At 34.9% G+C, this 72,089-nt stretch overlaps 1 protein-coding gene across 1 annotated transcript; it reads left to right on the forward strand.

The window, feature by feature from the left end:
• Positions 1-20,848: 20,848 nt before the first annotated feature.
• Positions 20,849-41,717, forward strand: LOC308262265 (solute carrier family 22 member 22-like; the record flags this gene model as incomplete). The annotated part of the gene is made up of 7 exons (XM_080694724.1): positions 20,849-21,250; positions 29,285-29,388; positions 31,798-31,905; positions 32,126-32,230; positions 33,126-33,249; positions 36,340-36,554; positions 41,510-41,717. The coding sequence occupies 7 exons, from the start codon at positions 20,849-20,851 to the stop codon at positions 41,715-41,717; spliced, it is 1,266 nt and encodes a 421-aa protein (XP_080550850.1).
• Positions 41,718-72,089: the final 30,372 nt, after the last annotated feature.

Below are 72,089 nucleotides of genomic sequence, written 5' to 3' on the forward strand. Positions count from 1 at the left end.
AAAGAAACTATCAAGAACCTCAACCAAGAGCCAACAGAATTGGGGAGGAGCTTTGCAACTACTCCTCTGATAGAGGACTAATATATAGAATATACAGAGAACTCAAACTGCACTGAGAAAACAAATAACCCAATCAAAAAATGGGCAAAAGAACTACATAGACACATCATGAAAGAGGAAATTCAAATGGCCTATAAGTGCATGAAAAAGTGCTCAACATCATTAGGAATCAGAGAGATGCAAATCAAAACTACTCTGAGATTTCCCCTAACTCCAACTAGAATGGCAATCATTCAAATTTGGAAAACAGTATAAAGGATCCTCAGAAGAATGGGAATGAACTTACTATTTGATCTAGCAATACCAATTCTGGGTTTCTACCCAAATAAATGAAACCTAACTAACAAACTAATGCATACATATCTATGTTCATAACTATACAATTCACTATTGCCAAAATGGAAACAGCAAAGATGTCCATCAACAGATGAATGGGTTACAAAACTATGGGGTATGTCCATAATAAAATTTTACTCAGCCATGAAGAACACAATTATGCTATTTACAGAGAAATGGATGGAACTGGCGGACATTATGCTAAGTGAAGTTAGTCAGTTACAAAAAATAAGAAATCAGATGTTCTACCTAATATGCAGAAATTAGGAAGAAAATAGGTCATAGGAGGAATGCTAGAGGAAGAAGGAGATATTTATAGATAAGCAGATAAGGTGATCTAACTGAGGGGATGGGCAGGGGGGAGAAGGGAAATTCTCTAATGCACATGATGTACTTTAACAAATATATCATTGTCAACCACTAAGCCAAACATGAGAAGGAGGGAGGAAGAGCAAATTGGAAATTGGGTAAGGGATTATTGAGTGATGCATGCATGTATGTCTCCACCATTTTGTACCCCATTAAGATGTATGATTACAATGCACCAATAAGAAAATAAAACATGCAGTCCTGAAGAGACAAAGTGTATTCGTTTTCATCATCACAATAATGCTGTGTAACAAACCACATCCAAATTTCATGACTTAAAACATTGATAATTTATTATTATTTGTCTCTTGGTGGCTTGTATGTGATGGACACAATTCTCTGTCACATGCTGAACTCCTTTAGAAAACCAGCTTAGGTATATTTTCATGGAAGTGTCATGGTCCATGTAAAGATGTAAGAAAGTAGGAATATGAACATGTTTTTAAAATCTATTCTGTTTATTTTTTCATTGCCCAAAGTAAGTTCTATATCTAAGATTGAAGTCATCAAAGGAGGGGAATATGAAGTAAAAAATAAATATCATGAATATGGGGAGGACATTAATTTGGGCTACTAATACAATCAACTAACTCTAAAGAACTCAGAGTCTTTTATATAATGCATACAACATGCTTTCTAGATTTTCTTTCTATCTTGATTATGCAAACAGAATATACCATGTTGATAAAAAGGTCATTATAAAAATATAGGCATATTATTGCAGATATTTCAATACATTTTAGAAAACCACATTTGAATATATGATAATCATTCTATCCATTTAGTACACATTTAATGATAATAAATATAATTTGATGAAGATAATCTACTTGACATTCTCACCAAGAATATCCATGCAATATCCAGTTGTTACTTAGAGCAGAATTTAGATGAACTAAAGAAAAACATTATAGTAATAGTATCTTCATGGCTGCATTTTTCTCTTATTTTAGTTTAGAAAGCTTAAAAAGTTGTTGAACATTCAGTGACCTCACATCAAATTGTCAAATTATAATATCACATCAAATTGTGGTTATATTGTAACCAAATTAAAGTTATAAGTATTATAGTCATTAATGCTGACTTTAGTATTTGACCTGATAATATGGGACATTTATGATATGAATAATGTTCTAGTATTACCTAATGATGACTATACAGCCTATCCTAGTCAAAAGACAACCTGGAAGAAATCATTATTCCAGATGTGGCTTTTTGAAGTTGTGAAAAATTGATATATACAGTAATTTCACTGCATACTTTAATGACACACTGTATTTGTTTCCCATGGCTGCTTTCACAGTACCACAAACCGAGGGGCCTTAACAACAGAAATTTATTTTTCTGTAGTTCTGGAGAGTAAAATATGAGATCAAGGTATTAGTAAGATTTGTTCCTTCTGAGAACTGAGAGCAATAATCTGCTACTTGCTGCTTACCTAGGTTCTTGTGACTTGCTGTAAATTTTTGGTCCTTGACTTTTAGAAGCCTCACTTCTATATGACATTCTCTATTTTTCTATTCATATGACATTCTCTATTTTTATGGACCCAAACTTCTTTTGTATAAGGATACCAATTATATTGGGATATGTTCCAAGCTAATGAATGATCTCATCTAACTGATTCTATCTGCAATAATCTATTCCAAATAAGGCCACATTCTAAGGTGCTCATAGTTATGACAGCTGCAATATGTTTTTCAAAGAGGTCACAATTCAACCCATAATGCACACATCAAAACTTCAAGCTGAAAGTGGAGGCTTAAGTTAATATTATAGAAAAATTTCTTATGACACTAGAGGTGAATTCTGATTAAAAGATAAACATATAATCAAATGGCAATTGGTCAGTCCAAGGCTGCTAATCATCAGTCATTGATGGCTGCTAATCTTTACCAAACATTAATCTTTACCAAACTAATCTTTACCAAAACATTACCATAAAGTAGATCCCAGAAAGAAAGATTTTCTATAGTTTGTACATTAAATGTCACAAACCCCAAACCATTGGCATATTTATTTTTGGATTTTAGGAAGTATATCCCTGATCTCTTAGCAGCTTTATCCCCACAATTACTTGTCTTCTGTTCTTTCTCTTGACCTCCAAAGTTTGGGTCTCCTTGAGATATAAAATATTTAATAAGAATGACACTGGGGGACCAAAAATTTAAAAAAAGAAAAATAATGCTATGCATTTTGCAGATGGAAATCTTGAATTTCCAAAGGATTGTCAGGATAAACAGTCAACAAAGGGCAGAGTCTAGAAATATAGACCAACTGAGAAGTGGATTTCTGTCCATGATTAGATTTTGTACACAGAATAGAATTCTAACTAAAAGTCACTTATTCATGATATACCTGTTTCTTCTTATTTCTCTAACTCCCATCTCTCTACAGAAGTCTCTCTAGTTTAATATGAGAAAAAAAATCTTGAGTTCAAATGGTGACATAGAAGGAGAGATTTTTTTCTTCCATAATGGGCATAGCCAACAGAGGGTTTTTAGGCTTGGCCTCTCTTAGACTAAACAGAAATTATGCAGTTAGTTGGCAGAAGAATGATACATTTTGTGCATATGAGAACAGGAGGAAAAGAATTTCTTTTAGAAAAAAATCTGGATTATTGGGGGTGAATAGATGTGAAATACAAAGTCCTCTTGATGCAGAAAGTAACAACTAATGAAGAATGGTCAGCACCCAAGATCTTTAAAAAACATATAACTTTAAACTTTAGACAAACCATGTATTCCTGTGGCATGCATACATTTATTTATATAAATCTATAAATATAAATAGATTTATTTCTATTTAACTAAATTCTTTGCTATTCCTTTCTTTGCTTCTGTTCTAAGTGTCTTTCTATATGCAATCACCTTTAAATCTGATGCATTCCTATAAGTTACTACAGGCCTTTTTTTGGTTAATGAGTGGTTAAGGTTCAGAAAATTTGTACAGTTTTTGTGATAAAAAAATAAAGTTCATTACTTTCAATTAGCGAGTACAAGGTCTTTCAAGAAGAGGCCTATTTTAGTTGAGGTTTTAGTTGGGGAAGATTTTTGGAGCTGTTTCTGAGTCTCTAGGGCATGAATATGAGTAAAATCCTGTACAGAGTGGGAAGAATATTTTCAAGTTAAGGATGCTGGAGGGAGAGGCTGTAACAGAGATTTGAAGCCATAAAGGAAGGCTCAGCCTCAGCTCATTCTCTCTTCTCCCTTCCTGTACCCAAGTTTTTATTTTTTATTATTTATTTATTTATTTATTTATTGGTGGTACTGGGGTTCCTGGAAGCCCTTCTACCTCCGGGCTACACTCCCAGACCTCTTTTTACATTTTTTATATTTGGAAACAGGGTCTCCTAAGCCAGCGCGCGCGGCTGGCTTCGAACCTACGCGATCCTCCTGTCTCTGCCTCCCAAGCGCGGGGATTACAAGCGTGCGCCACCACGCCCGGCGGTACCCAAGTTTTTAAAAACATAATAAATTTTTGAAATGCTTGAGGGGAACACATTTTTTTTTTTTTTTTTTACTTTTTATACTTTTATTGGTGATTTTTTTTTTTTTTTTTTTTTTTTTTGGTGGTACTGGGGGTGGAACCCAGAGGCTTTCTACCTCCGGGCTATACTCCCAGACCTTTTTAAAAATATTTTATTTGGAAACGGGGTCTCACTAAGTTGCTGAAAGCCTCACTAAGTAGCTGAGGCTGGTTTCGAACCTGTGTGATTCTCCTGTCTCAGCCTCCCAGGCATGAGGATTCCAAGCGTGCGCCACCATGCCCGGCTTTTATTGGTGAATTATAATCTCACATCATAATGTGGTTCATAGTGATAGTTAAATACATGCACAGAGCCCTTGGTGAGCTTTTCCATTACCTCCCCCAACTCCCTCTCCTTCCCCATACTTGGTATTGAGAGTGGTATTAGTATTCTCAAATATGTCCACAATGTCAATGGAAGAGTTTCCTCATTAATCCTCTCTCTCCTTCGCTAACCTTTTCTAGACCACTTCCCTCACTCCACTGGGGTTTCTCCTCCATTATCTAAAGTAAAAAAAAAGTTATGACTTATGAAAAGTAAATGTGTATGAAGATTTTTAAATTTTTTAAAGATTTTTACATTTTTTATTGGTGCACTGTAATCATACATTTCAGTGAGTTACGAGATGGTAGAAGCATACAGACACACATCACTCAGCCTTTTACCAATTCCCTCCTCATTCCCTCCCCCATCCTTCTCGTGTTTGGATTAGTGATAGACTTTGATGTATTTGTGAATGTACTTCATATACATTTGGGAGTTTCCCTCTTCCTCCCTCTCATTACCCTCACGTATCCTTCTTTACTGATCTAAGGTTTCTCCTTCATTTAGAGTTCCTCCTATGACACATTTTCTTCCTAACTTCCACATATTAGGGAGAGAATATGATTTTTTATTTTTGTGACTGGTTAATATAATTTAGCATAATGTTCTCTAGTTCCAGCTATTTCCCTGAAAATGACATGACTTTGTTCTTCTTTATGGCTGAGTAAAATCCTATTGTGTACATATTCCATAGTTTTGTAATTCATTCATCTATTGATGAATATGTTGGCTGGTTCCATAGTTTGGCAACTGTGAATTGTGCAGCTATGAACATAGATATGTATGCATTAGTCTGATAGTTTGGTTTCCTTTTTTGGGTAGATAATCAGAAGTGGTATTGCTGGATCATATGGTAGATCCATTCCCATTTTCCTGAGGTTCCTCCATACTGTTTTTCAAAGTGATCACACTAATCTGCAAACCCACTAACAATGGATTAGAGCTTCTATATCTCCACCTCTCACTAGCATTTATTGTTTGTGTTTTTAATGATTTCTATTCTAATTAGGGTTAGGTGAAATCCCAGGGGAGTTTTTATTTGGATTTTTCTTATTGCTAATGATGTTGAACATTTTTTCACACATTTATTGTCCATCTCAATCTCTTCTTTTGTGAAATTTCTATTTAGTTCACTTGCTCATTTTTTAATTGGGATATTTGTTTTCTTAACACTGAGTTCCTTGAGTTCTCTGTATATTCTATAGTCCTCTATTGGAGGAATTATTGGCAAAAATTGTTAAATTCATTGACTAAAGAGAGAACAAGATCTTATAAGCCATTTAAAGGAAATTTCAAAGGACACACATATTTGTGCTTTAATGGACAGAAATCACTGGTATTACTATCATTTTTCTAAACTTACAAAGTTGTAAAATTATTCAGGCAAGAAAGGCACAGATAGTCTAGAAGGGTATACTGAACAGAACACCCAGAGATTATTTTGTCCATTTCAAAGTAGTTCATCGTTTTCTCTGACAGATTCAGGTTGGTGCGAACTGTACTAAAGAACAAATTTAAAGTAGGGATGCTGAGTCAGAGAAAAAGCTAAGAAAGTAAGCAGCCAAGAATCAGTAAATGTGTTGGGAGTGCTTTGGGCTTTGGAAAGTGGTTAGAATTGGGGCTCAGGCCAAATGTAACTCAAATGACATATGTGTTGCATTTTATGGTTCTTATAATGTAAGTAAAAATGTGGGCTGAAAACCCAAATTTCTCCTTCCAAGTCCACTTCAGTTTTTATATCACTGTACTATATCAAAACATTCTAAATAAGAGCTTTCTTTTTAGTGAGGTTAAATGATTGTTGAAGCATACTGGAGCATTTTCTGCTTAGAAAGTACTTCAAGCACAAAGACTATGATGGTTTTTATGTATTAATTAAAGTAGGCATATATTGTTATGTTTAATTGTTTTTCACAAAAATGATACATTCAAGTTCTAATCCCCATTCCTGTGAATGGGACCTTATTTGGAAACAGGATCTATGCCAATATAATCTAATGAAAAAGAGTTTGGATTGGGTTAGGATGGGCCCTAATGCAGTCATATAGTGACATATGTCCAGATAAGAGAGGTTGGATATAGAGATAAAGAGATGTAGAAAGATACACACAGAGGGAAGAAGGTCAAATGAAGACAGAGACAGAAAGTGAAGTGAGTTCACCACAAGCTAAGAAGTCAAAAGTTGGGAAGCATCATCCTCAGCAAGGTAATGTAAGGAGGGATGTTTCGCCACAGCCTCCAGAGAAGAGATAGCCCTGCTGTTGCCTTGAAGTCATATTCTACTTTCTAGAAGCATGACAAAATAAATTTCTGTTGTTTTAGAGTTATTTTATTAGTGGTATTATGCTAGAACTGCTCCTAGGAGCTTATATAGAAGAAAGGTGATATTATCCCATTTTTTTCCAGAAGTAATTTAAAGAAGTTTGTATACATGTGATATGCAAATGCAAATATAATATATACAAAACATAGAAAGAATAAATAAATTTAAGGTAGGTGATAAGTACACAAAACAAAAAATTAGAATGATAGCTCTAGATATAAGTAGAATTTGTTTTCTTTGTTTCTCAAATGACAAAGGCATGCTAGAAGCTACAGCAAGAGATTTTCCAACTTTCATAATAACAAAGAGTTACATAAATGTTCTGAAAAATTGAGGCTGCATATCTCAGTCCCTTTTATGTTCCTATAAGAAAACACATGAGACTGGGTACTTTATGAGAAAGAGAGGTTTGTTTTTGCTTGTAGTTTTGGAGGTAGGGAAGTTCAGAGCATGGCATTGGCAGTTGCTCAGCCTTTGGTGATTAAAATACAAATAGGAAGCTTTTTTAAAATGTCTTTTTAGAAACAGCTGAACAGCTGAGGGTGTAGCTCACGGGTATGGTGCCCAGTACACACACACACCACACACACACACACACAAACACACACACACACACACACACACACACAGATACAGATCTCAATCCAATATGCAAAGCAATTATTAATTCTTAGTTATTTTTATTCTTCTTGTCTATGTTTTCTATTTTACTAAATAAACATATACCACAAACAATAAAAACTTTTCTTTAAAAGTACAGAAATGAAAAAAAATCTTTTACAATCTGTATTTCTACTATTTAGAGTCATGGTTAATACTATGGACTTTAGGGTTGATTACCACAGAAATTTTTTGTGTTCTTCAATATTTGGGTCCCCTGTTGGAGCTACAGGAGGGTAAGAATCATATTGGTTTAGTTTGCCATTGAATTTCACAGGAACTAGAATACTTCCTGCTAAATTTTAAGTATTCCACTATTAATCATTAAATAAATACTAGGAAAAAAGTAACGGCAAAATTTTCAGTTAGTATCTATAGTGATTTAAAAAGCTGAATAATCATAATGTGGTCTGTATAATTTCGCAGTCTTATTGGTTTGTGGTTTTTATTATTTGGCTAGTAGTTCATAGCTTTGGGTTCTTTTTAAAATTAATCCCTTTTGGTGTTTTGCAATTGTACATCATAGTAAGATTCATTGTGCTTCCTTCATATATGCACACAACATCACTTGGTCTAGTTTCCTCCTCACAACTCCACCCTTCCCTCCCCTCCCAAACATGATAATGAAATTCTTAGTGATATATTCATATATGTATATAATACTGTTTGGTCTAACTTTAGTTCCTTTATTGAAGAACTGTCTTTTCTTATTTTTGTGTTAACTTCAGTTTTGAACTGAGTTACATTTACCTTAATTGGTGCTACATATATGTGATACATGCTACTATAAAACTATATATAAATATATATTTTAATTTTTACTGAGAAATAATTTTAGTTTCAAGAAATTGCAAATATATTATCAGATTCCAAATGTATTTCACTGTTTCTTCTCTTTTTTTTTGTGGTACTGGGGGTGAAACCCAGGGGCTTTTCTACTTCCAGGCTATACTCCCAGACCTATTTTTTATATTTTATTTGGAAACAGGGTCTAAGTTGCTGACAGCCTCACTAAGTAGCTGAGGCTGACTTCGAACCTGTGTGATCCTCCTGTCTCAGCTTCCCAAGTGCTGGGATTACAAGCGTGCGCCTGCACCACCCAGTTTCTTGTAAGGTTAACATTTTATGCTACTATAGAAGATTTGTTCAGTCTAGAGTATTAACTAATAATGATACAGCATGATTATTTAATTCATAGTCTTTATTGATATTTTACTAGTTGTTCCAGTGATACTTTGTTCCAAGATTCAATACAGGCTGCCCATTTTATTAATGTTTTTCTATTTATCATGTTATTATCCATTATATAGTATATATGATATTATGTACTATACAAACAATGGCATTGATATGAGTTTGGTGAAAAATTCTTTTAGTTATAATTTTTCAGATGGTAGATAGCAATAAAATGTTCTCAGCAGGAACACAAATACAGAATCCATCTATTTTTCTGGCTTCAGTTCACTAGGTCTGAGTGGAACAGAGGCAATAATAGAGATCCAGGATGCTTCATAGGGTTATCTTGGGTATAAATCCAAATGTTTCTCCAACTCAGCAGTAACTCTCCTTAAAGTACATAAGCAGTAGTGGAGCAGTGTGTCTATTAGAGATATTGAATTGGGGTTGAGTTCTATTCTGGTGAGACTGTCAGAACAGATAACCACTTGGGCCTCTTCAGATTTGGATACTCCCTGGTCCATTGCTTCTTTGTTCACTCAGTAATGTAAATATCTTTTATTTTTTTCAAATTGGGAAGCATACAACAGAAGTAAGAGATGCTCACTAAGACTTTATGTACCTTAAGCTAAAATAATCTGGGAAACAAGATTTCCAGTTTCACCAGAAAACTAGCAGATTCTAAAAAAAACATTTTCAGCATTTTTGCCTGGAGGGGAGCAGAGCCTGCTGCTTTAGGCAGACATACTCTCTCCTGTCTATCACTGTCCTCCCATGTCCCAAGTATCCTATAATTCACTGTGCAGTTGCCTCTTGAACAATTTTAGGGCTACTGACTACCAACCAGTAGCCTACTGTTCACCAGAAAATCATCAATGATGTAAACAGTGGGTTACCATGTACATTGTATGCTATAGGTATTATGTACAGTAAGACATGCATGAGGGACCTTGAGAGGTCACTTTTTACTATGTTAGGCAATTTACTGGAGAGATGAACTGCTCACTCAAGGATTAGCATCATCATACATTTTAAGCAGATACTGCCAACACTTGAGCTCACTGCAAAAGCAATAGGAGGTGGCTAGGAAATTATTACAGAAGTACAATATGTATTACAATTATTTGTATGCAGTTATGTTTTAATACTGCATCTTTATGTCTATCTTTCTCTTGACTCTGAATGACACCATATATATAGTTTGTGTGCATAAGATAAAATTTTTATAAATTTTAATTTTTGTAAAAAATTTGTATACATTTAACGGTAGTAAATAGTAAAATAGACTATCATCTCCATACCTGGTATGAATTTATGATGTACCTAAATTTTTTATATTTTCAGGTTATAAAATTCATCTGAAATTTTTTGTAATGATTAAAATATCTCCAAGAATAATTTAAAAATCTGCATATATGGATCATCATAGTTCAAATCTGCATTGTTCAAGGGCCAATCTATTATTTAACTGATAAGCTTCCCATAGTTTAATACATATTCTGGCTCTATGTCTCAATTAATGTTCTGTGGTCTTCCTCAAATCATGCAAAGACTCTCTTTAATTAGGCCATGGTTAATAATTTTAATGCAGAACCTTCTATCAGAGAGAAAAGATAAGGATATATCTCTTCCTTAAGGTTACATGAATGTTGTATAATTATAGATGTTCAATGTTTAGTATGTATAGGGCCCTACAGGGCCCATACAACCTCTTCATTTTGTTTATACCCTTACCTCTCACTCTATCATTGCTACTCTCCATTTAACATTCATAACATCTGCATAACTAAGTAGCTAACATGTTTGTTCTGGATGAGCAGTGATAAAGACATGATTTTCTTAGGTGCTTTTTATTTGTTTTTTATTTTTATTATTTTTTAAGCTATAGTTTGCAAAACACAAAAAGTTGAATCAATTTCTTGGACAAATTACATGAAGAAGGGGTTCCAAGAACATATGCTCCTGGAGAAGTTTTATTTCTTCCAGATCACCTGGAACTCAAACAAAGTGAAACTAGCAATTTTATCCGGGTTTCAACAAAACCTGATTGCTGTGTTTCGCCATAAACCAGAACAATGAAGTATACAAAACTCTTTTATGACCTATTTATTCACTGGTTCAAACCATCTGTTTGAGATTATGTGTTTGAATTTTGAGAAGACAATAAAAGCCAAGCAAAATTGAGGAAATTAATTCACCTTAAGAAAACAATCTTGCCAAATTGTTCCAGAATAATATTCAGCTATGAGCCAATTATGTTTCTTTTGTTTCTGGGAGGCATAGTGGGTTATATTCTCTATTAGTCATTATTCTTTTATCAAAAAACCTAAGCTAGTATTGCCTGAAGAAGTCCTAAACTATGAGCATTTTAGATATTTTAAATATTATTAGCAACTTCTTGGCATTTAAAAATTTTTTTTTCATTGGTGCACTGTATTCATACATCATAATGGTATAAAGAAAATACTTTTGTAGACATACATGCACACATCACCCAGTTAGCCCCTACCCAATCCCCACCCCGTTCCCTCCCCATCCCTCCTTCCCATGCTTGGCTTAGTGGTTGACATCTAGTTTTATAGCAATTTATCCAATATTAATGATGATAATCCCACCGACGGCAGCAACAGCGAATTCACCAAGTCCACGACAGCAACATCTGCGCACTCAACAACAGTGAGTCAAATTGTGGCCCCTAGAGGAGAAGTCCTAGTACTGTACTCCCAGGGACTTGACCCAGTGGGGGAGTGGCAGTGGCAGAGATATCACACCATAGGAGAACGCCCAACCTTGCACTCCCCATGGTCTAAAGCAGCCTTGATTGACTCCCTTGGTCTGAGACTCTGAGATACAACCCAGTAAAGGAGTAGCGGGGTCTGAGATACCACAGACTCGAGATCCAGAGCACCTTAAGTGAAGTTGTAGTGACCCAAGAGAAGAACCCAGAGAAGGCACAAACTTCTGAAATCATGGGAAAGAGGAATAACAATGGAGCAATGAATGCCCACAACCCCACAATATCAGAACCTGATAAAACAGAAATCCAGAGATTTCTAGAAGATCAAATCAGGAAAATAACTGTAGAAATAATAGAGGTGTTTCGAAAAGAATTCAGAGAGAGCCAAAAAGAGATAAAGGACGCAATTAATGAAGTAAAGGCATTTTAAAACAAGAGAGAAAGAGCTTGTTTCAGATTGGAGTCAATATATTAAAAGCAAAACTATTTAATGTTTTGAGTTAATGAAGGCACTCATTATTCTCCAGGGACTTTTTCTGCTGTTCTTAGAAACAAGACCTTCACTGCTATCATAACCAATTATCAAATCTAGTACAGGCTGTTTCTACCTTAAACAGTTGCTCAGTTCACCTGGAAGTACAGAGATGAATCCTGTCGTTTTCTGACTTTATATCTAGAAAATGACTATGATCCACTTCTGGGACTCTGAATAAAATCAGCATAGAGAAGTTCACTTTGATCTTGAGCTTGCAGGCAGAACACTGCAATGTTGCTATTGTGGAAATATTTATTATGAATTTCCTTTTTAGCATGATTCTCACTTTTGCTTAACTGAATCTTGGATATTAATTCCAGGTTCCTAATTGGATTTTGCATTTTATTTCTTTCATCATATCATATAACTCTCATGTAATCTCTACCCTGTAGCTGATACCACTTTCTCTTTTGTTTTTGTACCTCAATTCAACATTTATTTAACTGTTTTCTTGGACACCAATTCGTAGTCTCAGTATCTGGTCCCTTTTGTAAAGAAACTTTCTTGCCCTGTTTGGCTCATAATTATAGAATTCAACTCTTTAATGTAGCAGTTTAATATTCTGGATGCTATTCTAGATGCCATGTATGTCCTAGGACTCAGTTTAACATGTCTGAACATACTGCCTTGCACCATTCAGCAACTACCCACATTGAGAAATCTTGAACTATGATGAAGCTGGTGCTATGGAAGAATCAGAAGGTCCCAATCCAAGGTATTATATTATTATTAGTCATCTTAGCTCATGTTTTCAGAGGTTAGAATTTGTTCATTCTATTGCTCTGAGATAGACGTGAAGCAGAACTTTATGGTGGAAGAAGGCTGCTGAGAGAGAGAGAGAGAGAGAGAGAGAGAGAGAGAGAGAGAGAGAGAGATGCAGACAGACAGACAGACAGCGTGAGCGAGCGAATGACCACAAGCCAGTAAGTCAGGGACAAGATACAGACCCCAAGACTACACCTCCAGTGACCTACTTCCTCCAGCCATTGCCCACCTGCCTATTGTTACCACCCAGTAATACATTCAAATGGTTAATCCATTTAATGGATTAACTCATGGATGCGATTAGACCCCTCATGTGCTAATCATTTCCTATAAGTTCCACCTCTGGACATTGCTGTTTTGCCTTCAACACATGAGCTCTTTGGAAGCTATTCCATAATCAAACAATAATAATGACCCCCCACCTTTTCCTTTAACCTGTAACTTTTCCTCCTGGTAGCAAACTACGGGCTAAAATCTTTGATAATAGTTACGCTCAAATCTATCTTCCATATGTTTTCTAACATACTTTTAAAAAATTATTTTCTGTTTAAGATCTGAGAGGTCTGTATACTGGATTTAAGTATCCTCTAATACTGTAATTTAAGTAATCCTGTGACTAAGATTAGATTTTGCATAAATTGGTTTACAATGTCTACCCAGCCACATTTCTTAATATTCCTGAACAAAATGCTCAATTTTGCACCTATCCCAATACTTTGATCTTTTCCATATATATTGTCATTCATTTTTCTGTCTCTTTTTAAAAATAATACTTTTTTGCTGGGTGGTGGTGCACGCTTGTAATCCCGGTGCTTGGGAGGGAGACAGGAGGATCACAGAGTTTAAGCCTCGCTGGCTTAAGAGACCCTGTTTCCCAATAAAAATATAAAAATAGGTCTGGGAGTGCATCCCAGAGTTAGAAGGGCATCCAGGAACCCCAGTGCCACCAAATAATAATAATAATAATAATAATAATAATAATAATAATAATACTTCCTTATGAAGATATGAACTAAATATTTTCTACATTTATAGTTTCTTCAAAGTTCATTGCAAGTTCTCCATTTTACTTGTTATCTTTCTCCAGATTTGAGTTTACTAAAATCTCAATAGAATGTTAACTTTTTAATGGTTTAATACTTAACTTGTCTTCTAAAAGTTTTACCGGTTATTTGGTTTCCCATACATTTATACTTATAGACATGAGTTCTGTTCCTAGTCTGAGTTAGACATGCAACAGGTATTCTCTAGAATCATGATCTATGTTATTGGTAAAATGATTATCTTTAGAAAATTTAAACTTATATAAAATATATTGTGTAAAATTAAATACCTTATGCCCTTTTATGCTCATTTGCCAATTTCCTACCCCCAAATATCTCATGAATATTTTTATTACTAAAATCTATGTACTTTCAAACTATGAATAGAAACAATAATAGAGTATTAAAGGAAAAATTCACTAAAGTAATTAGATTTTTACAGTATGATTTAACTTAGCTTTTTAATTTCTAAAAACAATAGCAAAAATTAATTGTTAATAATCTCACTTTTGGCTGGGTTTGGTGGCGCACGCTTGTAGTCCCAGCGTTTGGGAGGCTGAGATAGTAGTATCACACAGGTTCAAAGCCAGCCTCAGCTACTTAGTGAGGCTCTCATTAACTTAGTGAGATTCTGTTTCCAAATAAAGTATAAAATAGGTCTGGGAGTATAGCCCGGAGGTAGAAAAGCCCCTGGGTTCCACTCCCAGTACCACCAAAAAAAAAAAATCAGTGTCCTTCTATATTATCTTCAAAGTCATATTTTGATGGGTGAAAATTATTTTTCTGTGGCCCATAATTATTCACTAAGGAATTATATGCATTTAATTTCTTAGGGAAAAGTTCAGAATGTATCATGTATAAACAGAAAGCTTAGCAATCTCTATTCTCTAGAGAACCAGTAGGAATTTGATCTATTATCAAAAGACAAAAATACAAATAATGAAAAGTATGAAGAGAAAGCAAAGGTCTTATATCCTATTGATGGAAAAATGAAATTTATTTTTTTTCTCAAACTAAGTGACCTTTTCTAAGTGACCTTAGAAATTAATGGACAGATTAAATAGCCATATTTTGACTCTTAGATATTGCTAACATTTGTTAATTAATTAATTAATTAGTTTGTTTCTTTGTTTATTGGTGGTACTAGGGATTGAGCACAGGGACATTTTAGGTAGTCTGATAAATTTTATTGAAGAATTACCTACTTCTTTAAATATTGCTAACTTTATTTTTCATTTTTTTGAGGTTCTGGGGATGGAACCCAGGGGCATTCTACCTCTGAGCTGCACTCTCAGCTCTATTTTTTATTCTTTATTTTGAAACAGGGTCTCACTGGGTTGCAAAGGGCCTCACTTAGTAGTAGCTGAGGTTGTCCACAAACCGCGACCCTCCTGTCTCAGCCTCCTGAATGCTGAGATTACAAGCTACCACGCCCAGCTTTATTGCTACCTTTAAAGGGTGGCTCCTCTTATGGAAAGATAGAAAGATGGAGGAAATAAAAAGGTCATCTCAGGTTTTGACTTCTTAAAGTGTTTAAGACAAATGAATTAAACTTGTAGAATGCTTAGGTGCATGCTCTATAAGAATGACAAGATATCTTTTAGCTCATTTACTGATTTAATATTGAAATTGTACTTTATTAATCTTAAAGTGGTTATGAGTATTCCTATATCACCTCCTGCCTCTTTGTTATGATCAGAAACAGAATGTCCTGTGTAGAGCTCAGAGTTGACACATGTAAATCATGAGAGAGTGGTAATCTTCTACAATAGGTTTATCTGAGTGGGGTGTGACTATAGAGGATGGGTCCTTGGGGATGTTTGTTGGGTATTATCCCTGATCACCTTGCTTGTTGTCTCTGCTTCTGGCCTCTCTGTTGCGAGGGTGGAGTTTCGCATACTCTCTCCCTGTCTCTGCTTTCTACCACCACACGTGAGATGCACAGGTGCCTTTTTCACATGGAATGGACCTGTCATCTTCAAAAACATTGTGATCAGATAAATCTTCCTTCCCCTATATGTATTGGAATGTAGCATCTAAACTAGGAAGGTGTTTGTTGAATGCAGAATGGGATAGATTAAAACAGTTGCGTGCACTCCACTTGAAACATAAAACTGATTCAGGAACGCATGATTGCTGGAAGTGTGAAGATAGAGCATCAATCTATGGAAAGCAAAAATTCTTGTAGTGCTACAGAAGACAGCAAACAGAGTCTTGATATCTGTGAGATGGTTTTCAAGAAAAGCTTCACTTATAATCTCGTCCTTACTCTCAGAATGTAAATGCATCCATTTAATAGTAAATTGCAGATAGAATGAAATACTGTCTTGCCACTGATATTTTTTTCTGGATATCTGCTTACAAATCTCCTAATATGTAAAGAGTAATGTCGGTTATTTCACTGTATTTGAAGTGCCAGCATATTGTATTGAGAGGTAATTCTCCCCCTTCAGTTTCCAGAAAGAAGTCTGGTTATTTGTGATAAGAATAAAAGCATGAGAAAGAAGAAAAAAACTTGTCTTTGATTAGCTATTTTCTTTTATTAAAAATCAAATTATACTCTGTCACTTAGTGAGACCCTGTTCCAAAAGTCAAAAAACTAGGGAACTATTCTTAGGTGGAAATGAGGATTATATTGGTATTTTAAATACTCTTTTGGCACATTATGGTCTCACATCATAATGTAGTTAATAGTGATGTTGACATATATACACACAGAACTTGATGAGATTTCCCCCAGCTCTCTCTCCACTCTCCCCCTTACCCCTACAGGATATTGAAGTTGGTATTGGTATCCTCACATATGCACATAATGTCAGTGGATGTGTTTGCTTCCTTAATTTTCCCTCCCCTGGCCCTCCTCAAGACCACCTTTTTTGCTTCATGATCTAAATTCTTCTCTATTATCTAAATTCCCTCTTATATACCAATTACTCCCTAGCGTTTCCACATGAGAAGAAACATACTAGTATTCATTTTTGGTGACTGACTAATCTCACTTAAAATAATGTTCTCCAGGTCTATCCGTTTTCGTGCAAATAACACAACTTTGTTCTTCTTTATTGCTGACTAGAATTCCATTGTGTGTATATTTCATAGTTTTATAATTCATTCACCTATTGAAGGATATCTGAGTTTGTTCCATTGGCTATTATGAGTTGTGCTGCTATAAATGTGGATATGCATGTATTATTATAATATTCTGTTTTCAATACTTTTAGAAAGATACCAGCATAAAGGCAATTTCTGTTACACAATTGTGAAGAACTTAGAAGCACTGTAAATCATGCTTTAAGACTTTGGGGAAGGCCAAACTCAAGAAAAATGTACTAATTTATCTAGTGGAGAAGATTTTAAAAACAAAATATTTAGGATGTGGCATGGACATTATTAGGGGCTTTTAATCAGATTTTCAGTGAAACTTGAGAGCAAGAGGAAACAGGGCAGAAAAATTGGAACTTTGCTGCTTGATCATGGAAAGGCCAAAAGAAAAGAAAAAAAGGGTACATTCAAAATGGATAAAAACAAGTCAGTTGTTTTGCAATAAGAAAATAAGTAAAAAGCCTAAGGGGCATTAAGAAATCTTTGATGCTGCCCCTCCTATCACAAGCCCAGAATCCTAGAAGTGCAAATTTGTTTCAGGGACTGAGCCTGGGTGCTCTCCACTAGCTCACTACCAAGAGCTACCTTCAGATCCTAGCACTCTAGCAAAGCTCTATGAGAATGTATGGTTCAAGCAAGTCCAAGTACACTTTGTGCCAGTCATCTCTGGGGTCATCCATGTGGACTTGATTTTATAGACATGCAAAATGCAAGAGTTATGGGGTCAGAGCAACTTTTGCCAAAGTTTCAAAGGAAAGCCTGAGAGGCCAAACAGAATTTTTTCAGAGGAATGAAACCTTTATAGAAAGGCCCCAGTGAAGTGATTCTTAATGGTGTAGGAGTAAATCCATATCAGGGAATCCAGAAAGGCAAGTCATGAGCAGCATGTGATATTCACTCAGGAAAGCCACCTCTTTTTTTCTAATACAATTTAATGATTAACATAATCTCTCGTTGAGTTGCAACTGAATGCCAGCTTATTATTTTCCGAAACTTCATTATTTTGGACAAATGTCTTCTAAAAACATCGCTTTTGCGGGTGAAGATGAGCAGTAATATTGAGAGAGAAATTATGAATCATGTAGAAAAGCCAAAAATATAGAAAGAAAAATTTGGCATATTTTCCCTTTCCAGTTCTGCTCTCTTCCTCAAAGTCATGTAGAATTGGAATTCTACTTTTATTAATTTCCACAAAAATGCCTGGTTATCATAATATTTCTCTTTTATGGAATATGTTCATTTTAAACAGATAATTATAACCTAAGAGAGCAAAATTCCAGTTCAGTCATTTAACTTCCAGTGGGTGAACTCAGGGTCAAAGGTAAAGTATTCATCATTCTTCTACCAGATTACTTCTCCTCAGCTCAGACACACAATCATTCTCTGTGTGTGCTTCTGCATGCGTTCAAGAGAAGCCATATGGAGGTAGGTATCTATCTTATTTTTTATTATACTAGTATCAGAATCAATGGTTACAAGAAGAATGATGAATTGAGTCCCCAAAGCAAAAATAAGAGTTGGATATAGAGAAAAAACATAAAGAGGTTGGATGTTGCCCATGTGCCCCCCTGCTGTCTAGCAAATAAGAAAGAGTTAAGAAGAATATGAAAACTCTGACTATAGTGCCCTACATTGCTACCTTATAGATGTGACCAAAAATGTCAGTCTCTTGTTGAATGTCAATGTATTTTTTGGTATATCCTTATTTTTTAATTTTAATTTTTAAAATTGCAACTTGATAAATTATATTTGTATATATTTATGGGGTACAAACAGAATAGATTAAAGATCCCCAAATTTGTTAGCCTACTACCCCATTTTTAGAAAATGCTCAGTATAACCTTGGGTACTTTCTCTTGGGCACTCACCCCCTTCTTATATTCAATGACCCCCAGTTGCACCCAAGGTTACTACTGCTCCTCCACCTCAATCTTTGTTATAATTTATGAATACAATGTAGAATAATTACATCAACCTAATTAATATATCAGCCACCACAAATGCTTAGAAGTTTCTGCTAACTCAGTAGACTATGTAAATTCAAAAATATTGTAGAAAAAACTGGATATTCTAAAGTCATTTATTTGTTTATGACTGATGCTCAGATGTCCCATGTTAATGTCTAGGGGACACTATCATTTTTTTCCAGAAATTCTATCAGAGTATATGTATGTTTTTGTTTGCATTTATATCATCCCTGTTATATACACGTTATTTCTGTATATACATATATATGCTTATCATTTATTGCATATACAGTTGCAAGAGAGCAAGAGTAAAATTTTATCAAGATTTATTTTTTTGAGGATGGATATTTTGAAGTTTCTGTATTTGGGCTATTATGAATAACAATTTCTGTAATTAACATGGACCACAGGTATCTCTTTGGCCTGTTAATATCATTTTCTTTGGATTTATTCTTACATTTCTAGGTGATATGGTGATTATCTTTTAATTTTTTTGAGAAATTTTCATATTATTTTTCACAGTAGCTATAGTACTTTGTCTCTCACTAACTGTGTGTGCAAATAACCACCTAATAGATATAAGCTAATATATCATTATGGATTTGATTTTAATTTCTCTGATGATTAGTAATATTGAGCATTTTCAAGTATTGATAAAGAAGTAAAATATGTTGATGTGTATTATATGTTATATATAAATACATATTTTATATGTAAACTTGTATAAAAACTATTATTCAGCCATAAAAAGAAGGAAATCCTTCTATTTGTGACAATATAAATGATCCTGGAGCACATTTTTCTATGTCAAATAAGCCTGACATAAAAATGCAAATACTGTACGATGTAACATATTTGGAATCTAAAATTGTTGTACTTACAGAATCAAAAATTGTAGTGTAGGAGTGATGACACATGTCTGTGATCCCAGTATGTGGGAGGCTGAAACAGAAGGATCACGGGCTTGAAGCCATCCTCAGCAATATTGTGACACTCTCAGCATCTTAGTGAGACCTTGTTTCCAAATAAAAATAGAAAAATAGGTTTGGGGGTATAGCTTGCAGGTAGAAGCACAACATATATACATACAAATATGCAGAATAATGTTCACTAGGTGTTACGGGCAATGGGAAATTATTGGTTAAAAGATACAAACATAGTTGTGATGAACAGGTTCAAGGTACAATATGTATGATATGGATATGTTAATTAATTTTGAATAATTAATGGATGTGTTAGTGAACATGAAGATGGATATGTTAAATAATTTGTTTAAAGTATTAGTTATATAACCACCATGCTATATATCTCAAATCTATACAATATTTGTCAATATCTTTTTTTTTTGTAGTACTGGAGATGGAACCCAGGGGCATTCTACCTCTGAGTAACACCCCCAACCCTATTTTTTTTATTTTTTATTTTTTGAAACTATGTCTTACTGAGTTGCGAAGAGCCTCGCTAAGTAGCTAAGGTGGCTGTGAACCACAATTCTCCTGTCTCAGCCTCTCAAATGCTGGGATTATAAGTATGCAGCACCACTCCTGGCCTGTCAATATCTTTTAAAAAAATTGTTTCCTGAGAGCTGAGCAGAATATATGACATTGCATATTAACTGTGATTTCTATAAATGGCATAAATTCAATAACCTTTCCAGGGACATATCTTCTTTGCAATTTCTGCCATTATGAATAAAACATGTTGCCCTCACTGCAGTGAAAATAATCCAACTTATTTTATAGCACTTTTATCAAGAGAATAGGGAAAGTAAACTTTGTATTTTCAAAATTAAAATTTGAATAATTTCCTAGTTTTCTAATTTAGAAAAACATTTTATAATCAGATAATTCAAGATTTTTTAAAATTGTCATTTCTAACATGGATCATCTATTATTCTACAGTTGTGCCTTCACATGTAAACCATGGCCTTTGAGGAACTGCTACAACATGTTGGTGACAGAGGGAAATTTCAGGTTTTGAATACTATTCTTGTCATATCCTTATTTATCCTATCATGTTCTAATGAGTTCATAGATAATTTTACAGCAGCCATCCCTGATCACCACTGCTCTGTCTCCCTACTTGACAATCTCAAAGCTAAAGCCAACATCACCCTAAACCTGACAGCTGAAGGGCTGCTGAGGGTCTGCATCCCAATGAGCTCAAACCAGAAACCTGAACAATGCCGTCGGTTCCGCCAGACCCAGTGGCAGTTCTTAGATTCCAATGTGTCAGCCATCAATAACACTGAGCTGGAGACAGAACCATGCTTGGATGGGTGGACTTATGACCAAAGTGTTTTCACTTCTACCATCATTACCGAGGTAATACATCAAGAGTGGGTGACAGAAAGTGAATGGAGAATAAATCTATGACAGTGTCACGAGGTATAAGATACAGTATGGAGCTTGCCTAAAATATTCAAGACTAAGGAAAAGGGATGAGATGGTCACACAAGATGTGTGTGTGTGTGTGTGTGTGTGTGTGTGAATGTGTGTGTGTGTTGTCTGTGTGTGTTTGCAAATATGTACATATGATTTTTCTAAATAGATTTTATTTCAAAATCAAGACTACATAGCATTATCTCTTTGACATATACTTTATTGCTCTGTTTTTATGTTTACAAAAGGAACAGGGACCACCTTTTTCATTTATTTAAGAAAAGAATAAAAATCACCTTGTAACAAAGCTTTTGAGTGAATATGTTGAAGATTTTATGCATTAAAATTAAAAGTGAATTCTAAAGACTTAGATGGTCTAGGTTAAAATCTGAGATCTCGTACAGTTTAGTAACTTTCTGTTTTGATTTACTAATGTTTTAAGTTTTGTATTTTGTTTTTAAATGACAATCCCAAGTTCTTTTCATTAAAAACAATTTTCTACATAATGTAGAAACTTCCAGAGTTGTAAATAGAACATGAAAAATATGTATAAAATAGTTAAAAAATTGATAGTCACATAAGTTTTTAACAAATGCTAAATATTAATGTTCTACTATTCTGTTTTACATATTTTAAAATTGTGCTTGGAACACAGTTGGTATTGTACCTTATATGCAATGTATAACCAAATCTCTCTTCAATACATGTGAGATTAAGAAAAAACAGACTGAGATGTTAAGTCTCTCTGCTATGATCACATGTCTAATAAATGATATAGAAAGAATGTATTCATTTCTTGGTCATGTTAAACTTTTCCTTACTCCAAATATATACTAAGATCCCTACAGTGTACAATTTAATTACTATTAAGTATTACAATAAAATAATTGGAGGCTCCTAATGAGTTGAAAAGAAATATTTCTAAAAATAAAAAAGAAATAAAGAGAAATTTGCTCCATGAAATGTGCCTGAGATAAACACTTTCAAAACACTAACTTCACAGAATCTCAATACATATAATTACATACATTTTAGAATTTCTTAATTTTTACTTTAAAAAAGTATCGCAAACTGGGAACAATGATACACACGTGTAATTTCAGTACTTGAGAGTAAGGGATTTTAACAAAAACTATGGGCATAAACTTGGGAAATGTGTGATTTGTTTGTCTGGTTTTCATTGTCATCCACTGTTCTAGTTCTGCATCTCTTTTTAACTATTGTGATGATGAATCAAGAAAATGTCCCAAGTTCTATCTTAAATTATCCTGTACATTTTTATACATTTTGACATTGACAACTAATAGGAAAGCTATATAGTTGAAATTCTATTAAAGCAATTATTCCCATAGTGTTTTTGAGTAGAGTTTTAAAATAAATAATTTTTATGTTCATGTGTTTTTATAAACTTTTGCATTAACTTGGAGAAATGTTCTTAAAAATATTCCTTTATGTTTTGACAGACATGTTTATTATAGATGGAACCCTATTTATTATGTTTGGTGTTCACCTATCATCATATTCTATATTAATTTTATACTTATATGCATCATATATATATTAGTTTTAAAGTTTAGCTTGGTGATATTTAGCATACATTTAAATGTGTAGGTATCAATATTAAATGTTTGAGAAGAAGTTATGAAAGGAACCTTCCTAGACAACTCTTTCAACCAACTTGTTCTCTAAAGGGTGAAGAAATGGGGAAGTGTTGAGGGGAGATTTTTGTCCATTGGCACAGAGTGAACCAGAAGACTTCGTCTTTTCTCTACAGCTGTTCTTTGGTTAGGTTTGTTCATTTCTCAGAAGACAGGAGCTTGCATTTAAAAAAGGCTAGAAGAACATGGTTCAACTTTGGGACATTGGTCATTGATTTAACAAATACCAAGTACTCACTCATGATCTGAGAGGACTTTTGCACTCAGAACCCAGAGTAATGAAATGGTTCTATCCAATGGAGCGCTCCACATCTACCCTCGAATACATCATCATCATTTGATTAGCAACTTGCTCAAAATGTGTTTCACCTCATCTGCCACCAATTCTGCTCTGTTGCTCAAGCTTTAAACCAGAGAGTCATATTAAGATACCTTACTCTTTCATGATCACAGTGAGTCAGTTACAGAGTTTTGCTTGCTTTTCATTCTGAATTTCATAAAAAAGTTCGATTTCTTCCTCATATATGCAACCAGCTAATTGTCCAATACCATCTTCTTTCTTCTAGACTTCCCTGGCAGTCTCTTAATTTCCTCAACCCTGACATAGTAAACCTTTAATAAATCTAAATCCATTAATTTTTCTTTCTTAAAGCTCTTTAATAGATTTCTGCAGCTCTTAGAAAAAATATAAAACATCTTTAACTTTGCTTAATTACCCTTCTCATGTCATTTTCATCCCTTAATTTTATTCTATTATTTTATACTGGAGATTTAACCCAGGAACATTATACCTCTGAACTACACCCTCAGACAGTTTTATTTTTTATTTTGAAATAGGATCTTGCTAGGTTTCTGAGAATCTCTCTACATTGTTGAGGCTGTTCTTGAACCCACAGTCGTCCTGTCTCAGCCTGATCATGTGCTGGAATCACAGGCATGTGATAGCACCTTCACCACTTCCCTTTTTCCACTCCCTTTTGAGTACAGGCAAGCTTAGCCACACATCTACAATTATCATTATTATGGAATCTCCTTTTTTTTTATCTCCTTGGCATATATTTTTCTTATGAAAGAAATAATCTACAATTATCATTATTATGGAATCTCCTTTTTTTATCTCCTTGGCATATATTTTTCTTATGAAAGAAACCCTCATAACCTACCTCCATTTATTGCTAATTCAGGTCTCTAAGAGAGCTTTTCTTACTACAAAACTTTATTCATCTTTGGTATGTCTTTCTTTGCATTTCATATTCCTTTCTAGCATTTACTACACTTTGTATAACAGTACAACATTCATAATTAATTTAATTGAGTTATAGAAAGTGGAAATTGTTTTTTATGACACAGTTTGCCTAGCTTTTGAGGTTTTGTTTTTAAAAATATCCCCTTTTGGCACCTGGGGAATTAATCTAAGGGCTACTCCTGAGCTACATCCCCAGCCCTTTTTATTTTTTGTTTTGAGAGTCTCATTAAGTAGTTGGGAGTATGGCTAAATTGCTGAGGCTGATCTCGAGCCTATGATCCTCCTGTCTCAGCTTCCTAAATACTGTGATTACAGGCATGTGCCACCATGCCCAGTGTAGGGTTCAAATTTTAATCAGAAAATATTTAAGAGTCTATGAAACTGTTCTGTCTGTTTTGCAATTGAGTCATTTTTATTTTGTTTCCTCTCTGTGGGTGTGTTCTCCGTGAATTAGTTTGCCTTTTTATCCTTTTTTATTCTTTCATTTGTGAGACATTGTGGTTCGAGAAGTCCTGCTCAACATTGAGCCACAGAGATGGAGAGTGTGAGAGGCTGTGCCACTCCCCATATAATGAATGCTTCTGATTAATACTATCCTTTGACCAGGGGACAATAAATACTCAGTTTCATCATTGTCTCTTAAGTTTATCAGGCACTGTTACTCTAACCTCCTACTTTAATTACATCTTTTATTTTATTTTGTTTTTCATCATTGAACAGTTCTGACAAACTTGACTTCTTAGTCCTTTTTCAAAGATTTATTCATGTTATTTAAAACTTTCATAAATTTTTTCTGTCACTTGAGGTTCACACAGACATCCACAATGATGGTTTTTGATCTTATCCATGTTAGTATCTGTTCTGCCATGATACAATGCCCTTGGGATCCTGTCCTCAGTGTCATCTGTAAAAGAAGCTGTCTTCAGGGAATGTAATTCTGTTAGGCTTTTAAGGATTCCAATGCATTTTCTGTTGAACATCAACTCCACCATGGAATCTAGGTTAGGATAGATAGGGTTGTCAATAATTTGTTGGAAATGCAGTTTTTCTAACTGTATTATTCTCTTGTTCTCTCTCTCTCTCTCTCTCCCAATTATCTATATATCCCTAATACCCTCCAGCCCATTGGTTTGTTAGCTTGTGTGTTTGTTTAAATTGTGCATGGTAGGAAACCACACTTACATTACCTTTCCTTAATAGACTTCTCTAGAAGTCTATTTTTTTTTTACAGGTTTCTATTTTTATTTGAGCACCAGAGTTCTCCGGTCAAGTGCAGTTTTTTTCATGAAATTAATTTTTTTCCATATTTTATTTTATTTATATGTGGAACATACTGAAAATGGTGTACATTTAAATTGTGCTTCATGCCCTTCCCCCTCCATTTCACTTCCCCCCAATAGAGAGTGTCCAGGTTAATCATGTTGTATTTATGTTATTACACATATTCATATGTAGCTCCTCTATTGAACAACCTCAGCTTTATTCCTCTCCTATCCTTAAACTCAAGCTTTGCTGAGATTTCCCCTCCATCATCTGGAGTCCCTCTGGTATTACCACTACTCCCTACCTTGGACATATTAGATAAAACATATGTCCCTTCTCTTTCTGTTCTTGACTTATCTCACTTAACATAATGTTCTCTAGTTTCTTCCATCTTCTTGCAAATGCTATTATTTTATTTTTCTTTATAGCTGAATAGAATTCCATTGTGTGTATTTCCCATAAGTTTGCAATCCACTCATCTGTTGATGGAGATCTAGGTTGGTTCCATATTTTGGCTATTACAAATTATGCTGCTATGAACATGGGCATGCATATGTTAATGTAGTTCTCTGATTTCAAGCCCTTTGGAAAGATACCCAGGAGTGGTATAGCCAGATCAAATGGTGGATCTATTCCCAGTTTTCTAAGGAATCTCCACACTGATCTCTATAGTGGCTGAACTACTTTGCACTCCCAACAACAGTGTAAAAGAGTTCCTCTTTCCCACATCCTTGCCAGCAATTGTTGTTTTTTTGATTTCTTTATGCTTGCCACTCTGATTGGGGATAGATAGAATCTCAGAGTAGTTTTGATTTGCATCTCCCTGATGGCTAGTGAAGTTGAACATCTTTTCATGTATCTATTGGCCATTTGAATCTCTTCTTTTGTGAAGTGTCTATTCATCATATTGTAGATCAAGATTCTGAACTCCCCTTCTTGCATTTCTTGTAGGTCAGTATTTGTGATTTCTGTTGTCTCTTCATTATTACTGGTTCTCGTGTTTTCAAGGTTCTCTGTCCTGTTTTCTGATGTCTACCCATTGTTTGTGAGTATTATGTCTAATCCAATCTAAGTATTAGGAATTTAGAGGTGTCTGTAGGTCAGCAGTACCTTTTCCAATGGTGAGGGTTGGGTAATGGGGGAGGAGTCAGGGTGATGGGTACAGGAGTTGGGTTAGGTAGAGGATGCATTTAGGTTGAGTAAGAATTTAAGTATAATAAGGTAATATCTTGTTGAGAATGAGACAGAGTTAAATTGTAGGACTCTTGTAGTTAGTAGAGTATTTAAGTATGGAGATATAATATACTTTGAATATTAAATAAGGAGATATAGTATGGGAAAAAGTTTTGAGGGAAGAGAGTAGATAGGCTAGAGTGGGGAATTTTGTAAGAGGGATGGGGGAAAGAGCGAACAAACACAAATAAAGTATCAATACAAGATACAGATGCTAACTATTATATAATCAAAGAAAAAAAACAACTGAAAAAGGAAAAAGAAAAATAGAAAAAAGAGTAAGAAAGAGGAAAAAGAAGAAAAGAATAAAATAAAATAGAAAGAACTAGCGACTGTGTGAGATCAGAAAACAATGCAGACTATCAAACATATATAAAAAACCCAAACAAAAGGAAAAGAAAGAATGGTAAAAAAAAGAACCAAAAACAAACAAACAAAAAGAACTAAAAGAAAAACAAACAAACACCAGTCCTACTAATTTACAAATATGGGGTTGGGTCCATATAATATCTGAATATCTAATTGCTGTGGTATTTTTCTGGGGTATAATCCAATGTCTCTTCATTTGCTCTGTAGTCTATGGTCTGCTTCTTAAGCCACTCTTTGGGAGTTAGGACCCCTTTCTTGCCTTTGACAGCTTTGGGTTCAGGTGTCAGGGTATCTGTTGTCACTGTTAATAAATTCTGTACAAGTCCTGGGTTCTGTGTATTTCCAGCCTGTATTCAGCGCCTCTGCACTCTCCACCCTGGACTCAGGTCTGTGCTTCCCTAACACAGGGGTGGAGGGTGTGGAGGGTGTCCAAAGTAGTCTTGGAATCTCCCCATGAGGCCCTGTGCAGGTATTGCCCCTTGAGGATTTTTCTTGAGTCTCTGGAAATTCTAACTGGGCTAGTCCATGGGGTCCCAAGGTGCACTCTGGGGAAAGGGTTGCTGTAGGGACCCAAGGCACACACAATTACTGCCAGAGTGCTGCTGGATCCCACTGAACAGACTGGGTGCATGGCTATAGCTGGTCCTGGGGTGTGGGTGGGCACAGACACTTAGCGCCGGTGGAGGGCTTGAGCAGGGTGCAGAGGGATGGCGCTCGACCTGGAGCATGGGCTGGGCACTCTGGCCCTAAGTCTCAGGGCATGGGGCGGGTGCATACACCTTTTGGTGGGTCTCTGGGCAGTGGGTGGATGCAGATAGCTAGTGCTAGGTCTGGGGGTGCAGGCCAGGCACAGAGGCTAACACTGGTCTCAGACTCAGGCAGGGAGCACGAGGGTAGCAGTAGGTCCCAGGGCATAGGCCTGGCATACACGGCTAGTGCTGGACCCAGGCCATGGGCTGGGGGCCCAAGGTTAGTGCCTGGTCCAGTGGCGCAGGTGGGACGCACAGAGCTAGTGTTGTCCTGGGGAGTGGACAGGGCCCGTGAGGTTAGCGCTGGGGCTCAGGGAGAGCGTGGGGGCTAGGTGTACAAGATGAGCGCTGGGTCTAGGGGTGTGAGTGGCAGAGACAACTAGCTCAGGTCCTGGGGCACGGGCAGGGTACACGAGGATAGCTCTGGGACCCGGGATGGGGGACAGGTGCCCAAGGCTAGTGCGGGACCTGGGATGCATGCTAAGGCCCGCAGCTTCTCTGAAAGCACTCAGATACCTGGCTTCCTTGATCCAGGTGTCTGGAGGACTCACTGTGCTGCTGTGGTCCCGCCTTTGGTGAACATATGGGGCTGCTTAAGATGTTGGAGCTCTATGTCTGTTTTCAAACTCTTGTGTTATTTTGCCACATTGGTGTCAGTCAAATCCAGGGATTATGGTTTGGGCTGGCAACCCGCATTGGCACCAGCAGCCCTGCTATGTCTGCAGCAGATCCGATGCTCGAACTTTTTTCTTTTTTGCAGTGGATCTCATAGTTCAGGGTTTCAGGATTCCTTCCGCTGAGGTTCCTGGATCTGTTTTGGTTCCTGAGATATATTTATTTTGTTGGTTAATAAGCTGCCTTCTCGGTAGTTGAACTTTATTTCAGCCACTGAGAAATGCTGTGTCCTGCAGTCGCCATTTTTAGACTATACATTTTAATGAAGTTTTTTTGTTACCAAGTCCTTTTGATCTCTTAGATTTTCAAAAAATATCTGTTTCCTCCTGGTTATACAAATAAAAATAATTTTATTTTAGATTATGGCTTTTGTTGTATATTTTAACTACAAACTTAAAACTCATAGTTAAGATTTCAACAGCAGAAACTTTTGCTACTCCCTGAATGGTGAAGAAAGGATAACTTGCACTACAAGCTAATTAATAATAAACTTTCAAACCAAATTGTTATATTGGTGCACTTTTATTGTACATATTATAATCCTGTTTTTTCATTGAGATTCTACTCTCTATAACAATGTTAATATTGATAGACATGTTTATTATAGATGGAACCCTGGTAGGTTTGGTAGTACTGGCAAGCTCCTGTCAATAATAAAAAGTAATTTTCATACTCTTTTTTAACAATACCAAACAATGTACTTTTTAGTTCTGTTTATGGCTATTTCTTGATTGCCATCCTAATATATTTAATCTGTACTATTTTCTATTTAATATTTTTTCAGTGGGACTTAGTATGTGACTCCCAGTCATTCAAATACTTTGCACAGGCCATATCCTTTTCAGGGAATTTGGTGGGTATTGCTGTCAATGGCATCATTTCTGACAGGTAAGTTTTTCTTCTGAACAAAAACCATCTATAAATATACACATATTTTTAAAGATTCTGCACATGTTTTAAGAATTATGCACATTAAAGTTATCTAAGTATCCAGAAGTCAGAAGTTAGTGATAAGGTGGATACAGAAGAAGGAAATAAGAAATTTGGAAGAATGAATTCAGTCATCTGGCTTCCAATAGGAGAGACTGCCAATCACCAATAAAAAAATCAAAATTTCCCAGGGAGGAGGCAGGTGTAAAAAAAGAAGAAAAGTTTCTTCAAGACGTGGTGAATAAGAAAATATGATTAATTAAATGAGCTCACAAAACATAACCATGAGAGATAAAGTTAACAAGCCAAGTAATTTTATGAACACAGAATCTTCATTTAAGCCTTAAATTTGGTGTTGAGATAATCAGAAATTTGCAATGACCCAAAACACTGTTGGTTTGCATGTTCTATTTTAAAACATATATATTATTTTTACAAAGGTTTCTTTGTGAGCAGATTTTAAGAAATTTTATCAAAGGAAGAGAAAATTGTGGAAATATAGGTAATGATAAGACAATTATTGAGAAGATTACTAAAATACAAGTAGAGAGAAAAGACTAACTAATGGAAGGATCCAGGTTAATAAGGCAGATTTTATTTATTTATTTATTTATTTATTTATTTATTTATTTATTTATTTATGATACTGAGGGTGGAACCCAGGGGCTTTTTTTTTTACCTCCGGGCTATACTCCCAGACGTATTTTATACTTTATTTGGAAACAGGGTCTCACTAAATTGCTGAGAGCCTCACTAAGTATCTGAGGCTGGCTTCGAACCTGTGCAACCCTCCTGTCTCAGCCTCCCAAGCACTGGGATTACAAGCGTGTGGCACTATGCCCAGCCTAATAAGGCAGATTTTAAATAAATTTAAATTAATATTACTAATCTTAGTAAGAAACAAAATAGCTCATTTATTGTATAGGGATATCTATTGATCAAAGAGTAGCATTAAAACTTGGATGGAACTGACTTTAATGTCAACAGCATCAGAATTAAATTACCCAATATTAGTTTTAATCTATCCAAGAGAAACTAATATATAAATAAAAAATAACCTTCAGAGATCATAAATAACATTATAAAGGATATGAATAAGACTTCAGATCTATAAACAAATCAACTGTACATTGTGATAATTTTTGTGATATAAATGAAAAAGGACTAGGATTTATTACTATGAAGCAATAATAATGAGCTCATACTATTTTATATACTTCTGATTTTTTATTATTACTATTTTCTATAAGATAGAGATAAAAAGTCTCAAATATTTACAACTTTCTTTTCCTTTACATGAGTCACAGTGATAATGCTTATAAAAACTTAGGGTGGAGATTGAACTTACAGTTCAATACATTAATATAGTTCTAATATTTAATGAATAAGAAAATAAGATAAATATATCTTAGGGGTTTGAGAAGAGAAAGGATTGCAGTTGGTGAAAAGATTTGCTTCCCCAAGTAGCAATGTGTCCTGCTGCTCTGTGGACAGATATAATGAAGTGTTATCTTGCTAAAAGATAACATTTTAAAATATGCTCAGACATTTAAAGTTTTATAGAGCTTGAAGGGAAGTGTTAAGTCAGTGGTAGAGTGCTTGTCGAACATTCATAAAGCCTTAGGTTTGATCCCCAATACCACACACACATACACACACACTAATAATAAAGTTTTATTTTGTGATTTTTTATTAAATTCCTTTTTAAGCCATATTTTAAAAATCAACATATTAATTTTCATAAAATATTCAACAGTCTTCTTTTTTTTTCTCTCAATATATCTTGCTTATATTTCAGCTGAAAACCAGAATAAATAATAGTTTGAAATTTTGTGCCTTGTTCGGAAAACATATAAGGTGGCCGGGCGTGGTGGCACACGCTTGTAATCCCAGCATTTGGAAGGCTGAGACTGGAGGATTGCAGTTCGTGGACAGCCTCAGCTACTTAGTAAAGCCCTTCACAACTCAGTGAGACCCTGTTTCAAAATAAAGAATAAAAAATTGGGGCAGGGGTTGTAGCTCGGAGGTCAAATGCCTCTGGTTTCCATCCCCAGACCCGCAAAAAAAGAAAAAAAAGAAAAAAGAAAGAAAAAAAAGAAAACATAAAAAGTGTGTTTAAGAAGTGGAATCTGCATGGTTTAATGCTAAGATGTTTATAGAACATAGACATAGGCCATGATGGTTTACTATCTTAAATGTAAAGCTTATTCTGCAGTGCTGAGTGGACTACAATGTTACATGGTTCCATCTATATACTGGTATAAGTTACTTGAAAAACTAGAACGTACAAGCAAAGAGAGTTGTCCTGAAATGTTTTAATGATGGACAGCCATTTGCTATTTTCTTTGTCAACTATTGCTCTCACAGATTTGGGCGGAAGCCATTGATGGTCTCTTGTTGCTTCACCTATGTAATCCTGAGTACCTGCTGCGCCTTTGCCCCCAACTTCTCCATTTACTGCATTGTGAGATTCATGCATGTGCTAGCATGATTGTTATTCACATCAACTTCAGTGTACTTGGTAAGTGTGCCTTGATCTCTTCATATGTTATATTGCATTTTTTCAATCATCTTTCTGAAAAGGTATTAAACGTCTAATTTGTTTTATGTTTCATTTATTTATTTGTTTAGTTTTTGAAGGGATCTCACCAAAATGGCAAGCTATAGCTGCGATAGGTTTGACATTATCTTCAAGTGGTTCCCAAGTATTACTTGCAGGACTAGCTTATATTTTCCGAGATTGGCATATACTCCAATTGGCTATTACCTTGCCTTTCTTCATTCTTTCACTCTTTGTCTGGTATGTGAACTTTGCTATATTTTAAGCCATTTTTTACATAAGTGACTATGATATATAATTTTTGTCTCTACTGAAGAATATTTTGCCATTTACTATGTACTGAAGGCCCTTTCTTATGTGTAATGCTCAGAAAAATGCTTACACACCTAGAGAGTACACTCAATTATAGGAGAATGAGCTCCTTAGGAAACTTTTAATTGAATCAATAAGTGATTTAAATTTTTTATTTTCTATATTATTTTTTTCATTTAGTTGCTGAGATATTTTTCAGATCAACCTACAGAAAAATATTTGTAAATGAGAGCTGGTAGCAGAGTATTGATTTCTGATTAATCTGTTCTTGATTTCTGCTTAAGAAGAAATAAAAGTTTTTCATTCACACAACCCTTATCCTGGTGTTCATAAGCCTTTAATTAATCTTCTCAAGGACAAAATATTGGATATCATTTTAAACTGATAATACAAAATTTTGATAATATTTAAAATTTCCAGGAACAGGAGAAGCTTCATCCTTAAAAAACAACAATCTCATTAGAGTCTCTTATGGAGGTGGTAATAATTTCTAAATTAGTAAGATGAAATAAAGGGAAAAGAGAGAAATTTAGCTTTTTATTCAGGGAATCTTAACTTAGGAATGAAGACAAAACAAGCAAAACATTTTTATTCCTGTTACCAAAGTATAAAGTGTCTGTAAATGAGAGTCTGAGTGTGGGATTAATGTATAATGTGTAGAGTAAGTTAAATCTAGGGATGCTCTTTCTAAATAAAAGGAATTTTATATGCTGGAAAGATTATTGCTTTCCAAAAGAGAACAAAAATTCTTTCTGGACTGGAATGTGATATCTCTTCTAAAATAAACAAATAAATAAACCTCTACCTGACTCCTTTTAAACAGTTGGATCCCAGAGTCAGTTCGCTGGCTCATGGCAATTGGAAGAACAGACCAAGCATTAAAAGAACTCCAGAAAATTGCCCATGTGAACGGAAGGAAAGATGTTGCACAAAGTCTGACTTTTGAGGTAATGGACCCATTGTTATAATTCTTACAAGGGCAACATCACAGAGATGAGCAGAGACTCCAGGGGAATGACTAAGGGGGATTAGAGAAGGGATGGGGAAAGAAGTAATAAAAAATTAAATAGCAGAAATGACTCTATAAATGTCTGCAAAATTGCCAATTCCAAACTCAAAGGCTCGTGGGGTGAGGGTAATCGATGGGGAACCTGGTAAGGAGGGCAAAAAGAGTTCTGTGCATACGTTTTCCTGATACTCTCTATCCAAATATGATGTAAAATTATAGTGCACACAATAAAAAAAAACAGTTCTACAATCCTTTTGGTTGACTTTTATGTTTTTGCTCTTCTAAGTATAGAATCATATCATCTGGGAATAGAGATAATTTCAGTTATTTGCAGATTTGTATTCCTTCAGTTTCCTTCTCTTGCCCTATTGCTACAAAGATTTGTACATTCTACATCACTTGAAATAAGTTCTATTACATATAAGTAATGTGTATTTAAACATTTGTTTAAATATTGATTTTTTTAATTGAAATAGCTTCATGGGTTGTTTGATACTTTGTATATCATCCATGCCAAAGTGGTTTTTATGATATATTCATTTGTGGTTTGCTTTCATAGAAGAAAAATAGCATGGGGAGTTGATGAAAGAATTTTGAAATCTAAGATCTCTTTGTTGATTCTAAATATTACCATTTTTTTGGTGTGTGTGTGTGTGTGTGTGTGTGTGTGTGTGTTAAGATTTTAAGATCAAAAATGAAGGAAGAATTGAATACAACCAGAAACCATTTCAGAATAAGAGATGTCATTGTTAGTTCTGCAATGCGCAGAATAATTCTTTTGGAATTCATTATATGGTAAGAAATTTATCTTCATCTTTAAACACATATTAAACAATTTTTTCATTGTTCTTAGATATTTGGGGAATGACAGGTTTATGGGGCAATTCCTTTCCCTTATTCAAAAAACCAAAAAAAAAAAAGAGAAAATATAAAGTAGGAAAGAATCTAGTAATTCATATGGAATCAAGTCTTGAGGAAAGGTCTCAAAAGGGCTATATAAACATCAGAATAAAAAGGCAGATGAACCTGAGTAAAGTACCATAAGGAGGAGAAAGCTGGTTTTCAGGTGAGTTAATCAATTTTAATAATACTAGAGGGTACTATATTAGTAAGGTTAAGAGCATAATATTTTGGGTTACATAGACACAAGTCTATGTAACCCAAAAATTCCATTTCAAGTTTTGCCAAAAGCTAACATTAAACCCTTATTTTTTTGGTCTCTAGTTTTTTAAAATGTACAGTTTAAATTTTTTTTTGGGGGGTATAGTACTGGAGGTGGAACCCAAGGACTTTTCTACCTCTGGGCTATACTCCCAGACCTATTTTATACTTTATTAGGAAACAGGGTCTCACTAAGCTGCTGAGAGCCTCACTAAGTAGCTGAGGTTGGCTTCAGACCTGCACGATCCTCCTGTCTCAGCCTCCCAAGCCCTGGGATTACAAGCATGCATCACAACACCTGTCTTAAATGTACAATTTTTAAAATGTAATATTATATAGTTACATGAGAAAACTTGGATAAAACAATAGAGAAGTGATTAAAAATTTCTACAAAAAATAAAAGTTAAAATTTATAGCTTGCTTATATGATATTTCTAGGCCAATTCTGAAGATGAGAAAAATGAGAAAGACATAAATTATATGGCACAGAGATGGTTACTGTGAACACTTTGGCTGGATCTGCCAAGCTGTAGACAAACTCTATGATTTTCATATATGAAAAACAAGCACTAAAAATGTCTGTTTTCTCCAAAACTTATTATTTAACAAATATATACAGAGTGTGAAAAATCCCTTCATGGGCTATGTATTTATTTTTAATTAATTAACTAGTTAATTAATTAATTTAGTGGTGCTAGGACTAAATCCAGGGGCATTCTACCTCTGAGTTACACCCCAGCCTGATTTTTAATTCTTTATTTTTGAAACAAGGCCTACCTTGTAGAAGGTCTCATTAAGTAGCTGAGGCTGGCCACAAACCTGAATCTTCCTGTATCAGCTTTCCAAGCATGTGCTACCACGCTTACAAGCATGTGCTACCACACCTGGCTCTGCATGGGCTATTTTAGGTTTTCCACTATCTGAATAAGGTAAATAGGTCAAAATGGCCTGGGTCAATATGACATTATTCCAAATAGTTAAAAAAAACAGATGAATGGATTGCAAAATTATTGGAAATACATACAATGGAATTCTACTTAGCTATAAAGAAGAACAAAATCATGTCATTCACAAGAAGATGGAAAGACCTGGAGAACATTATGTTAAGTGAGAGGAGCCAAGCATAGAAAGAGAAGGGATATATGTTTTCTCTAATATGCCAAAACTAGAGAGTATTAGAGATACCAGGATTCCAAATAATGGAGGGGAAATCTCAGCAAAGCTAGAATGGAAGGATAGGAAAGGAAGAAGTCTGAGGTTGATTAATGGAGAAGCTACGTTTGAATATATGTAAAAGTATGAATGTAGCATGTTTAACCTGGACACTCATTGTTGGGGGGAAAGAGGAAGTGTGAGGGAGAGGGCACCAAGCACAGTCTGAATGTATGCCATTTTCAATATGATCCACATAAAAATAAAAAAATAATTGTACTCGAAAAAGCCAAATATAAAAGGAAAATTATTCCAAAATATTTTTAATTACCCATCATTTTCTGGTGATATTTAAGGAAACAAACTATGGTTCACTATAAACTCTATGCAACTAGAGAGATAGTTACCTCTTATTTTTGCAATAGCCCTTTTACGCATCTGGAATATGTATACACACACACACACATACACATACATACATAATACGATTATACTAAGTACTTATATTACTGACATTTTGTCCCATTATTTATATTTTTAATATTTTCTAAATAAATTTTATTATATTATAAATTCTTTAATTTCATCATATACTTTGGAATATTTTGGCCTTAATCACATGACTGAAGGAAATAGAGATCTTTCTCTTTCTTATACACACACACAACAAGTGTCTGTTCATTACTGAATTTATTGAATGCACTTTCTCTTCTAGGTTTTTAACAATATTCAGCTCTTATGGACTCATACTGGATATTCAGAATTTGGGGAAAAACATGTTTCTGAGCCTTTTTCTACTAGGAATAGCAGAATTTCCCTGCAAAATTATTGCATTTTTTATAATAAAACATGTCAATCGTCGCCCTTCAGCAGCTTTTTCACTATTTTTGTTTGGAAGCTCTTTTATGGTCTCCATATTTGTGTCCAAAGGTAAGATATTTTCAGTTCAGGTTTCTATTTTCATAATATCAGCATGGCTATATTTTAGAGTATGTATGTAAGTAAAATAAGGCTAAAGTCGTGAGATATGGTTAAGTCTATATGGGAGGCAATCAGGGACTAAAGAAGGGCCATGTTCTTAAAAATACAAAATATGGTACACACTCAAGAATATTCTGGAGATAAAGTCCCAAATCTTGGCAATTTACTGGACATAAAGAATGGAAAATAGCAAGCCAGACAAGATAATTTTGATGTTTATAACAAAGGTACCTAGGAAGAGATTGCATTTTAAAATGGTGAGAAGGGTAGTATTTTGGAAAACATTACAAGAGTTGATAGTTTTTTATCATTATTTGTATCTACCAACCCTTTCAGTAAGTGGTTATCATGCATAAAAGCTTTTTTGTACATTTCATGTTCTTTCTTTGTTCTGCTCTCTATTATTAGGGAGTCTGATCCCAATTCCTCCTTTTCATGCTGTTTTACTATTTTTCTTATATCTGATTTGGCCAATGGAAGCCAAAGCCTTGAGCTTGGAGACAGATGATATATGGTGGCCAACATAATTTCCCCCAGTCCTTTGATTTAGGTGTGTAAAGAGGGATTGCTGAGTCTCTAAAAACAGTTACAGGTATTTTTCATAACTCATATTCTAGAAGAATTGAACTTTCAGGCTTCTAATTTTTTCTGAATTGTCTTTGTTCCTGTCTTTCTTCCACTATCTTTTCTGCTTAAGGGTTATAGTATTTGTAAACCCTTGATATCTTTTACTTTGTTTTTTATTTTCTCCTTCCTTCCTTCCTTCCTTCCTTCCTTCCTTCCTTCCTTCCTTTTCTTCCTTTCCTCTCTTCTTTCTTTCTTTCTTTCTTTCTTTCTTTCTTTCTTTCTTTCTCTCTCTCTCTCTCTTTCTTTCTTCTTTCTTTCTTTCTTTCTTTCTTTCTTTCTTTCTTTCTTTCTTTCTTTCTTTCTTTTTTTTCAGTACTGGGGATGAAACCCAGGGGCATTGCTCCTCTGAGCTACACCCCCAGCTCTATTTTTTAAAATGGTGAGAAGGGTAGTATTTTGGAAAACATTACAAGAGTTGATAGTTTTTAATCATTATTTGTATCTAACAACCCTTTCAGTAAGTGGTTATCATGCATAAAAGCCTAACTAGGAAAAGAAATTGTTTCTCATACTCAAGATGAAGGAAAATACAGATTTGATTTCTAAGCATATTATATTTAATGATTTTTAATGACATTTTGCTTCTTTTCTCTACTTTGTTTTGATAAGGTTTCTATAAAACTTGATTAGTGTTTTATATTCATCATAGTGTGTTTGAAGCTGGTAAAAATACCTCCAATTGCATTTAAAAGTCCAATAATTTATTCATTTCCATGTACTTTATGTTATTTAGAGAGAATTTAATTTTTTAGTCTTTTATATTTTATATTTTTTATTTTTTATTTTTTAGTCTTTTTATTTTTTGAAACAGGGTCTTAGTGAGTTGTGAAGAGTTGAGGCTGTTCGTGAACCGCAATCCTCCCGTCTCAGCCTCCTGCATGCTAGGATGACAAGCATGAGCTACCACGTGCCTGGCTGCTTTTGCTTTTATTATCACTAGTACCTATTTAGCTTCTCATTTCCTTCAGTCCCAGTTTTAATTATTTTAAATTATATTTCCTGTTTTGCAAATACCTAACATACTATCACTTTGCTGAATTAGGCATTATTTAAGTAAATTTTGATTTCATATACTTGACTAGTGATAAATATTTAGGAAATAACTGTGAAACAAATGTGTGAAATTAATGTTAGCACAGTTATAATTTTGTCCCTCAAATAATTTTTACAGAGATGTACATTCTGCGACTTAGCATTTTTCTGTTGGGGAAAGTATTCTTATCAGTCTTTGTATCCATAAATTTTGTCTTTATCAATGAACTTTCGCCAACAATAATCAGGTAAGAAAAGTCACTAAAAATGATTCATCTTAAGAATCTTTGTTAAATACTGCTAGAAATATTTGTAAATTTAAATAAGTAAATAAAATTCATTTAGAAAGGTATACCATTTTCCCAACTTCCTCTTTATTACCATATATTCCAAACTCCAAGTCATGTAGAGATTTCAGGGTAGAGTCTAAGATCATCATCCTTTCCAACTTTTGAGCTTATTTTATAACATTTTCATGGCACAATGAATAGCTTTGTGGTAATTAGAGAAAAGGTGTACCTTGTTGATGATACATTCAACTGCAAATACAAAATTTTGTGCAATTTTAAATTGGCAATAGTCTAATTCTGTGGCTAGTATTACACATAAGCATAAACTATAGATATGTGTCTAACATGAGTAGAACTTCATGTTCAAGACTACCTTTCCTTTACAGAAATTTAAACATTTTTATTTATGTGTCAGGTCCACCACACATTTTAGTATTCCACTGCTAGAGCATTCTCAATCATTGACAAAAGGTACTTTCTAATAAATTTTGATCTTTAGAAGAATATCTTAAAACATTTTCATAATACATTTAAGATATAATGGCACAATTTTAGACTACATGGCAAAGAAAATATGGAAAAAAGCTATTTTTGCTTATTGCTTTTAAAAGCATATTTAACAATTTTGCTTGTTAAATTATTTATTTACTTGAGGTAGACTTTTTGTTTAATTTTTCATTAATATGCTAATGCAGTTAAGCATGGAAAACTCTTCTATTACTGTTATCTAACATTACATTCTTTTTGAAAACTCTTTATTATCAATAACCACTTTATTTTTTGTGCATCAAAAAAAGAAAAATTCTTCAGAGATATATTTTTAAACATCTTAGGGAATCTATTCACTTAGAAAAAAGGACATAGCATGTTTTCTCTTATTTTTATGAAGTCTTTATAAAATTTCTAGCATATGTGCTATTATTCAACATATAAAAGATTGTGATTAGCACAAATTATTTGGTTTGCATGAAAAATTTACTTTTTAAAAAGTTTAGTGTGGTATGAATGACATGATAAACTGTATATATTTAATACAAACAGCTTTATGAGTTTGGAGAGAGCATATTTTCATAAAACTGCTATCATCATGAAGACCATAAGCCTTTCTGTCACATTCCAAAGTTTCCTCTGGCCTTTTTGTTATGATTTCTTTCAAAAAGATACATAACATAAAACAACCCGTCAGCAAATTTTAAGTATGAAATGTGGCATTGTTAGTTATAGGTACTGTGCTGTGAAGTAGATATGTATAACTTATTAACCTTGAATAATTGAAACTTTCTTCCCTTAACCTATCACTTCCTTATTATCCACTCTCTGCAGCCTGGTATTCTCCTGAGTGTGCACTTTAGTGACCTTGTGTCTGGTCTTGTCCAATTTCCTTAACTTTTAAAGGATCAATTTTATTGTTTATAAAATAAGAGCCATACTATATACTCTTTGTTATAATGGAGACTATTGTTGAAATAATATGAAAAATTATATGTGAAATGTCTACTTCATATAGTTTTCTATAGAGAAATGAAATGTCAAGATAACTTGAATGGATTAAAATAGTTGAGAGAATTCCTTTATTTTAAAAATTATTTCCTGTAATATTGCCCTTCAGAATTCTCAATTTTCATAAGAAAATTTTTATCAGTCAGATATTATTGAATCCCAATTTTTTTTACAGTTTTCACATTGAAATTTACAATGCATAATCATTTATATTGTATAGGGCTAACAGATTTAGTTGAGAAAAGAGAAAGGAAAAAGAAAAGTAAAGAAAGAAAGGGAGGGAAGGGAAGTAGAGAGAGAACTTATTGGACAATTAGTTAAATTTTAATTTTAGATTGGTCACATTTTAAAACAAATGAAAAATTAAGTAAGCCAATATTTTATGACAACTGCTTTTGCTAAATAATGATTTATTTATTTGAAACTCAAGTTTAATTTGCTGGGGCTGAGATGTAGCTCAGTGGCAAAGTGCCTGCTTTGCAGGTGTGGCGCTCTGGGTTTGATCCCCAGTTCCAAAAAAGACAAAAAAAAGAGCCCCTTAAAAAATAAGCTAAGATCAAGTTTAATTTGATATCTTGTATTTTACCAAAGTAATTCCAATATTACAATAGTAACCTTTGAATTATTAATGCATGTGTTCTTTTGTTTACAGATGAAAATATGAAAATCATATACAAATTAGATAGTCTCTGTAAAACAAGAAGATAACTTTAAGCTCTTTACAGAGTGACTAAAAGTATATCTAAAATGGAAATAGTGCTTTATATGGGATCTTTTAGGAAGTATTTAGAATATATATAAATGGCATTAGTGGTAGTACAGGAGAAAAATTCTACTTTGGCTGAGAGGTCTAAGAAAGCTGTATTGAGAAATACTGCACGGGAACTATATAAAAATCTAAATAAAGAACTAAACTCACAGATTTAAACATTTTATATATTTATTTATTTAGTGTCTATTATATTAAAATTGACATACAATCAGACTGTGCTAGGTACTCTCTCCCTGCTCACTTCCCCTTTCTTCCTCCCAACAATGAGTGTCCAGGTTAAACATGCTACATTCATACTGTTACACATATTTGGATGGAGCTCCTCCATTTATCAACCTCAGCCTTCTTTGTCTCCTACTTTTCCATTTCAGTTTTGCTGAGGTTTGCCCTCCATTATGTGGAGTCCCTCTGGTATCCCTAATACTCCCTAGTTTGGGCATATTAGAGAAAACATATGTCCCTTCTCTTTCTGTGCTTGGCTGATCTCAATTAACATAATGTTTTCTGAGTTTTTCCAACTTCTTGCGAACGACATGATTTTGTTCTTCTTTATAGCTGAATGGAATTCCATTGAGTGTATTTGCCATAATTTTGGAATCCTAGGTTGGTTTCATATTTTGGCTATTAATAATTGTGCTGCTCTGATTCAAACATTTTGAGAAAATGTTTTCTATTTTTTGAAGGTCAACTGTAAACAGCATTAATTTTTTGGCTTTAAAAATAGGAGCTGTATGTTCTGCTCTTACATTTGTAACTAGAAGATATTTTGTGCATCTCCCAGCTATTCTCTATGGGAGCTTTCCCATAGCAGCATCAATATGTGTCTACTTTTTGCCAGAGACCTTTAATCTTCCATTGATTGATACTATGAAGGACTTGGAGAAAAGGTAAGCTCTTTTATCATTCATTTGGAAGAAGCTATGCTGTATAATTATAACATGATTTAACAGAATACTGATGACTGGTATGTGTTAAAATTTCATACAGCTAAATTATAAGGCACTCTGGTTAGTTTTGCTAATTTCCTGTGCAGTGGTATATGGAGACATTTTGTAAGAGATATACTTTAACTTTCATTTACAATAGTGATATATTTTAAAGTAAATATAAAATGTTTATAGTTTTAGTCTATAGTTTTTAGTTTGTAGTCTGTAGTTTTAGCAGTATCTATTTTTACTTTTTCTCTTTCTTTTCAATCAGTGTATTGTAGCCAGGCATGGTGGTGCATGCTTGTAATCCCAGCAATTGTGAGGCAGAGACAGGAGGATTGTGGTTTGAGGATAGCCTCAGAAACTTAGTGAGGTCCCTTGAAACACAGTGAGATCCTGTTTCAAAGTAAATAGTAAAAAAATAGGTCTGGGAGTGTAGCTCAGAGGTAGAATGCCCTTGGGTTCCATCCCCAGTACTAAATAAATAAATTGGTGTATTGTAGTTTTACATCTTAATGAGGTACAAGATGATAGAGGCATACATGCACACATCACTTATTTAGTTCTTCCCCAATTTTCACCTTATTCCATGCCCCTCCCTCCTTCTTATATTTGGCTTACTGATTGACTTTGGTAAGTTTATGACCATGTATCAGGTATATTAGAAAATTTTTCTCTTCCCCTCTCTTCCTCCCAGTTTGATAGCCTTATTTGCTCATTTACAGTTTCTCTTTCTTCATCTAGAGTTCCTCCTATGGCCCTATTGCCCCTAGTTTCCACATGTTGGGAAAAGCATTTGATTTCTTTTGTGACTCCCTAATGTCACTTAGCATAATATTCTCCAGTTCCATTCTTTTCCATGGAAATGATATAATTTTCTTCTTATAGCTAAGTAAAATCCCATTGTGTACATATCCCATAGTTCTCTAATCTCTTCATCAGTTGATGGACATCTTGGCTGGTTCCGTAGTTTGCAGTTGTGAATTGTGTGGCTATGAACATGCATTAGTTTGGTAGTTTTGTTTCCATTCTCTTGGGTTGATACCCAGAAGTAGTATTGCTGCGTCAGAGGATAGGTTAATTCCCATTCTTCTGAGGATCCTCCATACTGTTTTCCAAAGTGTCTATTAAGTTCACTTGCCCATTTTATGATTGTGTTGTTTTCTTAGCAGTATATTTATTGAGTTCTCTGTTTATTCTAGATATCAGGAGTAATTGGCAAAATTTTTCTCCCATTCTGCCAGCTCTTTTTTTGAGGTTCTTGAGTTTTCTTTGCTGTACAGAGATTTTCACTTTAATTCAATCCAATATGTTTATCCTTCATTTAATTTCTTGTGCCTTTGGGATCATGTTGAGAAAGTTTTTATCTGTGCCTATGTGTTGAAGTGTTGGCAGTATGCTCTGCTCAAGGAGCTGTAAGTTCTCTGATCCAATTTCCAAGTCTTTGATCCATTTTAAATTGACTCTTGTGTAGGGTAAGAAAGTGTTGTTTATTTTCATTTTGCTGTACATGGTTAACCAGTTTTGCCAACACAATTTGTTGATGGGGCTATCTTTTTCCACTGTGTGTTTTAGCTCCTTTGTCAAAAATCAATTGGCTGTAGGTGTGTGAATTTGTTTCTGAATCTTCTATTCTGCTCCATTGGTCTATATGTATGTTTTGTGCCAATACCCGGCTGTTTTATTATTATGACTTTATAGTTTAAAGTCAGGTATTATGCCACTTGCATGATGCCTCTTGCCTGATTCTTGTTTCTGAGAACTATTTCTGCTATTCTAGGTTTTTTTTGTTCCAAATGAATTTAAGGACTGATTTTTCTATGCCTGTGAGGAATGACCTTGGTCATTTAATGGGTATTGCATAAAATCTGTAGCTCACTTTTGGAAGAGTACCTATTTTGATAATATTTATTTTGACTATTTATTTTGATATTTTGATTTCCTAAGGTTTTTATTTCTTTTTTCAATGTTGTACAAATGTTCTTATAGAGGTCTTTTACCTTCTTGGTTAGATTTAATTCTAAGTATTTTATTTTTGTGGAATATTCTGAGTGGAAATGTTTGCTGGATTTCTTTTTCAGTTGACTTATGGTTGGCATACAGAAAAGCTTCTGATTTTTTAAGATTGATTCTTATACTGAGACATGTTGCTGAATTTGTTAATTAGTTCTATAAGCTTTTCAGTTGAGTTTCTTGGGTCTTCTAAGTATAGTATCAAATCATCTGCAAATAGTGATAGTTTCAGTCCTTCTCCACCTATTAGTACTCCTTTAATTTTGCCTTATTGCTCTGGCTAGAGTCTCAAGTACTGTATTGAAAAACAGTGGTGATAATGGTCATCTTTATATTGTTCCTGTTTTTAGGGAGATTTTCTTTTTGCAGTTTTTCTCTGTTTAATTTGATGTTTGCTTAGGCCTTTTGTATATTGCCTTTATTATGTTGAGGTATAGTCCCTCTATTCTGATTCTCTACATTGTTTTCAGCATAAATGGGTGTTTTTGTCAAGGGTTCTTTCAGTGTATATTAAAATGATCATGTGATTTTTGTTTTTGGTTCTGTTTATGTGATAACTTAAATGGATTGTGTTTTGTATATTGAATCAGCCTTGCATTTCAAATATATGCTGGTAGTTTTTTTTTTCTTGAGCTGTCAGTTTTTAGTTTTGGTATTAATGTGATATTGGCTTCATAGAATATATTTAGGAGAGTTTTGTTTCTTTCTATTTTATGAAATAGATTGAGGGGTATTGGGATCAGCTCTTCTATAAAGGTACTATCAAATTCACTCAGGAAGCCATCTGGTCCTGGGCTTTTGTTTGATGGTAGGCTCTTTATTGCTTTCTCAATATTTTTGATTACTATTGGTAGGTTTAAGTTTTTTATATCTTTTTGGTTCAGTTTGGGGAGGTTGTATGTGTCTAGAAAATCATCAGTTTCTTCTAGGCTTTCTGGTTTGTTGGAGTATAGTTTGTCAAAGTAGTTTCTGATAATCCTCTGGATTTCCATGCTTTGGTAGTAGTATCTCCTTTTTCATCTGATATTTTGATAATTTAGTGGCTTATCTATCTAGTTTATTTTTTTGAGATACCAGCTTTTGATTTTGTTGATTTTCTGTATTTTCTTTTATTCTTTACTTCATTGATTTCTGATCTGATTTTAATAATTTTCTTTCTTCTACTGGCTTTGGGGTTAGACTGTTCCTATTTTTCAAGGGATTTGAAGTGTGTCATTAGGTTATTTATTTGGTGATTTTCTGTTCTTATTTGGGCACTCAGTGGTATGAATTTCCCTCTTAATTCTGCCTTCAAGGCGTACCAGAGCTTTTGACATGTTGTGTCTTTGGGTCTTTATTTTCATTTGTTTCTAGGAGTTTCTTAATTTCACCCCTTACTTCTTTAATGACCCATTCCTCATTCAGCAGTGTGGTGTTTAGTCTTCATGTGTTTATGTGGTTGTTATTCTGGGTCTTCTTATAATTGATACATAGTTTCATTGCACTGTGGTCTCAAAAGACACAGGGAAGTGTGTTTCATTTTTTGAATTTGACAGTGCTTACTTTGTGTCTCAGGATGTGGTCTATTTTGAAAAAGGTTTCATGATCATCTGACAAAAATGTGAATTTGATTGTATGTGGAATATTCTACATGTGTCTAATAGGTCCATTTGGTTTATTATGTATGTCTGAGGCATTTTTACTGACCTTTTTCTAGAAGATGGGTCTAGTGATGTGAGAGGAGTGTTGAAGTCTCCCAGTATTATTGTATTGGAATCTATGTGTGACTTAATGGCACAAAGAGTTTGTTTTATGAAAGTTGCTGAACCTGTTTGGAGAATTAATATTGACTATTCTTATTTCCTCTTGCTGGATTATTTCTTTTACCATTTAAAATTGACCTGCTCTGCCTCTTCTGATAAGCTTGGGCTTTAAGTCTAATTTTTCTAATTTCATACTTGCTATTTTTGCTTGTCTTCAAGATCCTGTTGCATGGATTACCTTACTCCAGGCTCTCATCTTTAGTTTGTGAGTATCCTTACTTGTAAGGTATGCTTCTTGGAGGCATAGAGAGATTATGTTTTTTTTTTTTTTTTGGTGGTACTGGCATTCCTGGAAGCCCTTCTACCTCCGGGCTACACTCCCAGACCTATTTTTTATTTTTGGAAACAGGGTCTCTTAAGCCAGTGCGGCTGGCTTCGAACCTGCGCGATCTTCCTGTCTCCACCTCCCAAGCACGGGGATTACAAGCGTGCGCCACCACGCCTGGCCCTAGATTATGGTTTTTAATACATCTTGCCACTTTATATATCTTAATGGGCATTTTAGGCCATTTATATTCAACATAATTATTGAGAGATGATTTTTATTACTAAAATTTTGAGATTTAATTTCTGGTTTTGGTAGTGTTTGTTCTTCTTGCTTAGTTATTTGCATTGGTGCTTTCACTTCAATTATTTCATCCTTTATTATTTAGTGTTTCTTTTGAATTCTGTTGAGGGTGTCATATTCTTTATTTTTCCTTTATTTATTTCTGATTTCCTCTAAGTTCTTTTTGGAAATTCTGTATTATTTCTATTATTAAAGTATTTATTTGTCTTGGTGACCTCTGGAATTCTGTGTTGTATGGTTCTGTTATTGTGGGGTTGTTGGAGCTCATTATATTTTGATATTCTTCCTTCTCATGATTTTAGGTTTCTTAAGTTTGTAACTACATTGCTTTTGATAGCTTTCTCTCACTCTGTAGGTGTCAGCTGGCATATACAAGGGCAAGTTGTGTTGTATTCAATGGTGAAATTTGAGTGAGGATGAAGGTGCTCAAGTAGTAAATGCAAGAATAGAATAAAGTGGCAGATAGGACTAAGAAGAATGAGAGTTTGAGTGTAGTAAGGTAATATACTGTAGAGATAGATATTGAGTGTATAGGAAAGTTTCATAGAGTATTTATGTATAGAGATATTATATGGATTTAATACATGACAAAGGAAAGAAAAAAGGAACATAGAAAAAAGAGTAGATATAAAAGGGGGAAGAAGCTTGTAAAAGAGGTAGGGAAGAGAGGAAATAAGCAAGCACACAAACATACAAAGAGACAAAAATTAAACAACAACACAAAAACAAAACAACTTTACAAATATATTAGTATAGAGAAGACTTGACCTCTGAAGTCCTCCTGGGTCTGTATGGATCTTTCAGCCATTTAAAGTTCACTTTCTATATTAGGTTCTCAAGCATGTTCCAAGACCTCTCATTTGCTCTCTAACATATAGCAATGCTGTCAGTTTGGGGTCCCACTTTTTGGTTTCTTTCAATGATTGTGACCTTGGCTGTCTGTGTCTCTGAGCTCTCCACACGGCCTGTCCCTGAGTTTCTCTCTGTCTAGGCAGGCTGTTAGTTTCCCTGGGGCTGTATTCAGTGTAAGCACATGTCTCCACTCATTCCACAGAACCTGAGCCTGCATCTTTCCCCACCTACATAGGTGGCAGATGCCACTGGGACCAGACTAAATGTAAACATAGGAATCCACATTCTCCTCAGATAGTGCTGGATTGTTCTGACTTCTCCCAGTTACCATTATTGGATGGTCTGCGGTGATCTTTGGAGATCCTACTATGGTGTTGTGCCCTGAAGACTGTAGGCAGTTTTGCCAATTAGCACTGGGGGTTGTTCTGATAATTTGTACCTGTGGTGTATCCAACAGCAAACTCCATCCACACCTTCACCAGGGTGAACCACAAAGTCTAAGACCTTGTGAGTCGATTGCTTACAACAAGAGTTCCTGTAGCTGTGCTAGGTGGTCTCCATTGGGGATGGCTAGTTACTTATGGTATTGTTGAGTGCCACTCTGGATATCTGGAAGACTATGTGAGCTCAGCACTGCTGCCACAGGTTCTAGCTGGAAGTCCAGGCAGTAGGATCTCTGTGGAGTGTGAATTGAGAAGCTGGTTGCTTACAATTCTTGTGAGCTATGACAGCTTACTTCACATCAAGTCATTGGCTTTTTTCTGGGGGTCTCTGAAGGCTGAAGAGTCAACAGTTCTGCATGGTTGGTGCTGCACAGCTGCACCAGCTTTCCAAGGGGAGCTGAGCAGGATATTTTTCTGTCCCTTGTTTTATCTTCTGACTTTGTTGCTATCACCTTTCAGTTTTGTGTTGCTTTGTTCAATATTTTTCTATTCTCTTGTCAAGACACGTTTTAGGGGAATAGAGACAGAGTGTCATTATGACTGAGTTGTACTACTTCCTTGAGTTGCCATCTTCCAAGAAGTCAGCTTATCTTATGTCTTTATATAATTAATAATTTAAAAGTACTTTCAAGTACATCATTTTATATAATATTTGAGTTAGAATATATTATCCCTATATTATATATAAGTACTTTGAAGATTAATGAGGATAGATGATTTTTTTAAATTAGAGAACCAATCACTGAAAGAGCTGAAACTGGAGGCCAATTAATTTTAAACCAAATTTTATATTATTCTACTTTTATTAATGAGCTTACATGTCATGTATTAAGCATTATCATTGTAATTTTGTCATCTTTAATCTATCCCAAATATCTGTCACATAAATTTAATATGACAATGACTAGAAATTGAATATTTTTTATTTTATTTATATTTAAGTATTGGATTATCATAATTTCTGGATAATCAGATCATTTAATATGATTTTTTGATTGTGGATGTCATAGAAGCCAAAAGATATGCAGGTAACATTGAACAGAGGATTTTTGACAGAGGGATCTGTTATTTCCTAAAGCATCAACTGTGATTATTGGTTTGGGGGATTCTGAGAAAATACTAACAAAAATTTCTTTGATGAGTCAAGAAGATTTTATAGTTTTCTGTTTTTTATCAGTATAATGTTACAGAGAACTCTTAGTAGAATTTCATTTGCATTTTCCCATTTAATAATCTGCTAAGGTTTAAAGTAATATTACTTTTGTATAGGTTGAGAATCTGAGTATGAGAGAGTTTAAGTAAATTTTACAAGCTTTCACATCTAGGAAACATTAAAATGTGAATTTAATATCACTATGTTGGAGTATGAGGAGTGGGCAGAAGTAGTTTCAGGCCTACATGGTATTTCAAAGAGAATAAAGATAAGTAACCATAATCATTGAACAAGTATCATAAACTGGAAAACAACATCTTTGGAGTTCAATGAATATGCATAACAAACATTAGCAGGGATTAATAAATTACAAGGTAGTATTTTAAAGCTCAGTGGAAAGCCTGTAGTTAGGTCAGTCAGAATGCTTGACTGAATTCATGCAAACAAGTCCATTTCAACAAAGATGATTTGAGTGGTGGAGATATAACTGGCATTGCCCAAATGGAACTTTTCATTATCACTTAAAGAGTTCATAACATTGAACTCACAAAAACAGAGTTTAGGTGCTTTCTCAATTTTCTAAAAAAGCTTAATTCCTAACTTGATATCCCAGATACATGGCAGGAAAACTAAATCTCCAACAAATGTAAGAAGGATTTGAATTTGACTACAAACCTAGCAAAATTCTTATATTTTAATACCTTCATCAATCAATGCAAATATGCCATGTTTTTTTCTTAAAACAGAGACCTTATACAGTCTATGGGAAGACAAATATGTTATTATTTCCAAATGATCAATCTGTTTCCAAAACCATTTATTTCATTCTTCTTCAGTTTAAAACATTGATGTTCTTTACCATCCAGTGTTCTCACTTGTTGAGTTTTGTGGTTGACCTTGGAAGATTGCTGTCACTCTAGCATTGGAAACAGCTTGATTTTGTCTAATTAGAATGATAAAGAAACCTACTTTACCAGCATGCTCTAAAGAATAAGGTGGAACCTTAGGAAATGCTGAGATAATGGCTGGAATTTGTTTAGGTATGACTGTTGGTATGCCAAATGATCACTGCAGTAGTCCTCCCTTCCCATCAACTTTCATATGAAGATGAAATTATCATTTCATGCACAACATTTCTTTTTGTGGGCCAACATTTTTTTTTAATTTTTATTAAGTAAAAAATAATACTTTTCTAGTATGTAAATGGTAAGAAATCATAGAATTAGAAATAAAAAATATTTTTGTTCTTGTTCCAATGCTGCTTTTACGCCATTGTAAATTGAGTTATATGAGATCTCAATTCTTCATGTTGTTTTTTTTTAAAGTGGTAATACTAATTCAGTACTACTTTCTCAAGATGCTTTTGAGAAGTAATAATGTATATTTAAATAGTCTGTAATCTGCAGTGCAGTATAAACCAAACTTAATATATTAAGTTTTTCCCAGATGCATTAGAGCCATTCATCCATTTATAATTTTTTTCTTTAATTCCAGGTACAAGTTGAAAAACAAAAGTGCCAGAAAACAACGAAAAGATCTCTTGAAAACCACTGAATGCTAAGGAGATCTGATGTGTCCACAGAGTAGAAAAGATAGACATGTTTTCACATAATTTCAAGCAATGATTTTTTTTCCTTTCTGTAACCTTTGATGTCCATCCACTAACATAGTTATTAAATAAATAAATTGTGAAAACAAATCTTTCAGTGAAAAAAACAGAATATACATTTGAAGCTTAAGGCATTAAATATTGCAGACCAGATTCCTCTCATAAAAATAAAAAAACTAATTTGTGCCATAAATACTTGTCTGACCATCAAATAATAAAGATCTTATTAAAATTTGAAGTTGAATACAGTGTCTAAGCAGACTTTTGATCCATATTTAAAGTTGAAAATTATGAGAATAATCATAGGAAATTATTAAATACAGTAACAGTCATCACTCAGATGATGCAGTTACTGCTATGAGTCTTTATTTAAAGGATAAATCTTTTTTTTTTTTTTTTTGGGTGGTGGTACTGGAGTTCCTGGAAACCCTTATACCCTTCTACCTCTGGGCTACACTCCCAGACTTATTTACACACATATATATTTAATTTTTTTTTTTAATTTGGAAACAAGGTCTCCTAAGCCAGCAAGGCGGACTTTGAACCTGCACGATTCTCCTGTCTCTGCCTCCCAAGTGCGGGGATTATATGTGTGCACCACCACGCCTGGCAAAGGGTAAGTCTTTTAAAGCACACTTACATTGCCTGTCACATATGAGTTCAATGTTTCATAAATTTGTGACACAACGTGGAAATATAATAATAAATCAATTGGAGTTGAACAATTTGTAAGTTGAGTTTTCTTCCCATTATCGGTGGTGAATACTGGGAAAACTGTATCATCTTGAGAGTCACATCAGGGAGTAACCAGATAGAAAAGTACTTAGAGGTACTGAATTCAGCATGACCATAAGTTTTAGGCTTTGTGTGCTCCAGAAAGGTCTAGTTATGTTAATAGTGTCATGAGTTATCTTTACGATAGGCCTACCTCTTAACTTGCCTGCATGAGCTGCAGATGGGACAAAGCAGAAAACACAAGATAAACATGGACACTAGAAGCAAAGAGATGCCAAGGAATATCTTGTTGCTAAATTCAGGAACTACAAATACTAAAAGCTGTTTTTTCACTTTAAGACAAAATTTATGAACTATAAACCATTTGACATTGCCCACAACTTCTCAATGACCAATGCTGTCTCTCCTCCCTTGAAAACAGTGAGTTTGAGAAACATACTATTCATTTGTTCATGTGTGAAGGCTCAGGTAGAAATTTACAAAATCTTTTTTGTGCACGTACTATTTTGAGATTCATCCATTTTATTGTGTGAATTGATAGCTCTTAAATTTTTTTCTGAATAGAAAGTAATTAATTATATGAATACGGCATAATTCATTTTTTCATTCTCCTGTTGACGAGCATTTTGATTATTTCTAGGTTTCAGCAATTACGAATAAGGGTCTTATTGAGAAAGTTTTTATCTGTGCCTATGTGTTGCATGTTGTACCTATGCCCTCTTCAAGAAGCCTTAAGATCTCTGGTCTAATTTCCAAAGTCTTTGATTCATCTTGAATTACTCTTTTGCACTGTGAGAAATGGGGTTTATTTCCATTTTTATGAATATATGGCTAACCAGTTTTGCCAACACTATTTGTTGAACAGGCTTTTTTTCCAATGTATGTCTTTGGTCCCTTTGTCAAAAATCAGTTAGTTGTAAGTGTGAGAAATTATTTCAGAATCTTCTGTTCTGGTCCATTGGTCTATGTATCTATTTTTGTGCCAGTACCATGCTGTTTTTTTTTTTATTACTATGGCTTTGCAGTATAGTTTAAAGTCAGGTATTGTGATTCCTCTTGCATGGTTTTCGTTGCTGAGAACTACTTGGCTATTCTGGGGTTTTTGCTGTCCCAAGACCCCAAAAGCTGAAGAGCTCTGTACAGCAAAGGAAACTATCAAGAACCTTAACCAAGATCCAACAGAATGGGAAAAGATTTTGCCAAGTACTCCTCTGATAGAGGACTAATACCTAGAATTATAAATAATATCTAGATAGAGAACTCAAGAAACTCAGCACTAAGAAAACAAATAACTCAATCAAAAAATGTACAAAGGAACTAAATAGGCACTTTACAAAAAAAGAAATTCAAATGGCCATCAAATGCATGAAAAAAATGCTCAAAAATATTAGCAATCAGTGAGATGCAAATCAAAACTACCCTGAGATTTCACCTAACTCCAACTAGAATGGCAATCATTCAAAACACAAACAACAACAAATGCTGGCAAGGATGTGGAGAAGTGGGAACTCTAAAACATTGTAGGTGGGATTGAAAATTAGTGCAACCACTTTGGAAAATGGTATGGAGGATCTTCAGAAGAATGAAAATAAATTTACTATATGATACAGCAATACCACTTCTGGGTATCTACCCAAAAGAAAGGAAAACAAACTACCAAACTAATGCAAGTGTATCTATGTTTATAGCTACACAATTCACAATTGTCAAACTATGGGGCCAGCCAAGATGTCCATCAACAGATGAATGGGTTACAAAACTGTGAGATATGTACACAATGGAGTTTTCATTAGCCATAAAGAAAAACACAATTACATCATTGACAGGGAAATAGATGGAACTGGAGATCATTATCTAAGTGAGATTACTCAGTTACAAAAAATAAAAAATCAGATGCTCTCCCTAATATGCAAAAGCTAGAGAGAAGATGGGTCATAAGAGGAACTCTAGATAAAAAAGAAAATACTAAAAATGAGCAAATTAGGTGACCTGAGGAGATGGGAGGGGGAAAGAGGGAAATTCTCTAATGTTCATTATGTACATTAACAAACATATCAAAGTCAATCACTAAGCCAAACATGAGAAGGAGGAAGGTAGAGGGAATGGGCTTGGAACTGGGTAAGGAATAATTGGGTGATGTGTGTATGTCTGCCTCCACCATCTTGTGTTTCATTAAGATTTATGATTACAATGTACCAAAAAAGAATAAGGGTGATATAAACATGATTATAAATTAGTTTTAATGCTTACACATTAATTTTTTGTATATAAACTTAGTAACAGAATTCCAAAGTCGTGTGATTCTATTATTGTAATAGAAAATATCAGTTTGTGTAGGTGATTTTGATAAATACACACATTAGCTGATAATATATGTCAAATTAATTATGCTTTTCCCTGGGAACAGTATTTTAAGATTGAGGAATTAATGAGACAGTAAGAAATAGGGCATCTAGAGTCTCTAGAGGTGCAGTGAAAGATGTTCCCATTTATGCTCTTTTTCAGATCTTTTCTGATAACCCTTCAAAGACTCCATACTGATATTAGTTGCTTCAGAGTTTTTGCTCTGTGGAAAAATTTTACAAAAGATTGTTCTAGAAGTTAGAATTCACACTGAACGTTCAGTTTGGGATTTGGACTAAATCCACAAAAATCCAAAACAAAGATAACTGAAATTGTTAGATTATAGTAACAGTTAGGATTGTTGTTTATTATCACTTAAGTTACTATATTCTAAGCTGGGCCTACTTTATACATTGAAACTGTTCTGTTTTGGAGAAAATTCTATTATGTAGGTCAAGATCTGGGTGTTGTCTAAAACATCTCTTGAGTTTTGTTCATCAGGTAGCATTTCTACTCCTGTCTGGAAAAAATCACTAAAGAAAATTACAAGGCATTTAAATTGCATTTTCTAAAAGAACATGTTTTTAGTAGAATTTAGGCATAACTAAAAGGTTAAATACTTGATTTTTAACAATCATCTTTCTTAAGGGCAAAATCTGTACATTGATATGAAGTGCCCCTAAACAAAGAGCATTGCTTTGCATTTGGAAATGAATATTTATTTTTTTTTTGTCTTAACTCAAAATATCAACTTGTTATATAGAAATCTATAAGTTACAACAAAATCTATAGTTTTAAATTGTTGAATAAAAACATTTGCATTCTTCTAGAAAAGTATAACTGGCTATAAAATATGTTTTTATTCAAGAATTTGCATTCTTCTCGAAAAGTAAAACTGGCTATAAAATTAGAGCAGTGGATAAAAGGAATGCCTGGGAGTATATTGTTTGAGCTCATTACACTAAAACTAAAGAATAGAATATTATTTGAATGGATACCACAATTAACTAAGGAAATCTATTATAAATGCAAGGTTATCTATAGGAAAGTTAAAAAAACACATTTAATTAATTCTAATAAACTAATTCTAAAGATTAGATGAAACCAACAAATAATAATACAAAAATGCGATAAAAGAAAAAAAACAAATAAAATGAGTAGAAAACAATGAGGAAGAGTTTAATCCAACCATATTAATAATAGCATTACATCTCAATGAGCTAAACAAAGGGTCATCAAACTATAGCCCAAGTGCCAAATCCAGGCATGCCTGTTTTTCTTTGATAGTGATAATGGTTGTTTTTATACTACACAGTCAGAAATAATTTGTTGTAAGAGACACCTAAAGACTTGAAAGCATGAAAATATTTATGATCTGGTTTACAGAAAAAAATTCCTAACCTCTGTTCAAATGAAAACACAAACACACACACACACACACATGCATGCACACGCACACACACACACACACACACACACACACACACGTTAGATTGGTTTTAAAAAAGCAAGAATCAAAGAATCAACTATATATATGCTGTCTACAGGAAACCTACTTAAGTATGCAAATACATTAAAGTTAAAAGTGAAAACACAAGTGAGAAAAGATATATGAGGGAGATATAATAGTAATTTTTAAAGACTTGTAGTGGTTATTATTACTGTCAAAAAAATGAACTTTAAAACATAAGACCCTGTCAAGGGTAAAGAGAGATAAATAAGGAAGTATTACTAGGAAAAGGGGACAGTTTCTATTAGATACCTGTGTACTTATAACTTCAAAACATACAAAAAATATTGTTATAACTGTAAAAAGAAAATAATGAAATACACAAGTATACCTGAAAATTTCAAAACTTTAATTTCAGAAAATGATATAAATAATATAAAATCAGTAAGAATAAAAATGTCATGAGCACTATTATAAGCAAACTTAACATTACAGACATTATTTTTGGCCATTCCTGGCACAATGAACAAGCTGTACCATATCAAATGACATAAAAATGTGTTAATAAAGAGGATTTCAATAATAGAGAGTATGTTCTCTGGCCAGAGTGAAAGTAAGCTAGAAATTAAAAACACAGAGTCTCGAGTGATGGCACACTCCTAAAATTCTAGTAATTAGGAGGCTGAGACAGGACAATCACAGGTTTAAGGCCAGTATGTAGTTATTTATCAAGACTATTTCAAAATTAAAAAAAATAATAAAGAGGGGTGGGAATATAGCTCAGAGTTAGGGCACCATTTGTTCAATCCACATCACAAAAACAAACACATATGTACACAGGGATACAAAAATATGTGAAAAGTTGACACTATCCATAGTCTGCAGTAGCCCACAGCTTCCAGGAATTCTCTTATCTGTGTTTTAGTTTGGGGGGCAGAAATTGCCAAGATGGTTTTTATTCATCTCTCTGAGAGTGTCCTTTTACCTTGCTGGATTTGGTACCCTAGGTAAGTTACCTCCTTTTTGCAGAGTTGAAACTTCTTTGCTGACACACGATATCTCAGGCTGTCCAGAGCCTTTAGCAGATCTCGGGTGGTGGCATTACAAGCTTCCTCGGTATCTGTAGCCAGGAGAAGGTCGTCCACATACTGGAGCAGAGTGACATGGGGGTGGCTGAAACGAAAATCTCTGAGGTCCTGACTTAGTGCTTCGTCAAAAAGCATGGGTGAGTTTTTAAAGCCTTGGGGGTGATGGGTCCATGTTAGCTGGCCTGATTCTTTTCCCTCCGGATCTGTCCATCCAAAAGCAAAAATGGAGCCGGGCGTGGTGGCTCATGCTTGTAATCCCTGCGCTTGGGAGGCAGAGACAGGAGGATCGCGCAGGTTCGAAGCCAGCTGCACGCGCTGGCTTAGGAGACCCTGTTTCCAAATAAAAATGTAAAAATAGGTCTGGGAGTGTAGCTCAGAGGTAGAAGGGCTTCCAGGAACCTCAGTACCATAAAAAAAAAAAAGCAAAAATGGGTTGGCTTTGTGGGGCTAACGACAGACAGAAGAAGGAATCCTTGAGATCTAAGACCGTATAGAACTGGAGGTCGGGTTTTAACATACTCAGAAGAGTATATGGGTTTGGAATTGTGGGGTGTATAGTTTCTACCCTCTTGTTTACCTCTCTCAGGTCCTGTACCGGTCTGAAGTCTTTGGTCCCTGGCTTCTGTACTGGGAGGAGTGGGGTGTCCCACACTGAATGGCAGGGAATCAGAATGCCAGCTTCCTTGAGTGTGCTTTGCTATTCCTAGTCGAGCCTTATGGCTCATGGGGTACTGCCTCACTTGAATAGGAGTAGCAGTGCTGAAGAGCTGTACCACTACTGGTGGTCAGTGCCTTGCCCATCTGGGTGGGTTTCCTTCAGCCCACACTCCTGGAACTTCTTCTAACAAACTAGCCATCAGGGGATCTAAAAGCTCTGGGACACAACTTGGTTTCAAACAGTCGATATTCTTTACTTTGGGGGCAAGTGAATGCAAGGACTGGGGAAGGTGAATCTGTCCCCAGAGTCACCTGTGGTTTGTATGTTAAAGGTTATAGTTGCCTGTAACTTATTGAGGAGATCCTGTCCCAGTAGTGGGTGAGGGCAATCTGGCATTACCAGGAAAGTGTGTGTAACTGTTCCTGATCCTAAATTTGCAATTCTGGCTTTTGTCCATGGATATTCTTTTATTTTTTTCTGTAGATACCTGAATAGGGGTCTTTTCTTTAGATAATGGGCCAGACGCCTGCTGTAGAACTGAAAAAGTGGCTCCAGTATCCACTAAGAAATTTACAAGCTGCCCCCCACATTTAAGGTTACCCGGGGCTCCTGAGGGCCCTCAGAGCCTTGACCCTTCAGTCTTCTTCCACTAATATTGGGGTTTTAGGCTACTGTCTGCGTTTTGGGCACTCCCACTTCCAGTGCCCTTTTTCCTTACAGTAGGCACATTGATCCTTTTCCAACCTTTCCTTGGGATGAGATCTAGCCTTCTGCCCTGTAGAAGGGGGATTCTTTTTTGTATAGTCAACAGAACCTTGGCCATCTTCTGGTTTAAGGCAGTGGTTTAATCCTCTCGGTTTTCAAAGACTCTCTGGGCTACCTCCACAAGCTCTGAAAGGGGCTTCCCCACAAAGCCTTCTAATTTTTGTAATTTTTTTCTAATGTCTGGGGCTGACTGAGCCACAAACTGGACGGTAACGGCTTGCCTATTATTATTCAGGGGCCTCAGGGTCGATGGGCGAATACATCCGGAATGACTCATACAGGAGCTCCAGAAAAGCTGTAGGACTCTAATCCGAACCCTGCACCTTCTCAGTGACTTTAGAAAGGTTAGTGGGTTTTCGGGCTGCTCCGCGAATCTCACGTAATAGGAACTGGCGATACTGTTCGAGAACTTCCTTACCCCCAACAACATTAGGATCTCAATTTGGTTTACTGGCAGGAAAAATGGCTTCCACCCGCTCTGGGTAAGAAGTTGGGTGGCCATCTGGATCTAGAACCAACTTGTACGCCTCTGCCTTAGCTCTCTCTCTCTCTCCTCTGAAAAGAAAAGGGTCTGTAAGAGTTGCTGACAATCATTCCAAGTAGGCTGATGAGTAAAGAAAATGGACTCTAGGAGGGAAATGAGTCCTTGTGGATTCTGGGAGAAGGAAGGATTTTGATTCTTCCAGTTGTATAAGTCACTAGTAGAGAATGGGACATAGACCAGAAAGGGTCTATTCCCAGGGCCCGAATCCAGTGCTTGCCTTAAGGGCAAAATTGGAGCAGGCGGAGGGGGAGCCGCCTGCCCCGAGAAAGGGAGTCCCGACTCGTATGGGGTGGGCTGGAGACAGTAGAATCTGGGGAAGTTCGAAGAGACTCCCTGAGGGGAGCATAGGGAGGCGGCCTTGTTCTCCGGGGCTCCTCCTCAACCGGCTCCGGAGGAGCCTAAGAAGACTTCTTTGTTCCTCTAGGGGGGGTCAGCCACTAAAATGGTCCCTTTAGTTGATCATTTTGGCCTAGAGGAAGGACAGTTTTTAAACCAGGACGGTTTGTCAGTCAAAATATCAATCCAAATATCTATATAGGGGGCTTGGTCCGGGTGTCCTGGTTTTCCATAAATTATTGACCGGACTTCCCTAGCTGGGCCGAGGTCCAGCGTTCCAATTGGTGGCCAACCGACCCCAAAGGTAGGACATTCCAATTCACAAAATTGTATAAGGTTTGATCTATTTACAGAGACGCCACAATCCTCAGCATGTCTCTGAAAATCTGAAAAGTTAGTAATAAAATAGTCCATTGGGGTATAGGATGGTCCCTGCTCCACGGTGACAACAGAGAAGGGAATTGAAAGGATACAGAGACAAACGGACAATTGAACACAGAACACTAAACAGAACTCTGACGCCGCTCTGACCATCGTCACCGTAGAGGGCATGGACTGGGAGGTCCGCGGGTCCTGCCTTACCGACTGAAGTCCATCCGGAGGGTGCTTCTCCAAAGTTGCCGAGCAGATAGAAATTTAGAGAGACCTCAACCGACCAGTTTCCCTTAGAAGCCGGGATGGGCACCTCAGGAGGTCTTTCGGTGATCTCGCTGGGGCCTCCAAATGTTATGAGTCGCCTCCAGTAGAGAAACACCGGGAGCCAATGGTTAATTTGGAAGGAGCTTTATTAGAGACTCGAGTCCGGTCTCTTGGCCCAACAGACACAGCTGTGAGAAACGAGAGCCACGAACAAAGGCCGAGGCTAGTTTTATACCCTCATAGGAAGGTGAAACATACAGTAAAGCCCTGTAACTTGTTGATTGGCTAACAAAGAAGGTGAAATTTAGGTCACATTACATCTGGCAATGAAAATTTCTAACCTGCAGTCGACTTCAAACCAGGGCAACAAAAACATGTACAGGCTTTTGTGATCGATAGAGCAGAACAACCCCATACAACCCTAACCGTCAGGTAGGATAGTATTGCTTTGAGATGCTCTCTCTGTCGACCCTGTGGTTAGGCTGTTTGATCAGTTAGGGCTCGTTGCCTGGTTGAGATAAGTGAGCAAGTTCCTAGATGCCTGTGTGCAGATTTCTTAAAGGGGCCCGGACCACAGAAATGAGTTGCCCATTTCACTGGCCTCAAACCTATGATCCTCCTGTCTCAACCTCAAGTGCTGGAATTACAGATGTGGGTCCAGAGGCTGTGGTCAAATCCCTGAACAGGTGAGCTTTTACTTGTGATCATGAAATGTGGGTGGCTTGGTGATTTTTTTCTGTTCAGGGAGTTTATGGGTTTAATGACTTCAGCTTGGCATTTTCAGCTCAGAAGTTCCTTCCCCAGTTGCTTCACAGAGGGTGTCTCCTTGTGAATGAGTAGGCTTCCTTACCACCATGAATGATTGTGGATACAGCCAGGCTCTCTTTGTCTCATTCTCACATCCTCCAATTAATCTTCTGGCTGATCTGACTCTCTTTGAATTATACCCAGCATTCAGCCTCTGCTAATTGGTGTTTAATTATTCTATTAATTTTGACAATTCTCTGGGGGCATAAATTGCTTTGTGGTCTAATACACACACAAAAAAAACCTTTAGCAAGGGCAGGGTGTTGTCTTTGAAGATGCCTCTTATCAGATCCAGGAGGTTCTGACCTTTCCCTGTGCAGATGGTTTCCACTGTGAAGCAAGAACAGAGGTGGGGGCTTGCTCTTCATCATTTCCCCACTCAAATTCTTCCCAGAGAGTTTAAATGCTGTGTCTGTGTTAAGGGAAGTCTAGTCCCACCTGGCTGCCATCCTCACCCGCTAAAGATTTTCTATAGCCCAGAACCAGAGGAGATATTATTTTTCAATATTTCCTAGCTTTTGAATACACTCAGACTAACTCTGACATTCCAAGAAGGCAGAAGTGGTGGGACCTGCCACGCAGTTGCTGTGCTCACTAAAGCACTTCTTCAGTATTGCATCCCGGAGATGCACAGAAATGAGGGACCACACTCTTTACCACCTGTGCTGCCTGGATCCTTCCTTCACAGAAGGGCTGAGCTCCATTGGCTGCCCACTTGGTATAGCTCTCCATCAGCATGCATGGAGCTGTGAGAAATGGGATTTTCTGTGTTCGCCAGTTGTCAGATATCTCCAGAATAGCACTTCCACTGCAAATGGCTGTGGGAGATGGGGGACTCTGATCATTGTCCACTGTGTTAGAATAGCTCTTCCACAATGCAGAACTGTGGAAGGCCATGTCATTCAATTAGAATTGACAATAGGGTTAGAATTCCCCTTCTCCTAGCACTGTGATGCCTCTGAAATCTCTATTAATCTAGAAGCTCCTCATAACCCATCTCCTCTAGGACCCTTTATGTCTCATCCCTCAATGCACAAAAATTACCCAGAAACCAGGAGGGAATCTTGAATCTTCTTTTACCCTCCTTCGAATCTTTCCTTCCCCACTGTTTTTTAGATCTCAAATGCAAACTGACATAGCATTTATTTCTTGTGCTTGTGATTTATTTTCCTATATCAAAATTTAAAGACTTTTCTAAGAAAAAGTAGGATTTGTATTGGAATTACTTATTTTCATACCATTGAAACCTGTACATTCTAATGTTCATTATTCACAAAAAATTTAAAATTTATTTACTTCTAGTATTTAAGAGAGTAGACCAAATATATACTAAACTACTTTTAAAGAGGTTTTTTTTTTTTTTTACTTTTAGGCTTTATTTTTGATTCCTTTTCCTTGGATATTTGGGACTTCTCTCAAAATCTAGAAATTAGATATGATACAACAAAAAATGTTTTGCTTGCCTAGCTTTATATTTCAAAAATGGTGATATATTTTTGTGTATAATGAGAATTTTCCCCCATGAATAATCATGTTCTTGGAAACATTTGGTTTCTCTAAATTTCCACAAATTCTGTGCCCAATGATATTTTCTTTTATTTTTATAATAATCATAATTATGATATAAAAGTGGCATATTTATATAGAGCACATATACATATTAATGTACTCATGTAAACATAAATGTATTGTTTTTGCCAAGCTAGCATAACTAACAGAAGAAATGGCAGACCTTTTATTAAAAATATTTTAATATGTCAGAGAAGGTTAGCTTTATTTGGGTTTTAATTTTTGTTTCTCATAGCATGAGCTTAATATTAGTTGAATAATTTTATAAACCTCAACACATGACAAAATTGATTTACTGAGCTTGAGGCAGTATTTCTTTGAGACTTTTTCTGTTATTTATTTATATATTTAGTCAATTAGTTATCTAGTAGAAACCAGAAGTCTAAATGGGTGGTCCCTGAACATTTAAAGCTTGGGTTATATTTTGAAACAAAAGTTAAAAAAAAATTTACACTTATCACAAAAAATATATAAGACAGTGCAAAAAGATGGATAGCTATACTCTTTTCTAGTCACTGAAGATCTATGTTCTGTCAGTAAAACCTGGTCAGTACTCAAAGACAGTGACACAGTTGTTATGATAATTTGCTAGAGTTGAATTGGACTTCATTTCATAACTTAAAAGAAAGATGCTTAACAGATAACTAAATAAAGTGAGTGGTTGAATCATTAAATGAATGTAGTCCTTAACAAACTTATGAAGAATAAAGTTATTATGAATTGTCTGTAGGTATGTCAACACATGCAACCTTAAAGCCCAGAGAACTGAAAAATCTCAGGGTGAAGTGGGGTGTAGGGAGAACAGTAGAGAAAGAATATCAAGGGGAGGAAGGTAGGAAGGATAATGGAAGGTACTGGGAATAAAATTGATCAAATTATTGTATATGCATGTACAAATATGCTGCAATGAATCCCACTTTATTATCCACCAGTAAAATTATAATAAAGATTGAACAAGTGCTTTTTACTGCGGTGACCAAGAAAAGATACAGAAACAAGCTTTCAGTCAAAATTAGGGAATAACTACCTGGTGTAAAAATGCTATTCTGAAGGTATTCTGGAAGTATTTGGAAGCTGGTAAGAATTGATATTACCTGGCATTAAAAGTTTTTTTAAAAATACGTGGATGTATGTCACTATCACTGTGAACTGCATTATGATGTGAGAGTATAATTTACCAAAAATGAGCTTTCAACTTATCTCTACTTTAGTGTTTTAATAAAACACTAGTTTTACTTTAAATATATTATTTAAAATAAAATATTGTTTTAAAAATATTGTGTTATTTAGATTCTTTTCTTGAGTAATCTTGAATCCATGCTTTTATAGACACCTCCATCTTGCTAACAGAACTGAAAAGTCTCTTGTGAATTTCAGTTGTCCACTTCTTGATTGGGGCATTTATTTTTCTAGTATAAAGTTTTTTTTTAAGTTCTTTGTATGGACTGGATATTAGCCATCTGTCAGAGGGATAGCTGATACATATCTTTATCCATTTTGTAAGATTTCTCTTCAGATTATTGATGATTTTCTTTGATGAGCAGAAACATTTTAGTTTGATGTCATCTCACTTGTTAATTCTTGTATTAATTTTCTGATCTTTGGAGGTTTTGTTGAGGAAGCTGAGAAAATAGAAACTCTTCTACACTCTTGGTGGGAGTGCAAACTAGTTCAGCCACTATGTCAGTGGGGAGATTCCTTAGAAAACTGAGAATGGATCCACCATATGATCTGGTAATACCACTATTGGATATCTTTCCAGAGGGGAATTGAAACCAGAGAACTACAGTAATGTGCATGTATGCTGTTGTCAACATGATCTACATTATGGTGGGAGACTATAATGTACCAACTAAAGTAAAAATAAATAAAAGTCTCAATGTGTAAGTTTATATTTTTTATTTCTAGCAAGCATTTAAATCAATGTCTAATATCCCTTGTGAGCCTCTTCCTGGTGACTGTAACCATTGTTTCTGTGATTTGCATTGTTTTCTGGATCTATGTTAGCATTGAGTAGTTATCCTTTGCCTACTTTAAACTTACACACATTGCATAGTCCTATGATGGTACGTGTATGTCGCTATATGTATGTGACAAGAGACTTTTCAGTTCAGTTTTTGGATTATTTTGTCCAAACATATAAGCTATGTAGCAATAAGGGCACAACCTAAACTATGGACTTTGATTGATGTGTTGGTATGGATTCATCTATTTCAACAAATATACCACTCTGGTTCAGGATATTAATAGGGTGAGAGGTATCGGCACTCTTTATTTTCTTCTCAATTTTTTTGTGAACCTAAAACTTTTCTAAAAAATAAAATGCATGTCCTCTCCCTGTTAGAAACAATCAATCAAACTTAGAAACAATGTTTTGGCCCTTTCATAAAGCAACTTTTGGCTGAATGTATGCCTTTACCAAGAACTAATATACTGTCTTCCCATATACATCAGGGGATGAGCCCTACCTGCCCTTCAAGTACCACTTAAGGGAGGTTCCAAACATGCCCAGCCACCAAGACAAACAGACAATAACTTGAGTGCCTGAGAATCACACACTCATTCACACTGCAAAGAAACAACAGAACGAACGCATGATGGTACAGATGAAGCCACGGAAAACTGAAAGGCAGTGCTGTGAACTCAGTCGATAGTGATTCAAGTCGATGTTTTGTGCATTAAAGATTGTAGTACCCTGGTGTACTTCCAAGCTTATCCATCAATATCTTTTCTGTGATTGTGTGCTAGCCTCTGTGGATATAGTAATTTCTAGGACTTGTACAGTTCCCATTTCATAGAATTTGTAGTCTACTAAAGAAGAGATGAGGAACGCATTCACAGTAAGCTGAATGTATTAGTTGATTTTCTATTACTATAACAAAATACTTAAGTCTGTATTATTTATAAAGAAAGTAGGTTTATTATCCCACAGTTTGGGAGGTTCATGAGGATTGCATGGACTCTAGTGAGGGGTTCCTTTGCTGTGTCACATCATCGCAGATGGTTTCATGTTGGCAGTGAATGAGAGAAGGAGAGATCGCATGGTTAGTCAGGAATTCAGAGTGGGGAAGCTTGTTCTTGTATAGCAACTCCTCTCATAGCCACTAACTAACTAACTTGGTCCCCAAAAAACTTTGTTGATCCTTTCTGAGGGTAGTCAATGACCTAACCACCTTCCACTAAGCTCCATCTTTGAAAGGTCCTGTTCCTTAATATTATCACACTAGGTATCAAGTTTTGAGCACACAAAGCCCTTAAAAATGAACCCAAACTACAGTAACAAGTATTGGAAATAATAATATATTTTCTGTGGACACATATTAGTTAAATAACTAAAACTATCTGATTAGAGAAGAAAATCTAGGAAAATAAATGTAAAAGTAGAAACTAAAGGATGAAAAGAAAATGAAAAAAAAAGATTGAGGCCTAAAAGAATGGATCATGCATAACTCCCAAGTAGGAAGGATGTTTGCATTTTCAAGGAAGTACAAAATAACTGTTAATAGAAAAGAAAGTGAAGTGATCCCAACTTAGAGTTATCAATGGAAAATAAATTATGCAGGATATTATAGGCTATGTATTAGAATTTGAATTTTATCTTAGAGCTATGAAAACACTAGGAGAAATATGAGGGAATAAAAGTGATTACTTGTAGAAAAGAATTAAGGCTTCTCTTGGAAATTGAAACAGTGCAAGAATAGATGGCAGAGGCCACTTGAAATAACAGGGTGAAAGCTAGATAAGTAAGTTGTAGCCTGGACCATATGGCTAATGGTTGCAAAATTGAGAGGAATTCTAAATGGGTTCAAAAAGAGAGGAAGGGGGAGAGAATTGGGATGAACTTAATATTAGGTTCTTCCTGGAAGAGGACTTTATTTAGTCTCTTCAAGACAATAATGATGTGGTTCTTCTCAAATTATATGCACACTTTCATCAGTTTCTAAATGAGTAAACAAAGTCATTAGAGCAAAAAGGAAGTTTGAAAGGTCTAAATTCTTCCTTTTAGTATTTTTTCTTTTTGGCAATTACTTTAGATAAATATATTAAACATTTCTGCCTTAAATAAATCTTTTTATAGGTGTTTCTTAGATGTTCTTTTACAAATAATGATGTATAAAACCAAATATACACAATCCGATTAGTCAATATGCATGAAAGATATTTTTGTCTACAAATAAAAGTATTTCTCTCTGTTGTTTCCACAGCATTTATAGTATGCAGATTAGAGAGATAAAAAGAATGGAGGCATAATCTGTCAACTACTTGTCTTCCAGACGAATTTTGAGTTTTTATGTAAAGAAGAGTGTTTATAAGGTGGACAAGCACCAGCAGAAGTGAGTTGCAGAATTGAGTATTCTACTCTCCTCCACTACACCATAACCTCATATGTATCTTGGCCATACAAAAGATGGAGACAGGAGAAGCCATGGCCATCGCTGAGAACTGTTCTTCCAGTGCAGCAGCAAGAGCATCTATGGCCTCAGTGAACTGCCCATAAAATTTAAAAACAACAACAACAACAATAGTGATTGCAGAAAATTTTCATAGTGTCCCCACATTACTTCAGTGAATATTTAAGAACATTTGTGTGATACCATGATATCTTTTCCACTATGTCACCTTGAATAACCAGCTTAGTGGTACCTGGCCCATTCATTGGATAAATGAATATATGCTCTTCTTAAACTGTGAGTTTCCAAGAAAGTCATACGTATGTCTTTCTGATATGAAGATGTTGACTTTAACTGGTGTCAAAGACTGACTTTGTGTAGAGTATGCCAACAATGTGGAAAGGAAGACAATCTGAATGTAGCACTGTTGAGCTTCTCATGACAGTTTGGATATTTAGGAATGACTTGTTTGGCTACAACTTATGAGTGTATGATCTGGGGACTGTCCCCAGCCCCAGGATATTTCTAAAGTAGATATTTTTAACTTTTGTTAGTGCAGATGATCTCCCAGCCTTCTTCACATATCTCTTTGGAGTACTTCAGTTCCAGAAACTTCTTTATAGGAACACTATCCCTCCTTTCAGCAAGCCCAGTGATAAGATAACCTTGGGCTTTACCCTTTATTTCTGTTTCTTGACATTTATCTTCTCTCTGTTGGTGCTTTCAACCCCTGCTGTCTTCCTTAGATGCCTGCTAACCTTTCCTGACAGTTTCCTTTCTGACGGACATTAACTCTCCACAGACTCCTATCTGATTCAGCTCTCCCACCATCATCTTTCTTGCTACTGGATATTTTTAGAAACCATATGTTCCAGAGTGTGAGGAAGTTCAGTCAAATGCTATAAAATAAGGATAGTATAATTGAATCCTCCTTTCTCATATTCCTTTCCTACTCAGATTTCCATTCATCTTTATTCCAGGTATTTCTGTGATACATGAAATATAATACATATGTCTATAGTATATAATAAATTAGAAGAATAATTTATACAAACAACTATACTTATAACTTATTAAAGATCCACTATCATAAAGCCACTATTTTGTGCACTTTGCAGATATCATCTATAATTCTTATAAGTTTGCAATGTAGGAATTTTATCCCATTTTCCAGATAAGAAACAGCAAAATCCTAAAATTTACATAGGCAAAGTTTACATTTTATAAATTTTGTGAGGCATTGTCCTCTTTGACAGATTATAGAGCAAATGATTATGTTTCTACATTTTCTCTTTCTATTAGAAATATGAAGATCTGGAATCCTCATGCTTGTTAAACATGGAGAAGACCAAAATCCCACATTATAATGTTTAGATATTTCAGAAACGACAAAAAAAGAAAATTTCAATATTTTATGTACCCAATTAATTAGTAGATAAGTCCTTAAATTTCCTTAGCTTAACTTCAAGATAGCTTTGGTCATGATTGAGAGCACAATTGGGCTTGGTTTCAGGGCTGCTGCCTTTAGGAAGTAAAGAGCATTTAGTTTGTTTAAATTGGCATTGTGCCTATAAAACTATACTTGTGCTATACCCATGCTCTACTTCTACATGCCCTTCTCAAAGAAGTTCTCTATACTACCACTTGATAGAAATTTCTAAATAGAAATATATTTTTTTATCTAGGCTTATAGTCCTTCCTTGGTTCTAATTTACCTTGCCTAATCATGGACAAAGTCTTTACTATGACTTATAAGAGACTTTAGAATTATGGCTGGGCGTGGTGGCGCACGCTTGTAATCCCCGAGCTTGGGAGGTGGAGACAGGAGGATCACGCAGGTTCGAAGCCAGCCATGCAGGCGTAAAAGACCCTGTTTCCAAATAAAAAAATATAAAATAGTGTAGCCTGGAGGGAGAAGGTAGAAGGGTTTCCAGGAAGCCCAGTACCACCAAAAAAAAAAAAAAAAAAAGAATTATGTCCCACCAGGTCTCCATGCATGAGTAAGAATACCCTCTTATTCTTTTGTATCCAGTAATTTCAGTGAGTTTTAGCTGCTTTTGAGTAGCATGTCATGTTAGTGTGCACTGCATTTCTCTACTTTCACCCTGCTCATCTTTGTCCTTGAGAGCAATGGTTCTGATGGATTCATGTTTTACTCTTCATCAAGTTAGAACAGAGAATGGCTAAAAAGCTCTGTCTGCAGATTTCTACATAATTATAGTACCATTGTTATGTGTTTATGTGTCCATTTCTCTTCACTAGTTGAAACTTACCATATTATGCATATTTTTAAATCTTAATGCTGAGATAAAATTTTATTTATATTTATCAAATGTCTCTATTTGATAATAAATGGTTAGAGTTTTGGAATATTTTCCATGAAGACAGCTTATATAGTATTTTCTTTTTTACCTTTTTGAAGACACTCATATTCAATATTAATGTAGGCACCTAGGTTAGAGTTTTTGGCTTCTGAAGGAAAGAACAAAAATTAGTTTTTATTAATAAAGTACTGCTGAGATTTGTTGCTAATAGCCTGATCAACTTCAAAAAATATGTTTAATGTTCTAAACACCAACAAAACAACAAAGAATAAAAGAACCAAAACTTATGTGAATATGTTCAGAAAGGGCAAACCCAAGCATGTTGAAAGATGAGTGGATTAGATGGCATTTAAAATTTGATATGTAGAGAGTTAGGGAAAATTTCTTATCACCATTATATTTTTAATGTCCTGTTTTCAGAAATTCATAAAATTTAGCTCCAAAAATGAACCTCAAAGAGCACATTCTCAGTGAAGATTTGCAAATTGCACTGTCTTCTTCAAAGATTCCTTTTTTTTAGTGGAGAGAAGAACCCTTCCCTACAGTGATTCCCGTGTCCAGCAATGAGTTCGCAGACTCAGCTGTTGCATCTTTATGTGGATGCCAAGTCTGCTGGGTGATGACTGACATTCTGTCTCTTTCAAATTGTAGGCTGGTCACGAAGAAGGCTATTGCCTAAAACAACAGACTCTCTAAAGCCACAGATGGGTCTTAGGCATCCACAATCCTGCCCCTGTCTCACAAACAATACTTGGCATTTGCATGAGCAGGTCTCATGAGTTAAAAATTGTAGTGTCAGGGAATCTTGGAGGGTCTCTATGGGCACCAATGAAAATAGCCAACATTGTTATCTGGCTGATCCTGGGAAGGGAAAGGAAAACTCACCAAGTTCTGAATTTGATATTTAAAAAAAATTAAGGAATGAATAAAAAATGTTACAGTAAGACCAACTTTTTCCCCAGTTTGCCCATTAGGACCTCTTATGTCCTAGTAACATAATTTGTTCTTGAATAAGAGCCTTAATTAGATCAGTAGGTAAAGTTCAATGCAGTACAATTTGGATTTTTTTAAAAAATTAAACAATAAGTAAATATTTTGCTTCTATGAATTTGGAATTTTAGAAATTTCATCCTGCATCCAGTAGTTACTAAAACCTTGTATGCACCTATTAAAGTGTTATGGACAAAGAAAAAACATGCATTTTTTATTGCCTTTAAAAATTCAAGGTTAGGCAGAGTGAAATATGCAGAAAAACATTTATAAACCAACAATTACAATTTAAAAATTACTGACATTCAGATTTGTTTTTATGAGGATAAATGAATTAGCATTTAATTCTTCCCTGAGAAATCTCTAAACATATGAGGTTATTACATTAGAAAGAAAATTAGGCTTACTACAAGGAAAATTAGAACCTACTCTCAAAGGCCTATTACTTCATTATATGGCAGCTTATCTGACCCAGGTTTATATATAAAGTAAGGTAATAGTGTTTCCCTTTAGATTTCTTAAAACTATGCAAATGGGTAAGAATGCATTTTTAAACAGCAAATAAAATATAAAATAATATGATAAAATGATCACTAATCTATCAACTATCTCTCTCAACCTGATTTTCTTTCCTCTCCCATGTAGAAGCAAATGCCATATGACAAAGATGATAGTTCTGTCACATTTATATGATTTTAGCTGTGTTTTCAAGAAAATAAAAAGTTCTTTCCTATTTCACATTAATCAAGAGGCCTCTTTCAGGTGAAATGACAGAATTTAATTTCAAACTAGTTCAAGTCATAAATAAATGTATACATGAGAGACATGTAAATTTACTAGCCCATGCCTTATTATAGCAAACAAAACTGACTCAAGAAGCTTAAAGCATGTTTGCTAAACTCTTTTTATTGCCAAAACAATATTCTACTTTGTAAACTACTTAGATTTCTGACATGTAGTTGGCTTTATGCATTAAACAAAAATTAAATGATAAGCAAGTAGTTATATTTCACTATGTGTTTGTGCTGTTTGTTTTTGTTAAATGCATTATTCTTTCAGTTGATAGGGATACATAAACAGATATTAGGAGTTCTAAAGTCATTCTTTCATCTTATAAAACACAGTAGAAAAATGTCAGTTTAACTACTCTCCATAAATCAATTATACATGATTAATTTGATTTTTCACTTCTATGTTACATTTCTACATGTGAACAAATATTTGTGTTCAGTAAATTAGGTACTACAATTTAAAGTTACACCATATACAACAGAAAAGGGTGGCTAACCTCTGAAATGAAACAAACAACTGTGTGTGTGTTTGTGTGTGTGTCTATCTACCTATCTATCATCTATCTGTCATCTATCTATCTATCTTTCATCTATCTCCACTGTATTTCAATTTTCAAACATCCAAGATCCCTATGCATCCTTTTCTCTAAATAAACAACTTCAAAACTTATCTCAAAGGTAAATTTCTCTTTTGAACCAAGATAAGTAAGTAGAAGGAATAAAATTTTTTTTGACCCAATAAAGGATGTATACAGAATAAACACATCACAATACAAATAAACAAAAAACCCACAAATAACAGTTTACTTAGTAGTGCAAAAATAAGACTTTTCCAGCAAGATCAGAAACAAGACAGGGTTGTACTATTTATTTCTTTTCCACATCATATAAAATTTTTCACATCACATAAGTCTTATTATTACAATAAGGCAAGAAAAAGAAAATGAAATAATAGTTTCCAGAATGTTGAAAAATATATAAAATTTTTTTATTTGAAGGAGAGATGGTAGCCTACATAGAAATCTGATAAATCCACAAAAAAGTTCCTATAACCTATAGATAAAAGTTGTTAAAGTGAGTTTGATGGCAGAATATAAGTTCAATACACAATAGTTAATTGTATCTCTATATGCTACTTGTTAATAATCAGAAATTACAATTTTAAACTGTCATTTATAGAAATATAAAGATGTAGAAAAAGTTTATGACTAATTTTTTAGAACAGTCAAAACACATGCACAATGAAAACTATAAAATATTACTCAGAAAAAATGAAGAGAATCACCTAAATAAAAAGTTATACAATCACTTTTGAAAATCTAATATTGCTAAAATAACCTATTCTCCTAAATTCACTGTCCTAACTGAGGGAAACAGGAGGAGGGAGAATACTTGAAGAGGAAAACACCTCAATGGACATGCTGTACATACACAATCTTATCAAAGCCTATCACTGTACTGAGCATATGGAGTTGGTGAGAAAAGGAGTGTGATGGGAACTGGAGGAAGACTCAACCAGTGCTTTGTGAATGTATGCCTTTATCACTTTGAACTCCATCAAGATGTATGATTATAATAAACCAATAAATGAGAGAAAATCCTAATCAAAATCCTAGAAGACATTTAGTTTAAGAAATTGGCAAGGTAAATCTAAAATGAAGTTGTAGAAAATGTAAAGATGATGACCAGTCAAAATAACTCTGGGAAAGAACAAATGTGGGGGTAGTAATACCACTTGATTATTATAAAGCCACACTATATCAAGACCAAATATGACTAATAGATTATAAAAGAACAAAGTAAAAAATACTCCCAAACATTTGTTGACAATATTCAACAGTGATCTAAGGGAAATTTGATAGATAAAGGACATTCTTTACTACAAATGATACAGGAAGAAGTGAATATTAAAACCCAGATAAACAAGTAAATAAATATATAAGAGAACATTGATCCATACTTCTAACAGTCTACAAAATTAACCCCAAATAAGTTATAGAATGAAACACATAATCCATATCAATTAAACTTCTAAATGTAAACATTGGAGAGAAGCATTTGACTTTTAGATGGCCAATCTTTCTTATATGTGACATAAAATATGATATTAACTTTACAACCAAATTGATAAATTGAACTTCATCAAAGAGAATAAAAGCCTGCTCCTTAAGAGAAGAGGAGGAGGAGATGAAGGAAGAGGAGAGGTAGAAGGGTTTCCACCAAAAAAAAAAAAAAAGGAAGAAAAAAGAGAACATTTGTAGACAACCTGCTCACAGTGACAGAGACCATAGCCTGCTGTACAGCAAGGCCAGTGGCGGGACCTCTGAGGCCAGGATAGGAGCCTGCCAGGTGGCAAGGTTGGTGCCGGGGCCAGTGAGACCGGTATCAGTGCCTGCCATGCTGTAAGGCCAGTGCTGGTGCCAGCAAGGCCAAGATAGGGGCCTGCCTTAAGGCAAGGCCTGAG

The sequence above is a fragment of the Muscardinus avellanarius genome (genome assembly GCF_963383645.1).
Source record: "Muscardinus avellanarius genome assembly, chromosome: 4".
NCBI lineage: Eukaryota > Metazoa > Chordata > Mammalia > Rodentia > Gliridae > Muscardinus > Muscardinus avellanarius.